The 72,089-nt window shown below is 36.4% G+C and overlaps 1 protein-coding gene across 2 annotated transcripts; it reads right to left on the reverse strand.

The window, feature by feature from the left end:
- Positions 1-24,269: 24,269 nt before the first annotated feature.
- LOC306669141 (sulfotransferase 1B1) lies at positions 24,270-43,015 on the reverse strand. Of its 2 annotated transcripts, none has more exons than XM_079153028.1 (8): positions 42,810-43,015; positions 40,148-40,334; positions 39,762-39,890; positions 35,911-36,008; positions 30,965-31,091; positions 30,240-30,334; positions 29,097-29,277; positions 24,270-25,448 (listed from the first exon to the last, which is right to left on the reverse strand). In XM_079153028.1, exons 2-8 carry the CDS (start codon positions 40,293-40,295, stop codon positions 25,300-25,302), a joined length of 927 nt encoding a protein of 308 aa, XP_079009154.1. In that variant the 5' UTR covers positions 40,296-40,334; positions 42,810-43,015; the 3' UTR covers positions 24,270-25,299. The 2 variants fall into 2 exon arrangements, with proteins under 2 accessions (XP_079009154.1, XP_079009153.1); XM_079153027.1 differs by having other exon boundaries at positions 40,148-40,331; positions 42,810-43,012.
- Between the last annotated feature and the right edge of the window lie 29,074 nt (positions 43,016-72,089).

The following is a 72,089-nucleotide window of genomic DNA, read 5'->3' on the forward strand; positions in this document are numbered from 1 at the left end:
AACCTTCTTATTTCTTCCCTACCTATTGACTCCTTTTGTTAATTCACTCTGAAGAAACCCTTATGAAATTTCTTAATTTAGGGATTATTCCACTTTAATAAGATTAAATATTTTATGATATTTACAGTACTTTAATTCAAATACACTTGAAATGTTTTTGTACCCTTTGCATATAAAACTATACCTGTTAGAACTTTAACTCTCAGTAACCTTGACTTACTGAAGACACAAAGCAATCTTAAACCTTTTCCATTTACCAATTTATGAAAGCATACATAATGTTTAAGTGTTGGATTGAGAAGTGTCCCAGACTATAAGGTCAATTCCAGTGAGTAAGGAATAATTAGGAGGCTTAAGAGTTGCAGACACCAGGTCCAGGCTGGAACATATTTTTAAAAAACTGGTAGTAGATCTCAACAGAGGAAAGATGATGGAGGCTTTTAATTTGGAAACTCTCATAATAGGGCTATTTGCTTTGGTGATAGTGACAGTGGAGTTTGGACCCCTTGTAAGGTCAGATGCAGGTGACCAGAAAGGAATCAGACCAAAAGTGGCTGAACAAGGCTTTACTGGGGTTGGCCCTTGGACAAGATTCACCAGTCCTCCAGGGTGAAAGGTCAGGGTGGAGGGTTGGAGACTGTCCACAGCTCTGGCTGGCCAGGACCTTTATAGTCTGGAATTGGTAGGGGAAGGCTTGAGGGTTTAGTGTGGCCCTGGGGTTGGCTGGGGACTCAGTTGATTGATGGGCAGTTACATGAAGCCACTAGGGTTTAACTGCCTGCATCTGATTGGTTGCTCTTTGGCACGTTTGTGGACTGCTAATGCCCCGCCCCCATACAGCTGCTCAGACCTCCCTAACACCCCTCATTCTAGTAATTCAGTGTATGGGGCTTGGGAGGTCTTTTGTACCAAGGGGAGGGTGTCCTTCCCTGGGGACAGTCCTACTTCTTGTGTCCTTGTTGTCTGCAGTTCTGACAGGGTTTTTGGGGGAGCCTTGGGTTAGGGCAGGCTTTTGCCCAGTGTGCTGTCTTCCTGTCGCCAGCGGCAGAGAGGCAAGTGACTAGAATTTGGTTCCAAACTAGTTGGCTTTATTTGATACACTCGGGATAACACAAACCTTAATATTCCTAATATCACACATCGATCAAATCATATGGCAAATAAACACACCTCAATCAAATAGTTCAAAGTCCTCTCTGCCTTGTCAGTTCCAAAGACCCTGAATGCGACATCTTAGTTGGAGAGAAGAACATGGCTGGTCTCGGAACTTTTCTCTGGCGGATGGTCGGAGTATGGAGGACGGCAGGCTCCGCTGGTCATGAAGCTTCCGAGCAGCGGAGTCTCAGCAGTCTCCACGGATGATCTCGAACCTGGCTGACGTGGATTCGTCAGCAGATCTGGGCTGAGCCGAGGAGCTGTCTGAGGGGTGCATTTATATACCCTTTTTCTTGGCTTGTTTCCAATTCTGGTCCAGATGGTGTCTTATCTCCCTGGCGCAGCGCTCTCCTGACACGTCTTTCTGGCTTGCCATCCACTAGGGGTTTGCCATTTACTCGTCAGACATCCAAGTCTGTTCCTTTCACTTCCCACATTGGAAACAAGCCCTGAAAGGTGTATTAGAGGGTCCAGTGGGGTCACAAGTAGCAGGGGCTTTTTTAGGGTTATGGATAGCTGAGGCCAGAAGTTGCTATGTAGCTTTAAGATGCTTTTCTTTCTCTTTTGAAAGATTGTTATACTTTGAAAGCAGCATCTAGAAGTTGCTGCTGAGAAGTCTTCGGACACTTTTCTAACTAAGTTTTTTTACAAATATCAGATGCAGATCCACTGATTAATTGGACATGGAGAAAGAGAGTACTGGTGGGAATATTGAGCTCTAGGGTAGTATATTTGGTAATAGCCTCAGTAAGATTTTCCGAAAGTGAGCCTAATCTGTCCTCAGTTTGGGACTTATCTGTCATAGCAAAGGGAACATGAACTCAGACTCTCCCTTAAGCTCCTGCCACCTCCCAGAGAGGGAACATGTGTTTCACTGGAGGAGTTTTAGATTGATCTGGAGGTGTCAGTGGAAAAAGGTGATGGGAAGGAAGAGTCAATCTGAAAATTCAGCCATAGCTACTTGAGCTGTGACTGAGGGCTTCCCCAACCTTAGAGAACCATGGGAGTTCACCAGTCATTTCCCAGGTCTCATCAGCCATTGAACACAACTATTGAGCAACAAGGCAAAGAAGGTGGGGGGAAGGAAGGTTCAGTGGAGCAGGGACGGGTAAAAAGAAACCCAAAAAAAATTTCTTTATGGGGTTTCTGCACCAAAATATAAGCAAAAAATAAACTGTGCCTAAAATAATTTTTACAGTTAGTCAAACTACTGCATAAGTGAAGAGTAAGTAAAACATGTGAATGCATCATCTTTAATTATGTTTGATTTGCATGTTGCCTATAAACATTGTTGAGAAGATCTCAGTTGGGTGGAGTACCACATATTTAAAGTAGTATTTATAATTTCAAAAATTATAGGCTGTAATTTTTGTTACACAGACCATGTTTACTAAGTAGCCTTGTTTAGAGAAGAAATATGGAAATAATCAGAAAATCAGTAAACAATGTGAGAGCTAAAAAGAATTAAATTAAGTTAAAAAAATAACCAAAAGGGGGACAGACCATGACAGATCAACAATGCTTTTATTGAGCAATGGAGGGGAACGCATTTGGGAGAGAAGATGGTGGCAGGTCACCAGGAGAGTATGGGTTTTATAAGGTTTAACAGAGCCAGGTCATTGGATGAGTTGGCCAGTTACTTTGAGTGTGCTGGTTGGTGGAAAGGAGGGTAGGTAGGGAAATTCCTGGGGCCTATTGTCCTGGAGTCAGCAGATTCAATCAGGTCCAAATCAGGTGTGAGTACCCTTTGTGTATTCCCTTCCTGCCTTCCCTCTGACTGAGGCCTGGACTTCTAAATGACAAAAGCTACAATTTACCACACCCTGAACCCACAAGGCAGGAAGGCAGTGGGGGAAGAGCTGCACAGAGGGGAAATGTCCTGGGGCTTATTCTCCATGTCCTTCAAATTTTGTTAGATGTCCCACATAGATGTATACATTTTCTTTGCTCTTAGAAACAGATGGAGGTCTCTGAAATCATACCCTTTTCTGGCTTCTGGAATGTCCCAGCATCTTCCCTAATGCGCCCCCAGCATTTGAGGATCCTAGAGGCAGAGTCTGAGGCAGAGCCACCCCGTAATACAAAGCCCATACCCCGCCTCCCAACCACTTGTCAATCTATGCTCAGCCCACCTCTTACATTACAGGAATTTCTGGTCTGTGCTTCAGCCATTTCCTGCTTCCCACGTTATGTCCTAACATGCTAGCTAGCTATTGGTTCATCAGCCAGCTTACAAGTATTCTCCTCTGCTATTGGTTCCTTCCAGCCCGGGAGATTCCAATATTTGGGAGAAGCGTCCCCGCCATCTTTCTCTTTTCCTTTCTTTTTGCCCCAGAGCAGACGTGCTAGTCCTCCGCATAATAAAGTCTCTTGCGTGAGGCCCTGTGTCCACCGTGAATTTTTCTGGGAGCTATTGTCAAGCCACAACTGAGACAGGCGAGCTAAGTGGCAGTTCCGCCGGAAGGGCTGGACCGGCTGCGAGTCCCGAGCTGAGCTGCATTTTTCCTTACACACCCAGGCCTCTGGGAGACTGAAGATCTGAAATGATACTTTATTCAACACTAAAAAAAAGTACAGGGGAGCAAAGTCCTGTTTTTTACAGCAATATGGATGGAACTGGAGCGCATCACGTCCAGTGATTTGGGGCTGCACAGAAAGACAAATATCACATGTTCTCACTTCTATGTGGAAGTGCAAAAGTTTGATCTCATAGAAGTAGAAAAGGACATAAGAGGGTAAAAAGAAGAGAGGATGATTACTAAATATAGGTGTGGTTAGATTGGAGGGATTATCCTAATGTCACATAGTGGATAAGTATGATTGAAAACAAGTGCATATTTCAGAATATCTAGTAGAAGGGATTTTAAATGTTCACAAGAAGAAATTACCAATGTTGGGAGATAGAGATAACATTACCTTGATCTGATAATTTCGCTTTATGTATGTAAATTCAAATATCACACTCTACCCCAAACAGTCATGCTTCCTATGAATGCTGTGAGGTATGAAGCCATTACAGAGAGCTATAATAGTCAATATTAACAAATGTGCTTGTCAGATTGATTTTTTAAAAGTTCAGAAGAAAAAGTAAGCATTCCTGTTTGGAATGAAACAAAAGTTGTGAACTTATACAAACACAGAGGGATTACAAAAAGTCTGGAAGATTATAATGAAAACAATTTTAAATTTTAGTCTTTCTAATTCTGCAGTCTGTGAGCTTCCACAATAATGATTTGTATATTAATTATGAGGCCTAAAATTAAATTGTACAGTACATATATTGATTCAAGGTAACAAGCTGTCAGCTTACATATCATAGTATCCATTCTTCAGTATTATTCAGAAAAGATACATGGACCAGGAACCTGGCTTATTTATCTATTTGACTCATTTGGGGCTTGCTTTTAGGACACCTGATTCATATTTAAAATACCTGTAAATGTATCACTAAGTTTGTTAAATCTCCATAGGTGTAAGAACATAATTTCACACAATTTTGTGATTTTGCTTTGTTTTAATGTCAATATTTAATGCATTTTATATTAACTTATTATCTTGTTGTATACTTCAAAAGCTTATTTGTTGCGATTTGACATACCACTACAAATACTCTAAGAAACTTTCCATCAAGTCATATCATTGAAATTTTTTATTGATTTTGCAAAAAAATTTATAGTTCTCTCAACAAAGTGAAAGTGACACAGCTTAACTTTCAAGGCTCTGTTAGAGAAGGCAATATATTTTCTTTCTGTTTATCTGCTAGTCCCTCTGCCTGTGTCATTTTTCTGTCTTTCTGTCTCTGTCTCTTATCCACTCTTCTACTCCCTTTGGAACACTAAATAAAAAGTGAGCTCCCATGATAAATGATCACTTGTTGGAGAGACAAAACTATGCAAAGAGGTCCCAGTTCTTCCAGCCCAACAGCAGTTTGACTCTTTTGATACCAAGCCACCATAAGACTATCTCCTCCTAAGCAAACCAGGGAGAAAACCACTCAATTGAGCTCAGATTGAGTCAGAACAGTAAGGAATAATAAAACAAATATGCTGCTTTTATCCTGCATTTGAGGATAGTTTGTTATGCTGTGATAGATAACTGCAATAGTAATTTGACATAGCTTAACCATAGACTTGCAATACTATTTCTATTAACATATAGGTACAGAAAAGGAAGAATATAAATGTTACACTTTGAAAATGACTGTTAGTAAGAAAGAGGAGTCAGCATAACTTGTTGGTAAATACCCAGATATCTTTGATGCTAGTTCCTACCAATTATGAGAGTAGTGTGGAGTTGGCTAGGTTGCTTAACCTATCTGTGTAAGCTCAAGGGCGAGAGCTCTGGTGGCCAAAAAAATCGGACAGAAATGGCTGAAGCAAGCTTTATTAGAATTTTGCTTTCAGGGGAAATTCCCAGCCCTCTAGGGTACAGATCAGGATGGAGAGCCGGAGAAAATCGCGTGTGGCTGCAGCTGCCCAGGGTCTTTAAGGGTGGAATAGGCAAGAGTCCTGCTGAGTGATAAGTGAACCTAAGGGTTCCCTCCCACGTAGCCACTTTAGTCCCAACCTAACAATCTGCTTTACTTTTTTCACCAGCAAAATGAAGATGAAGGTAAATGACTTAATTAAATCATGAATTCATTTTAAAAAAATGAATTTATTAACATGGTAGGCCTCTAAAAATTAGCTATTTTAATAGTAAAATTAAACTGGCAATATGATAATTATTAAATGACTAGAAAACTATCCACAATAATTTAAACCTTCCTATAATTATCAAATGTTTTAATTATATCAAAGGTAGGATGTTAATGATAAAATTTACAAAAAAAGATTTTACTGTCATGTGTTTCTATGCATTATTTTCTCCTTACACTTTATTCCAAATAGACAACCTGAACATATGATGTGTCATAATAATCTATTTACTCAATTTTCAAATAAATGGTTTATAACCCTCTAAAACTTATAATATTTCTTATTTTAAATATGAAAGTTTCAATTCATGATATAAAACAAGGACTGATATATTGTATCCTCTGTGCCAAATCTAGAGAGGGACCTACTTTTGTTCATAATGGATTTTTAAAAGCACATTTACAAAAATCAGTATTTTAACCAATGTAAAGTATACAATTAATTGGCATCTATATACACACTATATTTTGTAACCAACCACTTTCCAGATCCACAGAGCATGTACCAAGCATACTCAAGGTCCTTGGTTTTATCCCCAGCACTGCAAAAGAAAAGAAGAGTAACTTCTAAAGCTAATAGAGGGCATCTACAAAAATCACAGTTTACATTGTACTTCATGGAGAAAGAATGAATTTAAAATGTCTTCTTTCTAATATAAAGCAGAGGATGATAAGATTCAATTTTACCATTTTTATTCAACATAATTGTATAATTATAACTAAGGCAGTTACCAACAACATGAAATAAAAGATAAATGTATCTGAAAGAGTGAACTCTTCCTGTTGGTACACAGCAAAATTTAGACAATAATAAAGAATCTTCTAGAAAAATATTAGTTCACAAGATAGAAAAACAAGTTTTCAGGATATAGGATCGAGATTACAATATCTTTATGGTTGCAATGAAAGATTCCAAATTCACTTTGGAAAATGATCCTACTTAAAATACTATCAGAATAGATCTGGAGGCAGTAAGTGTGATAGATCTTGCCAGCATTCACTTCCTCAACTCAGAAAAATCATGGAAACATTTGAAGAGGTGACCAAAGGAGAGCGCTGGAACTCAGGGAGAGATGAGAACCCCAAAGAGCATGGAAAATCAGGACAGCAGCTTAAAAAGAAGAATAAAATGCACTACAACTGCAACACCAGCTCCTTGACCAGAACAGAAAGTAATGCCAAGAAAAGTTAAGTGGGAAAACTGTAGAGGCTGCCATCATTTTTGTAGACCAGAATTCCTAACTGGAGAAGAGTTTCTGTCTTTTCAGACTTTGAGCCCAGTAAAGGTAGCTGCGTGAGATCCATTCAACTGCCTTTCTCCATAGAACAGTTTTACATTGGTCCTTACTATCTCACAGATCCTAGGCTACCACAGTGTAGCTCCCTGTTCAAAAATGCTGACAGTCCATATCAACTTAGGATCACACTGAAATTATCATGGTTACCATCAACAGAGGCTCCAAAAACACTGGATATGCTGGGGAAAGAATTGAAACTAATAATCCTAAGAAAATTAAAAATAAGCAGAAAAGACAATTCAATGAAAGCAAACAACCACAACAAAAACATACTGTGATCTAAATGAGAAATTCAACAAAGTGATAGAGGTTTACAAAAGAAATATACAAATCTTGGAGCTAAAGAATTTAAACAAAGAAATAAAAGGCACCATCAAGAATTTGACAGTAAAATAGGCCAAGTAAAATAATTTCTGAGATTGAGACTAAGTCTTTTAAAATAAACTAGTTACACAAAAAGGAAACAGGGAAAACAAAACAAAGATTTAAACAATGAAGAAAACCTACAAAACTTCAGGGACACTGTTAAACGAACGAGTTTTTCAGTAATGGGAGTTCCAGAAGGAGAATAGATAAGAAAGACATTGAAAAGCTATATAATAAAATAGTTGAAAACTTCCCAGGTTTTAAAAGATACATTGCAAATGTACATGTGTTTAAGTCTTGGTCCCCAGGTACACTATTCAGATGCGCTATGAACCTTTAGGAAGTGGTCCTTAGGTTATTGGGGTAACACCCTCATAGAGGAGTCTGGGACCTGAGTCTCTTACTCTTTCTCCTCTGCTTTCTGGCTCATAGTATAAGCACTCTGCTCTACCACATGTTCCCACAATGATATGACACCCCTTCTAAGAACATGAAGTTAGAACCACTCAGTCTCAGACTGGAAAGTCCTGAGCTGTGAGGAAAAAAATGAACCTTTCTCTTTATAAGTTAAACATCTTGAGAATTTGGTTGTAGTAGTCCAAAATACTTTCTCCAAGGCATATTATTGTTGAACTGTCAAAAGTCAAAAACAAAGATTTCTCTAAAAAGAGAAAGAAATACCATTGTCACATATAAAGGAATCCTAATTAGGCTAACAAAGTATTCCCCAGAAAACCCTTATATGCCAGAAAAGAAAGAGAGAATATTCCATGTGCTAGGGGGAAAACACTGCTCCACAGAATACAATATCTGGTGGTGGGGGGAGCTTTACCCAAATAAGTAAAAATTGAGGCAATTCATCATGCGCAGATTGGTCATACAGATGCTAAAAAAGCAATCAGAAAAATATTAATAAAATATCAGAAACAAGTTCTTGAATATTACTAATAACCATTAAGATGAGTGGATTAAGTTTTCCAATCAAAAGATAAAAAGTCTCAGTAAATATTAGAAAATCTAAATCATATCATGTATGTATGAAAATAGCATTAGAAATCAGCAAAATGAAGACCAATGAAAATTAGACAAATGCATGGGAATTTAAAAAATATGCTTCTGAACAACCAAAATGTCCTAGGGGGGAAAAAAAGGATGAAATCAAGAAAATTCTTGAAACAAATGAAAATGAAAATGAAGTATATCTAAACCTGTGAGAGAGAGCAAAAGCAACACTCAGAGGAAATTCATACCATTAAATTCCAATGTCAGAGCCATAGAAAACTTTTAAATGAACAAAGAGCTAAAGAAGACCTAAAAGACCTAAAGTAACTAGATCAAAATAATTCCAAAATGAGAAGGAAATAAGTAATACATATAAGAGCAGAAATAAATAAAAGACTAAAGAATAATAAAAATACCTTAATGAAGCAAACGATTATTTTTTCAAAATTATAAAACTGTCAAACCTTTAGCTAAATCTGGATAAAAAGAAATGACCTAAATAAATAAAACCCTATATTATGAAAGAGATATTGTAGTTATTACTATACAAAGGATCATTAGGAAATATTAAGAACAAACACAGGTAAACCTAAAAGAAATGGATAAATTCTTACCCACATATAATCTGCCAAAATGGAAACAGAAAAACAGAGAAAATCTAAACACACTAATAATAAGCAATGAAACTGCATTCAGAATAAAATATGTGGAAGCCCTATATCTGACAGTGTCATTGTTAAATCCTATGAATATTTTGAAGAATTAATTTCCAATTCTTCTCAAAGTATTTCATATATTGAAAAGAAGATAACTCTGGCAAACTCATTCTGTCACGTCAGCATTACCCTGATACCAAATGAGACAAAGGCAAAAATAAATAAATAAACAAACAAATAAATAAATAAATACCAACATATCTGATGAATATAAATGTGAAAGTTCACAACCAAATACTAGCAAATGAGCTGAGAACATGAATCAATAGTAGAGAACTTATCTAACATTCTAATCTTGTCCAGCATGTAGATTCAGTCCTCCATACCTCAAATAAATAAAATACTAACAAAGAAAATCCAATACTATTATCAGGTGGGTGTTGCAGAGATACAAGGATGATTCAATATATGCAAGTCAATGAAAATAATTCATCACATCAACAGAATGAAGGAAAAAATATCATATGGTCATCTTGATATATGTAGAAAAAGCATTTAATAAACTTTCCTAAACCTTCATGATAAAAATTCTAAAGAACTTATTTATACAAGGAACATGACAATAATAAATGTTTTATATGACAAACCCATGATCAATATCATATTCAACACAGTACAGCTGAAGATATCCTTAGAAGTCCTGGAACAAAGCATGACTCTTATGCAACACAATACTGGAAGTTTTAGCCAGAGCAATTAGGCAAGATAAATAAATAGCAGCATCCAGATAGGAAAGGAAAAAATCAAATTATTTTGTTTGCAAAAATTGATTTTAAATATTAATAAAAATACAGAAGACTACATCAAAACTGTGTTAAAACTGGTAAACAAATTCAGTAAAGTTGCTGGGTACAAAATCAACATACAGAACATAGTAGGTTATTTATAATCCCAATAACAAACTTCTGAAAAAGATATAAAGAAATCCTTCTCATTCACAATGGCTAGAAAAGAATATTTAGGATTAAATGTAGATAAGAAAGTAAAATATCTCTACAATAAAAATTATAAAACAAAAACAATTGAAAAGAATACAAAAAACAGGAATAATGTTCAGGAATGGAAGATTTAAAATTGCTAAAATATCCATATGATCCAAAGCAATCTCTAGATTAGTCATATGGCCACCACAATACCAATCATCACACAAACAGAAAAAATAATAAAACATATTTAACCTACTGCCCAAAGTAACCCTGAGCAATGAACAAAGCTGGAGGCATCAAAAACCTGAATTCGAGGGATATTGCAAAACCACATTAAGCAAAATGACATGATTCTGGCATAGAAAATAATAGGGAGATCAATAAACCAAACAAAAACCAGAAGAAATCCAAGTACACACAGCTAAATGATTTTTGGCAAAGACAACAAAACCTGTGTTGGAAAAAGGAAGATTTCTTCAAAAAAAAAAAAAAAAAACTGAAAAAGACCAAAGAAAGAGGTCTTACACTTTCTTATTTTAAATTCAATAGCAAAACTGTACTGACCAAGACAATATGATACAGAAATATTGATAGACACATATGTTAATGTAATAGGTATTAGAAACTGAAAAATATCCACGCATTTGTTTAATTGATTTTTATGAGGATTACAAAACAATCATTAGAAAGTTAACAGTCTTTTTAACAAATACTACTGGAAATCTGAGTATTCACATGAAAAAGATTGAAAATGGTACATCTACCTTCTGTCATGTACAAATTTTAAATCATAATAGATCTAAAGTAAAGAATGTAAGAACTATAAATATAAAATGCTAATAGAGAAATATTGTGTAATTATTTGTGACCTAGCATGTCATTTATTCCTTCCATAGGGCCCCCAAGACATAAAAAACTAAATTAAAATGGATAAATTAGATTTCATCAAAATTAAAAATACTATGCATCAAAGAATACTATCAAGAAAACTGAAAGAACAAGCCACAAAATTAAAGTATATTCTTGCAGTGCCTGTACCTAATGAGGGACTGGCATCAGGTACATATAAAGATTGTTGGAGATTCAATAATAAGACCAAAAAACCCAATCAACAATTGGATAAAGGATATGAGCACACCTGCCTCCAAGAAAGATAGAGTAGCAGAAAATTGACAAATAAAAAAATGTTCAGGGGGTGATCCAAGATGGCTGATACAGAGTGACTGCATCTCCTGTCGCTCCAAAACCCGGGATTCAATACAGGGAGGCATTGAGAGACTCAGACTAACATAGAGCCACGGGGTGAGTCTCCCCCACCAGGTGAAGCTCAGCCCGGGTGGCAAGCCCAAACAGGGGCAGCTTCTCAGAGCAGGGTAGGGCAGCAAGAGTCTTCCCAAGGCAGCCCTGCTCCTTCCGGTGGTGGGCTCCAACCACGGCCACCTTCTCGGAGCAGCCTGCCCAATAAGAGCCTTTCTGCACAAAGCCAACACCAAGTCCCAGAGCCACGGTGAGCTCTGACCTGCAGGCAGCTTTAGGGACCAGGGCAGGGCAGCCAGGGACTTCCCCAAGCAGCCCGTCTCCCTCTGGTGGCAGGCTCCTTCCACAGCCAGCTTCTCGGAGCAGGCCTCCCAGTGAGAGCCTTTCCATACAAAGCCAGCTCCAAGTCCTGGAACCAGTAGCGGACTAGGGGAGCTTTTTTCAAAAGCACGACATTATCAAGTTACTCCAAGAATTCAGGCTACTGAAGGCTGGGAGGTGATACACTGGAAATCTACAGGGACACTATAAGCCAATAGAAGAAATCTGCAATATCTCAGAGGCCCACTGACATCTGACCAATATGAGAAAACAAGGGAAGAAAATGTCCCAAACAAACCTAGATACTATATCAATAAAACCCAATGACAGCACAGCAGAAGAAATGTCAGAAAGGGAGTTCAGAATGTACATAATTAAAACAATTAGGGAAGCAAACGAGGAGATGAAAGAGCAAATGCAGGCATTGAAGGAGGAGATGAAAGAGCAAATGCAGGCATTAAATGATCATGCCAATCAACAGTTAAAAGAGCAAATACAGGAAGCAAGAGATCATTTCAATAAAGAGTTCGAGATATTGAAAAAAAACAAACAAACAGAAATCATTGAAATGAAGGAAGCAATAAACCAAGATAAAAACTCCATAGAAAGCATATCCAGTAGGACAGAACACCTGGAAGACAGAACCTCAGACACTGAAGACAAAATATTTAACCTTGAAAGCAAAGTTGAACAAACAGAAAAGATGGTAAGAAATCATAAACAGAATCTACAAGAATTATGGGATATCATGAAAAGGACAAATTTAAGAACTATTGGGATTGAAGAAGGCTTAGAGAAACAAACCAAAGGAATGAACAATCTATTCAATGAAATAATACCAGAAAATTTCCCAAATCTGAAGAATGGAATGGAAAACCAAGTACAAGAGGCATATAGGACTCCAAACATGCAAAATTACAACAGACCCACACCAGGGCACATTATTATGAAAATACCTAACATACAAAATAAAGACAGAATTTTAAAGGCCACAAGAGAAAAGAATCAAATTACATTCAGGGGGAAACCAATAAGAATATCAGCAGATTTTTTAATCCAGACCCTAAAAGCTAGAAGGGCCTGGAACAACATTTACCAAGCCCTGAAAGAAAATGGATGCCAACCAAGAATCTTATACCCAGCAAAACTTACTTTCAGATTTGACGACAAAATAAGGTCCTTCCATGATAAACAAAAGCTAAAGATATTTACAAAAAGAAAGCTGGCATTACAGAACATTCTCAGCAAAATATTCCATGAGGAAGAGGTGAAAAACAACGATGCAAATCAGCAACGGGAAGAACTAGACTAAAGGAATAGCCAAATAAAGGAGAAACCAAATCATGGCAAAAAAACAAAAATGAGTCAAATGACTGGGAATACAAATCATATCACAATAATAACCCTGAATGATAAGGGCCTGAATGCATCAATCAAAAGACATAGACTGGCAGATTGGATTAAAAAGAAAAATCCAACAATATGCTGCCTGCAAGAGACTCATCTCATAGAAAGAGATACCCACAGACTAAAGGGGAAAGGATGGGAAAAAACATACCATGCACACGGACACAGCAAAAAAGCTGGAGTATCCATCCTCATTTCAGATAATGTGGACTTCAAGCCAAAACTAGTCAGAAAGGATAAAGAAGGACATTACATACTGCTTAAGGGAAGCATAAATCAGCAAGACATAACAATCATAAATATCTATACAGCAAACATTGGCTCATCCATGTATATCAAACAAATCCTTCTCAATTCCAGAAATCAAGTAGACCACAACACAATAATACTAGGTGATTTTAACACACCTCTCTCACCACTGGATAGATCTTCCAAACACAAATTGAATAAAGAAACCATAGATCTCAATAACGCAATCAACAATTTAGACTTAACTGACATACAAAGAATATACCATCCAACAAAGAATGAATACACTTTCTTCTCAGCAGCACATGGATCCTTCCCTAAAATAGACCGTGCTTTATGCCACAAAGCTACTGTTAGCAAATATAAGAAGATAGAGATACTACCTTGTATTCTATCACACCACAATGGATTGAAATTAGAAATAAATGACAGAATAAAAAACAGAAATTCTCCAATACCTGGAGATTAAATAATACACTATTATATGATGAATGGATAACAGAAGACATCGGGAGGGAAATAAAAAAATTCTTAGAAGTGAATGAGAACAAAGACACATCATATCAAAATCTCTGGGACACTATGAAAGAAGTACTTAGAGGAAGATTTATTTCATGGGGCGCATTCAACAAAAGAAGTAGAAATCAACAAATAAATGACTTAACACTACAGCTCAGAGCCCTAGAAAAGGAAGAGCAGACCAACACCAAAAGTAGTAGAAGACAGGAAATAGTTAAAATCAGAGCCAAAATCAACGAAATTGAAACAAAAGAAACAATCAGAAAAATTAACAAAATAAAGAGTTGGTTCTTTGAAAAAATAAACAACATTGATAAACCCTTAGCCACACTAAGAAAGAGAAAGAGGGAGAAAACTCAAATTACTAAAATTCGGAATGAACAAGGAAATATCACAACAGACAGGAGTGAAATACAAAACATAATTAGAAACTATTTTGAAAATCTATACTCCAACAAAACAGAAAACCTCGAAGACATCAACAAGTTTCTAGAGACATATGAATTACCTAAACTGAACAAGGAGGATATACACAACTTAAATAAATCAATTTCAAGCAATGAAATACAAGAGGTCATCAAAAGCCTACCAACAAAGAAAAGTCCGGGACCAAATGGATTCTCAGCCGAGTTGTACAAAACATTTAAGAAGAGCTCATTCCAATACTCCTCAAAGTATTCCATGAAATAGAAGAGGAGGAAACCCTCCCAAACTCATTCTATGAAGCCAATATCACCCTGATACCTAAACCAGACAGAGACACATCAAGGAAAGAAAATTTCAGACCAATATCCTTAATGAACATCGATGCAAAAATTCTCAACAAAATTTTAGCAAATTGCATCCAAAAAATATATTAAAAATGTAGTGCACCATGATCAAGTGGGTTTTATCCCAGGGATGCAAGGTTGGTTCAACATCCAGAAATCAATAAATGTCATTCACCATATCAACAGTTAAAGTTAAGAATCACATGATTATTTTGATAGATGCAGAAAAAGCATTTGATAAAATACAGCATCCCTTCATGCTCAAAACACTAGAAAAAATTGGGGTAGTGGGAACATTCCTTAACATTGTAAAGGCCATCTACGCTAAGCCCATGGCTAATATCATTCTAAATGGTGAAAAACTGAAAGCATTCTCCCTAAAAACTGGAACAACACTGAAAACCTCCGCTTCCCACCGGGGCTGCTTCAAGGGGCTCACGCAGCTTTATGGAAAACCGCAGTTTCTTTGCCTGGCTTGCTCCAAGCGGCTTGGCGCCAGTTCTCGCGCTTACGGCCCGACCAGTGGGACGAAAGACACGTACACTTCAGAGGTTCATGAAGCAGCTTCCCCTTTATTCAAATAATACGTTCAATATATAAGCATTCTCATGCATAAGCAATTGTAACCAGATATGTCCATCCAATCCTGTTAAAGGTCAAGTGATCACTCGCTCAAGCATACATGAAAAGAATATCTGTCCACCCACTAGGTGGCTGAACTGATTATCATACACCCAATTGTTAATGCTTCCTGCCTCTCTCCAGGCAATAATCAGGACGCTGTTTGCTCTCTGCCAGTCGCCATCTTTAGATGCACGTGGAGTAACCCTGGGCCCCAGGTTTCGCCCACCACAACTCCCCCTTTCTGTTTATAAAAGGGACCGTGCCTGTCTTAGGTTGTCCACCGCAGAGCAACATCCTTACCCGTTATTGGACAATGAGGCGGTAGCCCTCATTTCCTGTCTTAGGTTGGTATGAGCTCCCCATGAATCTTACCTGTCATTGGCTACCAGTCCAGCATATTTAACCAGACTTGGGGGGATGGGCCAGCATCAATTGTGATGAGAGCTTGGTGAATAATGGCTGTTTCTCTGCGCGGATGTATATGCATTTTGTATATGCACAGGACAGATACAACACACAAGAGACCTCCCCTGGACAAAAACCCAAACCATTCTTTTCTCCATAGAACAGCAGACTGCAGAAATGTGGCCAAATGTTGTAAAAATAGGAGGATACAGAATAGAGGAGTTGGTAAGGGGTACAGGATAGGGCCACATCTTCACTATTCCCCATAGTTCACGTGAGTCCTCTCCATTAATTTGGCGAGAGTTCGCCAGCACCATCAGCTGGAGAAGCCTCCTCATCTTCTTCCTGTTTTGGGGTCTCTGTTGAGGCCTTGACCAATCTCTCTGGCACCCAAATTGGCTATTGTGCATCCTGTGGGAAAACACAAACAGACCCTCAGGTCCAGATTAATACCAGATCTGGGCCTTTCCATTGTCCTGATAGAATGTCCTTCCAGAGCACTTGAGGTAGATGCTTTTTATTAGGCTCTGAATAACGGTCAGCAGCCGATCGGCCCTCAGAATCAAGATTTTAAAAATTTAAAATGAACAAGACAACAGACAATTTGTCTTTTGGGGCTCTGAATGATGCCCCTATTCCCCCTTTTTGTTTATAAAGCATGTTTTTAAGCATTAAATGGGCATGCTCATAGTTTGATTTATGATAGATCCCAGGAAGTTTTTGGTGTCTGTGATTTGTACTTTATTAATGGCAATATGTAAGCCCCATCTTTCAAATGACTTTAGTAAGGAATTATAACATTGCTCTAAGACAGGTTTTTCCTTATGAGCTAGCAAAATATTATCCATATAATGATAGATTAAAAGTTGAGGGTTAATTTGTTGATACACACCGGGGTGGAAATTAATCTGATTACCTTGCCCTTCATATGGTCCTTGGCCTGTCAGCATGTTTAGATTCCATTGAGGATTGCCCACAACTGCATTATGTCGGGCAGTATCAGAACATACCTCCTGGTTAGCCATCTTCCATTTTAATATGGCTGCACTTTTGTAAGTCTGATTTGCCTGTTGAAGTGGCCAGGCTTTTGGCCATTCTGTAATTTTGATAATACTTTTGTCAGCCCCAGTATCTAATAAGCCCTCAAAAATTTTGCCTTCTATTACTAACTTTGTCATAGGCCTATCTTTTAAACCCTATGTTAACATGACCATATTTTGGCCAGTAGAACCTAACCCTTTATTTCCCCTAATAATATTTTTTGATGGATATTGATCATAGCAACTGGGTAAGACCAACAATTGTGCTATGCAATTGCCCTGAGCTATTATTACTACACCTCTTGGTGAAGAAGCAAGGATTTTTATTTCTCCTGTAAAATCAGTGTCTATAACTCCAGGGACAATATTTAATCCTTTTAAAGCAGAAGAACTCTTCCCCAGAACTAGTTTCACTGTTCTTTTATGTAAAGGGCCGAGAACCGAAGTTGGTATTGGTTGTACTCCCATCTCTGGAGTTATTACTGCTCTGGCGGAGGCACAGAGGTCTGAACATCTACTTTCTCTTTCAGAAGCTTGACTTGATTGTTCTTTTTCTACAGTTTCTAATATCTTTTCTCATTCTCTTAACTGTTTTTGAAATTTTTGTTTTTTGGAAGTCAGACAAAAACGAACTAATGTCACAACAACAACAAACAGAAACCAAACAAGGAAAGGTAACACAATTAACTTACACATATTTGTCATGGGACGTCCTTTGCTGTCTCTTGGGACAGCCTTTCAATATATTCTCTCTCTAGGAGAATCTTCTGTTAATATTCCCTCTCTAGAGGAATCTTCAGTTAAAACCTTAAGGTAACCGTTTCCTCAAATAGGGAAACCTTCTCGTTAATTACGCTAGCCAAACTGTCTTTTATTTATCTGAGCGCTCACCAACTCCCAGTTCGATCCTCATTTGATCGCGGTCTGGGCCACCGCTTATGGAAAATCGCCGCTTCCCGCCAGGGCTGCATCAAGCGGTTCGCCCCGCTTTACGGAAAACCGGGGCTTCTTTGCCTGGCTTGCTCCAAGTGGCTCCGTGCTGCTTCTCATGCTTACGGCCTGACCAGCGGGACAAAAGACACATACACTTCAGAGGTTCATGAAGCAGCTTCCCCTTTATTCAAATACACCCTCAATATATAAGCAGTCTCATGCATAAGCAATTGTAACCAGATATGTCCATCCAATCCTGTTAAAGGTCAAGTGATCACTCGCTCCAGCATACACGTAAAGTATATCTGTCCACGCACTAGGCAGCTGAACTGATTATCATACAGCCAATTGTAAATGCTTCCTGCCGTTCTCCAGGCAATAATCAGGATGCCGTTTGCTCTCTGCCAGTCGCCATCTTTAGATGCACGTGGTGTAACCCTGGGCCCCGGGTTTCATCCGCCACAGAACAAGGCAAAGATGTCCTCTTTCACGACTTCTATTCAACACCATCCTTGAAATTCTAGCGAGAGCAATTAAACAAACCAAAGAAATTAAAGGGATACAAATAGGAAAAGAAGAACTCAAACTATCACTGTTCGCTGATGACATGATTATATTTAGAGGAACCTGGAAATTCCACCAGAAAACTTTTAGAACTCATAAGTGAATTCAGTAAAGTAGCAGGTTATAAGATAAATGCTCATAAATCCAATGCATTTTTATACATAAGTGATGAATCTTCAGAAAGAGAAGTTAGGAAACTACCCCATTCACAATAGCCTCAAAAAAAAAAAAAATACTTGGGAATCAATCTCACAAAAGAGGTGAAAGACCTCTACAATGACAACTACAGAACACTAAAGAAAGAAATTAAAGAAAACCTTAGAAGATGGAAAGAGCTCCCATGTTCTTGGATAGGCAGAATTAATATTGTCAAAATGGCCATAATAACTAAAGTGCTATACAGATTCAATGCAATTCCAATTAAAATCCCAATGATGTACCTTACAGAAATAGAATGAGCAATTATGAAATTCATCTGGAAGAATAAGAAACGCAGAATAGCTAAAGCAATCCTCAGTAGAAAGAGCGAAGCAGGGGGTATCGCAATACCAGAATTTCAACTATACTACTAAGCAATAGTAACAAAAACGGCATGGTATTGGTACCAAAATAGAAAGGTAGATCAATGGTACAGAATAGAGGACATGGACACAAACCCAAATAAATACAATTTTCTCATACTAGACAAAGGGGCCAAAAATATGCAATGGAGAAAAGATAGCCTCTTCAACAAATGGTGCTGGGAAAACTGGAAAACCATATGCAACAGAATGAAATTAAACCCCTATCTCTCACCCTGCACAAAACTCAACTCAAAATGGATCAAGGACCTCGGAATCAGACCAGAGACCCTGCATCTTACAAAAGAAAAAGTAGGTACAAACCTTCAACTTGTTGGCTTAGGATCAGACTTCCTTAACAGAACTCCCATAGCACAAGAAATAAAAGCTAGAATCAACCACTGGGATAGATTCAAACTAAAAAGCTTTCTCTCAGCAAAGGAAACTATCAGTAATGTGAAGAGAGAGCCTACAGAGTGGGAGAAAATCTTTGCCACTCATACTTCAGATAGAGCGCTAATTTCCAGAATCTATAAAGAACTCAAAAAACTCTACACCAAGAATACAAATAATCCAATCAACAAATGGGCTAAGGAAATGTACAGATACTTCACAGAAGAAGATGTACAAGCAATCAACAGATATATGAAAAAATGTTCAACATCTCTAGTAATAAGAGAAATGCAAATCAAAACTACCCTAAGATTCCATCTCACCCCAATTAGAATGGCGATTATCAAGAACATAAGCAACAATAGGTGTTGGCGAGGATGTGGGGAAAATGGTACACTCATACATTGCTGGTGGGGTCGCAAATTAGTGCAGCCACTCTGGAAAGCAGTATGGAGATTCCTCAGAAAGCTTGGAATGGAACCACCATTTGACCCAGCTATCCCACTTCTTGGCCTATACCCAAAGGACTTAAAATCAGCATACTACAGAGATACAGCCACATCAATGTTCATAGCTGCTCAATTCACCATAGCTAGATTGTGGAACCAAACTAGGTGCCCTTCAGTTGATGAATGGATAAAGAAACTGTGGCATATATATACAATGGAATATTACTCCGCCATGAAGAATGATAAAATTATGACATTTGCAGGCAAATGGATGAAATTGGAGAATATCATGCTAAGTGAGATAAGCCAATCTCAAAAAACTAAAGGACGAATGATCTCACTGATAAGCAGATGACGACATATAATGGGGGGGGGTGGGAGGAGTTAGCGTTAGGGTTAGGATTAGGTTTAGGATTAGTGTTAAGGAGGGTGGTAAGAATGGAGGAAGGAAGGACTGTATAGAGGGAAAAGAGGGGTGGGAGGGATGGGTTATAGAAAAAAATAACAGAATGAATCAAACAACATTACCCTATGTAAATTTATGAATACACAAATGGTATGCCTTGACTCCATGTACAAACAGAAAAACAACATGTATCTCATTTGTTTATAATTAAAAAAAATCAGAAAACAAAACAAAAAAAAAAATTGTTCAGCATCATTAGGATCAGGCAAATTTCAGTGAAAACCACAAGGGGGCACCATTTCACTTAACTAGCATGTTTATGATTATTTACAAAATAATAAAATGACGGCAAGAATGGAGAAACTGGAATCCACAAACACTGCTGACGGGAATGGGAACTGGTTCTGATTCTTTGAAAGAGTCTGTCAGTTCCTCATGGGTTAAACACAGAGTTAAAATAACACTCAAAAATTCCTTTTTACTTATATTACCAAAGAGAAATGAAAACATATTCACATAAAACTAGTACATAAATGTTAATAAATATCCTTCGTATCACTCCTTAATGGGAGAAAACAAATTTCCATTGACTTAGGAATGAATAAATATCTATCCACGATATAATATGATTTGGCAATGATAAAATGAAACCCTGATACTCTATTGCATGAATGAACTTTTAAAACATTATCAAAAGTATTTAAGGTAATTAAAAACACCACATATTGTATTATACCATTTATATGAAACCCCAGAAATAAGAAAAGCTCTAAATAGAGAAAGCAGATTAGTGGTAAAATCAATAAAAGTATTACATTTATTTCTGGGATGATATAATATTGTAAACTTAATTTCAATGCTCCATTACAATTCTGAGATTATAATATAAATCATTGAACTACATATTTAAAACTGATGAATGGCATGATATGTAATTATATATCAACTTTTGTACAAAAGAAAATTTAACCAGGGGGTGGGAGGGGTTAGCGTTAGGGTTAGGGTTAGGGTTAGGGAGGCGGCAATAATGGAGGAAGGAAGGACTGTATAGAGGGAAAAGAGGAGTGGGAAGGGTGGGGGGGAAGGGAAAAAATAACAGAATGAATCAAACAACATTACCCTATGTAAATTTATGAGTACACAAATGGTATGCCTTGACTCCGTGTACAGAGAAACAGCATGTATCCCATACGTTTACAATAAAAAAAAAAAAGAAAATTTAACCATGATATTCAAAACAGTGCTTATCACAGAAATATTATGACTGTATTTCTAGTTTAATGACAGGAAAGCTACATAAAAATGTAAAATCTTGTGACTGTTTTCAACACTCTTCTAAAATCTCTAGTATAACAGATGATTTTTACGTGTAAGTATAGCAACTCAAGAGCAGGAAAACTCTTACAGTCATAAAAGAATCATTTCACATTTTCATATACTCAAGAGGTCATCTACCTTTTGATTTTTCCACTTTTCTTTCCATATGTGCATGTACCTTGGCATGTACCAGTTCTGTTTTAGCTACTTGATGTTTCTTCTCAGATATCAGCAATAACACAGGGATCACAATATGAAGGAGAAAATTCATTTTGCCAGGAAATCTATTAAAATGATTGTAGTTCTCCTGCTGCTGCTACCGGTTCTGGCAGCCCTTTGAAAGTACTGGTGTAACCAATGGAAACAAACATCAGATCAATGTAAAAAGAATGCTTAATGAACTTGTCCAGATAGATCACAAGGGGGAGATGATGGCCTGTTCTCTGGATACTGGTTGGCCCCTTTCTTCAGAAAACTGCAGATTATTCAGTGGACTAATGACAAATATTGGCATATTAGTCATAATCAGCAACATGTACTTCCATTCACCAAGGGCATCTTGTGTGGTAGTATGACCAAAAATAAGTTCCCAATCTCTAAGCAGTCATGACAATCATGGAATCCCTTTTATAGCAACTACCTGTGGTGATCTGCAAGCTACCTGCTCACAGATTGATTTCTTTGGACTGCTCCCATTATGGTGGAAACACCTTTTTGTTTTTCTTGGTATAAAATCTTATTCTGGAAATAGATGTCCCTCTCTGGCATGAGATGTTCCTACTAAAACTACCATCTACAGACTTAGAGAATGCCTTCTTCACCATCATGGTAACCCATGCAGTATTACTTCTGATCAAGAAACCCTTTTCACAGCAAATGGATCTTAAGAATTGACCCATGCTCATGGAATTCACTAATGTTAACATATTTCCCACCACCCTAAAGTAGTTTGCTTGATGGTACAAGTAGAATTGCCTTTTTAAGACTTCTTACATTGCCAAGTAGATTGCACAAACATTTCTCCCTTCTTAATGTTCTGAAAATGTTTGTGCATGCCTTTCTCTCTTTTTCTCTTTCTCTAATATTGTTTCCTTCCCATTTCTTGTCATATAACATAAAATAGCCTGACTTTATACTGTAGTTTTCAAGTACCATTCATTTTACCTTGCAGTATTCGTATTAGAGGCTATCAAGGAGAAGAGTGATCAGGCTTTACTTCCTATTTGTGGGAAGGTTAAATGTGAATTTTGCTTTACACAGTTTTATCATATTAAGTGGAATTATTATCTTGTTATTTCCTTTATTTGGATAAGATTATAGTTTATGAACATACAGTGAATGACAAATTGGCATGGGTGGATTTATGATAGCTAATGTTATGTGTCCTCTTGATCAGATCTTGTAACTCTTAGATAACTGATCAAACATTATTTCTAGGTTTGTTAGTGAAGGCATTCATCAATCTCAGGCTTTCATAACTGAACTGAAATTGGCATTGCTACTAGCTTAGCCCAAGGACCCTGCTTATCTTGGCTAGCTGAATTTGGCCATTTGCCTGCTGCATAAGAAATAGACAAAAAGGAAAAATGAAATTTATGCAGTTTGATCAAACTGGGAAGACAAGGCAAGATTGCTTATCCCCTCAATTCCCACAAAAGAGGTTACAATTTATAGAAAAAAGAAATACAGTCAATGTACATATGTAGATTAAGTTAGCCTGAAGAGGAGGAAAAATGGGAAAAAAGGTAGGAAATACAAATATGCAGATTTAGTTAGTCTGTGCTAGACAGGTTCCTAGATAGTTACAAAGGCCTGAGATTGCTCCCAGCTTCTTTAGCACCTGTCAGGTTGGAGGGTTGTAGTCCTTTTGTTTCCTTTTAGGAGAAAGTTGTTCCCAGTTCAGGCAGGAAGTAAAACTCAAGGCTGCTTCAACACCATCATGTCTCTGGATCTCAGGTCTTTGAAGTATGCCTCTAGCCTTCTGGAGTATCCAGGTTGCAGAGGGCAGATCATGGGACTTCACAACTCTCTTAGTCCTTGTTACCCATTCCATCATGATGAACCTTAATTTTTCTGAAGAACCCTGAATTATTGTGAGCATATGTTTTTAACTCTTACTTATTCTTAATAGATTGGTTCTATGTCAATATCTACTGTCTTTATTGTCTTGAATATAACTATTTTAGTTAAAGGATCTAATACTACTTCTCTCTTTACTCCTCTGTTGCTTTTTCGGTTGTCTATATCTGTCTTACTATTTCCTTGGGATACTATTTATTTCATCTTATATGTTTTCCATTCCAAAATTTCTGTTCAATTCCCTTTCTCTTTCTTCAATTCTTTCGTTCTTTTCTTTCTTTCTTTCTTTCTTTCTTTCTTTCTTTCTTTCTTTCTTTCTTTCTTGGGCATATAAAATTACTTCTTTTAATTAGAATGATAATTCTTAGTAAACTTACATTAGTTTAGTATGACTCAGATATTGAGAGAACCTGTACAACTGGAGATGTTTTAACAGTAGAATCTGTCCGCCAACCTAGATGCTGAAATCAAAGTTCAGGTCACCACCTATCCTCCAAGAGGGTAGAAGTACTCTGACCATCTCCACTACTTATCTCCCTATTTAAGACTCGCCAAAGGAGATCTCTTAGTTTCCAGCGTATCTGAGAGTTACCCCTTGAATAACTGGCCTCTGAATAACGATAGCAGGAATTTAAATAAATAAATAAAACCCAGAGAGCTACACTCCATTAAGCAAAACAAAACAAATCAGAACAAAAATACACTAATTTAGGTGCATAGAACCAAAGTTAAATTCATCAGAAAAACCAAGAGCTTAAAAACAAAAAAAAAAAAGCAGATATTTTCCTTTCAAAAAAAAAATGAAACAGCCAAAATAACTCTAATAATATGGTTTATAGAACATTTACATTATAGCATTATTCCATATCAGAATATATTCAGTCCAGATATTTGAAGATTTTGAGAGTCCATGATATTCTGGGAGAGATGGTATTTGTGGAAAGTTTCTCATGAAAAAGAAAACTTGTACATATGGAATTTTTCTATTTTCCTTCCTTTTCATCAGTGGTAAATCTGGAGAGAAGGTCCACAGGAAGTGGGAGTCCCCTGTCATTCCTGGGCTGCTTGTGTCAGCATTCTGTCTTATGAACCTGAGTTCCTGCAGTTTGGATTAACATCTGCATTGTCCGCAAAGCAAAATATGAGTGGATCTCTTAAAGTATTCTAGAGCTCTGGGACCTGGCACACCAGTCTGTTGAAATCCCATCCCTTTCTCTATATCCTCCTTTCTCTAGTATTTAGAAATAACCTATTGAGAGAACAGAGACCCAGAATACAAGAAAAGAGAAAGCAGCCATTTATGTGCAATAGCTTCATGATTTAAAAGTGCCAAGCTCCAGTCCCCAGGGAAGACCTCTAGAGAGAATAATGTAGGAGACCTGGATATGTAACGAGGTATAGAAAAAAACATTTCTACAAAATCTGGAACATGAACTGTGTTATCCAAATAGAGGAAGATGAACTATGACTTCAGGAACAGCTTGACCCCCAGTAACAGCAGTGGAACACAGTGTCCTGGGACAATAATTCCGCAAAGTAAACCAGCCGAGCTCGGGGAATACAGTGTCAGTTTGCAAACAGCATTTCTTAGAAGAGAACCTAACTAATTCATAAGATATGGGAGACTGAGAAGGGTAAATACTGTCTCCTAAGGTCTCATCTAGGGAAAGGCAGGAGGGGCCTACAAAAAGGGAATGATGGGCCTTGGCTTTAGGGAATTAGGAATCTCGAGGCAGAGGAACAAAACTGGGGCCTGATTAATGATGCTGAAAAATTCAAAGTTCTAAAATCATGATTTTCCCTTCTATAATCATTTCATTGCTCAACCTAGTCATAACTGCCATGCTTCAAAAACTGTGGGTCATCTCTTCTTTCTTCAGGTTACAGATCTCTGTGCAAAATTGAAGTGTAGTTCCAGACATTTCTTTTTTATAAAGGGCATCAAATTTCTCATTTTGGGCCACTGTGAAGTAATTTTTCCAGTCACCAATAATCCCTAAAAATAAAAAACAAGGAAACACATTAAAGATAAAAATATATCCATTATGAAGGAAAAGCTAATATATACCAAAGGAAAGATTAAGGAAAGACTTTGCTTATATGTGAAAACTTTAAAATGTCATTTCCTTAAAAAGCTGGGCATTTTCTCTCATCTGTAACTGTGGCTTATAACTAAATACACAGTCTAACTTTTAAAAAGGCGTTCTAAGAAGAACTAATTTTCTTATATAAATTCATGGAAGTGCAATTTTTTTCCTGAGAGAGATTCTTTTACTTTTTCTGATTGTTTTGGGTCATGAGATTATCACTGAATTCTCTGGATCAATAGTCAGGGTACATTATATTTCATGAGTCACTTTGGGAAAATGTACAAAGAAGAGTCATCAGCAAAAAGAACTACGAAACAGAAAGCTGATGTACAGTTTTTCAGAATTTACAAATGAAAATACAATGATACTTGGAAGACACTTGTTTTCCCCCAAATTCACAAGGTTTGAACTTAATTTGCAACTCGGGTAAGAATAACATGATTAAAATCACATATAGAACATCCCTGAACCATCTTTTCAAAATTAAAATATGGGGGATATAAGTTTACATTCAGTCTCTCATACTTGGATGATTATAAAAATCATTTTTAAAATGAATGAACTGTTAACGTACTACTAATGTTCTTGGAGGAAAATACTTTTCCCATTTTATGAAATATTAAATATACTATATTGAATTACAAACTATGTTAATTCATGAGACTTTAATAAAACTTTCAGGTCCTCTAAATGAAAAAGATACTCCTAAACAAGGTTGTTTCCCTGGTTATTACACTTTATGTTCACCAGATGGCAATAGCTCTTTGTAATGTACATGAGGATCAACACAAACATATTTGGGGTAGTGCATCTGCAAGGATGTTATTTAAAACAGGGAAGAACACAAATTTAAGAGATAAAAAGTTATATGTGAAGCATTCTGGTGACCTTTGATCTGTGCATAAATTATGTAATATACACAAACATTTTGTAAGAACTCTTTAAATAAAGTAAATGCTGGCCAAAGGCCAGATTTTTGTTTTGTTGTTATTTGGGACATAGGAATAAACATTGATCATTATCTATCTCCTCCTTCATGCTAACTATTGTTCCCCTTAATAAGGACATTAATTTTCCCATCAAGCATCTTTCAAGTCTGGGTATGCCTGGCTCCTGTGTCCTACTTCACATTGATCCATTTGTAGCATTCATTTGTATGATTCTTACACCCCATCATTAGCTTTGTGAAACAAATGTATTTGTCATTTTTCCTGAGTGGCCTAAAGGATATATGCTGCATGTAGGTATTCAGAAACACTTTTCCTATATGTGAATTATTGAGTGAATACATGAATGAGTGAATGAATGAATGAACAGATAAATCTTGAACTATTTGGACCCATAATACTTATTACTTCTTCATGTATTATGTTTATAAAATACCCTAATTGCTTACATTTCATTTATTACAATTCTCCCACAAAACTTATGCCATAGGTGTTCATATTTTCCCCCATTTTGTCAGTGACATAGGCAGAGATTTGAGAGGTGAGTTAATGTATTTAGTGACATAGATTTTGGCAAATGCATAGCCTGGATATACCTTAGATCTATCTATCCACAAATGTTAGTTCTGTATCACCATCAGAGGAGATGCAAAAACTGACTTCAATATTAGACAAGCGTGTACTCTTTCCTGTCGAAACTGAAGAAGTTATAGAATCCAGATAAAGGACATGTCTCCTCTACTCGTACATCTTAGGAGATATCATAGGATGGCATTGATTTTATCTGATTGGAGGTAAAAAAAAATCTCTTGGAAATTACATTCAGTGACCTGTCTGTCACTGAGAATTTGCTTAAAAAACATTTTTTAAATTTTCTACCAAGGAATGAAAAAATATATTATATTTCTCTTATATAGTATATTTTATATTACATTACATATATTATACATATATCCATTTTTGTTCCAATCTATAATGTAACATTTCTAAAGAAAAGTCTGCCTTGCTCTCTTTCACTAGAGGTAATTTTTAAGAAGTTAAATGCAGTACTTTTGGGGGGAAAAAAAAAAGCTTAATTTGAAAACGATAAGTATACTTTGTGTTTTAATGTTATAAAAACCTCTTTAGAAGAGAATTCACTGTATAACCCATTTCAAATTGATGGTTTTGATTCATTTGTTCAAGCACACAATACATTCCTAGGGTTATGCTTACTTCCAAAAATACTAACTGAAATTCTGCTCCTTCCTGTAACTCAAGAAAAAATATTAAAAGTATATGGTGATGTTATTATTAGATGGGTGACATATCAGTTTAAGATAATTTGTTAAATGTGTTTTTATTAATAATCAGACATTTTACATGTGTCAAATGTAATAAACCACAATAAATACAATTTTCTTTTCATTTTGTTTTTTATTCAGAGACAGGGTCTCACTGAGTTGCTTAGCACCTCTCTTTTGATAAGGCTGGCTTTGAACTCTTGATCCTCCTGCTTTAACCTCCTGAGCTGCTGGGATTACCAGCCCAGCCCACAATTTTCTTAAATGGAAGTAAAATTGTATTTTAACACCAAATGCTATATTCTTCTATGTTAAATTTGGATTCTATGTTTCCTGTAATTCAGAAAGTATCTATAGGGAGCAAAAATTTCCCATAGGATAAAAAAAAAAGATCCTTCCTTTTGGTGAATCTTCATACTGAAATGACCACTATTTTCTAAATGATGCAGAGGCTGTAAAGAACAAAGTACTATACTCAGTAAAATCCATATAACATTGAGGAGAGGAAAGGGACCTGTAGGAAGCCATCCATGACTAGCAGAATCAGGCTTGGCGGAGCCATGGGATAGAGAGGTCTGAGTCCCAGGAACTGGCAGTCATGAGAGACTGTTTCAGATAGCCTGGGATAGGTGACTCTGTGCAGAAGTGGATCACTGCCTGAGGAAATGCCAATTCTGGGATGACCTGCCAATGCAAATGGCTTCCCTAACTCCACCCCATCCTGTTCCTCACAGAAGAAGCTCCTTCCAGTCTCCCTTGACCTGTGAGACTATAAATAAAGGGAAGGTGGGCTTCTCCATCTTGTTAAAGGTCAGATCTTGGCATGGCTCAATCCATCACACCCCCTTCCATTTGAAAAGATTATTTGTTCCTGTGTTTATTTAATTAAATGGGTTTCTTAGTGACTAATCAATAACTGACACTGTCCTTTGACAGAAACCCTTTCCCTCATACACACTGGATGAGGTAGGGTCCCCTGCTTACAGGGGCCTATGCCAACTTAAACAAAGAATTAAGGAAGTAAGAATGACAAACTTGGAATTACACCACAATTGTCAAAAACCATTCTCATTTAACAGAATAGTAAATAAAAGGAGAAATATTCTTCAGACATTAATATATTCTACAATCAGCTTTACACACATTGTTTCATTTAGTAATGTTGACTCTAAATGAGCAACTTTTGGTGCTAGGCTTTATTAGTGTCCTATTTTTACAGATGAAGAACTTGAAGCCTAAACAGGCTAAATAATGCAGGAGAGATCACAGAACTAATACTTCAGAAGAAAGTAAAACAAAAAGTTAAAATGAGCACAGTGTTTACCTTTGCGCATGAAAGGGGATTTGCTGTGATCCATCACTGCATTGGGCAAGTGTGTGTAATTCAGTAGAGGGTTGTCCTTCATCACTTCAAATGAGGTGTGATGGATGATCCGATCCAAGATCTCATCATTTAAGTCCTTCTCTAGATATCTAGCAATCTTCTTGATTTCCTCCTTTGGATTCTATCAGTGGGTGAAACACACATCCAAGGAAATGAAAAGATTATAAATGACGATTAAATGTAAAAAATTGTACACATAATTTTTTCTTATGGGTTAACTCCGAATGTTGAAGGAAATTTATAGTTGGTTGGGTCCATTCTCCATAATTTTTTAAAGAAATTAAAGTTACTGAAGACTTAATATATGTTTGCCTTGAAAACTAATAGAATTCATTCAGGTATAAACCATTTTAAAAAAAAAATGGTAGACTCCAGGGATCAGTGGTAGAGTGTTTGCCTAGCATGCTTGAACCATGGACTCAATCCAAGCACCTCAAAAAAGGGGAAAAAGGAAAAGATTCAAAAGTACAAAGATATCAAGGCCTAAATTACTCTTAAGCTATTTAGAATGAAATGAACAAAATATGAAAAGTGGATCATTCTCAGTTGCTAATGGCATAAACTTATCTTTGTAACTTCTTTGGAAGCAATTAAACCTGCATGGATGTACCTAGAAGATTTGTGGGGAAAGAAGCTGAAGTTGAGAAACATGAGTTAGAATTTACCAAAATGCATTGCCTATTCACATGTTGGAGCATGACATAAATATTCACGGAAAAAGTGAGCATGGAAGTGATCGCTCAAATGTAGTAAACAATTCAAAAAGAAAAACAACTGAGTTAGTGGACAGTACACACAGGATGATCATGAGTATGCAATCTGGGTAAACTTAGGAGAGAATTTCAAAATGAAAGGATATTCAAAGAAACACAGTGGTTAAGGAATGAGGGAAATGAATAAGTTGTTGATTTCATAATTAGAAAGTTATTAATGACTATCAAAATATAGATAAGCAGACATAGAGGATAGGAAAGAAATTATATTATTTTGGACCTGATAAATTAATTTCAAAAATGAAGATTAATCTTTTTATCCTAGGACAGGGCAAGGATATTACACTGAATAAATATCTACCACTTTTACCTCTTTCATGTCTTCATAGTATAAGAAAAGTATTGGATATTCTTCCTTTTTCTTCCACCAGTTCTTAACATGATTAAACCATGAACCATAGGCCACTAGAACCAGAGAAAAAGTCTATTTCCATAAGCATTCATCAAATCAGTTTTTTTCCTGAACATAAGTTAAATTGGAAAGACATTTTGTGAAATTTGGTAATCATGGGAATTGAGAACATAAGCTCAATTTTAAAAGGTAGAGTTAGTATTTATGGATGTAGAAGCAATTAAATTTTTTAATGTGAAATACAATGAAAGCATTTCAGAAAAAAAATGCATTGACTGCCAATAAATTATATTGTTTCACATGAAAAAAACTATTTTCATACAAATTATTTCTATCAAGTATCTATTGCAAATATAACAGGTATAATAGATCTTACTAATGATTTTGGCAAGTTAAGCAATGTCTATTGTGAGCACAGACTGAGAACAGATTTCTAGCAACTGAGAAAGGATTCTAGAATGCTTTCGTTATGCCAATGATATCAGGTTTATAAATTGAATATTATAGTAAAATGTTGGAGACAGTTGGCTTAATTTTCTAAAATGGAATTTGAATGTATTTGTGCTGAATTTGAATGTACTTATTTAAAAAACAAATTTTGAAAGGAAAATCCCTAACAATAATGACTAACTACTGTTTAAAATAAAACATCACTTATGAATTTTAAGCTAAGGCCCACTTACCATTTCCAGTCATGAATTTCTCCAAATATTCTTCCCATGTTCCAGGAAGAGGATGTAAATTATTCATTAAGTCAAAATGGTAAAATGATACTGCAACATCCTTGGCATTTCGAGCAAGATAAATTATCTGCAGGAGGGAGGAAAACAAAAATAAAATAGAAAGTATTTGTACCAAAAAAAAAAAAAAAAAAAAAACACCCATAGATAATTAAAATGGCATAGTACATTTTCTCCTAGAAACTGTGGAGGATAATGCTTATTCATCAATACCTCAATTACAGAATCAATTTAAGTGATTTTTCTGATAGAGCAATGCTTTTATGAGATAAACATAGAGATCTGTATGCTTTGGAAAAACCTTATCAGTTTCTGGCTCCCTTGACTCTGGGATCCATGAATAAACTACACCATCTTCAGGAAGAACAGAGAATACCAAGCAAACTTAAAATAACAAAATTGTGAGGCCTCGGTGGCCTCATTTCTACCACGTAAGCCCCTGGAAGCCTATGACAGGTTGAAAAAGAGAAAGGCTAAGAAGGCAGGGGAAAGCAAAGGGAGGCATTAAAATCTGTTTATAGGGGCATTCGGTTCAGAAACTGGAAGACACACACCCACTTTCCCTTGCCTTTCTCCTCTAAGGATCAGTAAAGCCCTAGAAATTTAACAGACAGTGATACAGAAACTCTGAAACTATACTGAATAGTCACCTCCTAACTTGAGGACGATGTAGTATGCTCCCTCTGGGTTTTCTTTTTATCTCCTATATGCTCTTGAATTAGGCAACAAGGTGGTTTGTGACCTGGACCCATTAGCAAGCATAAACCAAATAAAATAATACCTGCTGGTATCCTAGACAAAGGATCAGGAAATATAAATCCCAAAAGAGACGGGGAAAATCTCAAACTCTGTTCTACACCTGGGGCCCATCTACATGACCTGATGCTCTGGGCTTTCCCAGCTTCTGCTGCACAGCTGGGGCCCCCACAGGTAGTTCCATAGACCAACCACAGCAGCCAAGCTCTGTTTCTGCCTGCTGTCCACCAGGTGGCACAAGAAGCCCCAAACATCAAGGCTCTGTCCTCTTTTCAGTAGGTCAATCAGTACTAACAGGTGGTCCAAGACATACCATATGCCTCTGCAGGTGGCATGAGCAGGGACAAAGGAAGATCACCAACAGCCCCTGAATGTCAAAAGGACAAGAAAGACATTGCAGGGATCATGAAAATAAACTCCTCTAGGAACAAAGTCCCAAGAATACAGTAAAAACCTATGTGCTAAAAAACTTCAACAGGGTAAATAACTAATAAAAATAGTCCTAACGACACAATCAAAATATCCAAGATATAAATAGAAATAATCTGCCTTTCTAAAAACTAGGAAAACCACAATTTAAATGTAAAAAGACAATCGACACCAATACTGAGATAAATTAAATCTTGAATTATCTGAACAGGAATATAAATCAACTTCATAAAGAAGTTATAATCCTCAATTAAAAATTTTCTTGAGACAAATGAAAACATAGATAGGAAAGAAACATATTATACATGACAAGTTTTATGTAAATGGAAATTACAGACCTAAAATGTACGATACCTGAAATAAAAACAGCTTACTCATGGACTTAATACAGTAGGCATAATAGAGGATATAAAGAGCAAACCTGAAGATACATCAATAGAAGTAACTTGATGTAAACGACACAGAGAAAAAAGACTGAAGAGAAATGAACAGAATCTTAGGGATCTGTGAAATAATAATGAAAGACCTCACAATCATATATTCAGAACTCCAGAATAATAGGAGAAAGGAAAAAAAACTGAAAAATGATTTGGAAAATTGATGACTAAAATCTCCCCTGCCTTAATGGTTTGTATATGAGGTATCCCCCAAAAGCTTCTGTGTTAATGCAGGAATATCCAAAGGTAATATGATTGGATTGGATTGTGAGAGCTGAAATTAATCAGTCCATCCTACTCTGAATGGACTGAGTGGTAACTGTAAGTAAGTGGGGCACGGCTGGAAGAGGTGGGTCACCTGGGGGCATGTGCTGGCAGGGTTTAAATTCCCTGTGGTTCCTTCCCCTCTCTTTCTCTGTTTCTTGGCCACGACGAATAGAGCAGTGCTCCTCCACCATGCCCTTCCTCCATGATGTTCTACTTCATTTTGGGCCCAGAGCAATGGAGTCAGTCCAACATGGAACAACCTCTGAAACCATGAGCCTAAAATAAACTTTTCTTCTTCTAAGTTGCTCTTATCAGGTATTTGGTCATAGCAACAAAATGGTAACACTCATGTATATTAAAGAAAATAAATCTAGAAATTCAAGAAGCCAAATGAACTCCAAAAGGGAGAAACCAAATAAAGTCTGACCAAGACAAATTTCTTAATAAATTTCTCAAATAGAAGGACAAATGAAAATCTCAAAAACCAGCCAGAGAGATACTACATTGCATATTAAGGATCATTGATGTGAATGGCAAAGAATTTCTCATTCAAAATCATGAAAGCCAAAAAGAAGTGGCAAAATATTTCTCAAGTACAGAAAACAAAATATTGTCAACTGCAAATGTATATGCAATTAAAACTCTACTTAAAGCAAGAAGGAAAATAAAGACATTATCAGATACGGAAAACAAAAAAAAAGCTGTTATTTGCAGACCTATCTTACAGAACGGTTAATGGAAGCTCTGAAAAGAAAGAAAATGACCACAGAAGAATGGAATCCTCAGAAAGAAAAAGAGCAAGAAAATGGGTAAAAGAGAGGTAAACATAAAAGAATATCTTTGACTTGGTGAGTTTCTTCTTTCTATTTTATAATTGAAGCAAATTACACCAGCACTAGTGAGGCACATTATTCATGTACTGGAAACACTCAGACCCTTATGTTTAACATGTGGGGAGGGCACAGGAAATAAAGTAAGACGGCTACATTTTATTTGAAGGAGAAAAATGCTGACAACAATAGTTTGTGATAAGTTATGTATGCTTATATGTTTATAGTGATATCTAAAGTAGTCACTAAGAAAACATATCTAAAAACAAAATAGTAACAAAAACTCCTCAAAAACATTATAAGCAAGTGAAAATGACACTCTTAAAAAAAGTTCTGGTATGGCGTTGGAGATATAGCTCCGTGGTAGAGCGCTTGCCTGCAATGTGTGAGGCACTGGGTTTGATCCTCAGCCTCACATAAAAATAAATAAAAAATAAAAGATTCAAAAAAGATACAATAAAGTTTAAAAAAAATTTTTGGTAAAATAAGCAATGGGAAAAAATGCAGAAACAAAGGTATGACAAACAACAAAAAGCAAAAAAAAAAAAAAAAAAGCCATGACAGATTCTAGTTTTAAAATGTCAGTTTTTTTAAATGTAAATGATAGAAGTATATGAATTTAAAGAAATTGGCAGAGCAGATTTTAAAAATCATGATATTTACAAGAAACTCACTTCAAAGTGACAATAAGTTGAAAGCAAATGAATGCAGAAAGAAATCTCATGCAAACATCCATCAGTAAAAACCAGGAGTGGCTTTCTGGAATATGAGATGAGGTAAAATTCAGTACAAAAAATTACTAGGGAGAAGAAAGGACATTGCATAACAACAAAAGGATTAACCCACTAACAAGATAATGCAACCCTAAGGCCCAAACACAAAATAATATACTTCAGAACATGGATCAAACCCTGGTAAGCTAAAATCAGCAATCAAGTCAAAAGTTATACTTGGGGGTGTTCATAATCCACCTCATCAACTGACCAAACCACCAACCGCTAGAAAACAAACAAGGATAAAGAACCAAATAATATTATCAGGCAACAGGATCTAACCAGAATTTATAGAACATTCCAACCAACAAAGGAAAATGTACATTCTTCTCAAGTTCCCATGGAACATTCACATAGATGGAGATAAAATATAAGATATTTTAAAGAATAAAAATTATATAATGTACAGTCTTTGATGAAAATGGAATCAAACTAGAAAGCAATAATAAAAAGGCAGCATGAAAATCCTTAAACACTTGGAAATGAAACAACAAACTCTGAAATAATTGTACATTAAAAAAGTGAATTTCAAATGGAATAAAAACATTCATAGTACTGAATGAAAATCAAAGTACACCATATCAAAATTTGTGGAATATAACCAAAGCAATTCCGAGAGGAAATTACTTCACTAAATGCTTACTCCAGAAATAGAGGAAAGGCACCAAATTAATAACCTACATTCTTATTTGAAGAAATTAAAAAAGAAAGAGTAATTAAACTCAAACAAGCAGGACAACAATAATAAAAATAAGAGCACAAATCCATGAAAATGAAAGTAGAAATATAATAGAAACAAAAATTTGACTTTTAAAAAATTAATAAATTTGATAAACCTTTAGTAAGAACAGCAAAGATAAAAGAGAAGATACAAACAACTAAGATCAAGAACAAAATGGTGGGTATCATAACAAATCCTAAAACCTCTACAAGGTGGGTATGTATTATGTGAATAACTTTTCATTCATAAATTCAACAACTTGGAAAATTTCTTCACATACTACAAACTAGCAAAAGTCAGGTAACATGAAAGCAATAATCTTAATAACACTATGGCTATTGAAGAATAGAATTTGAAATTTAAAACTTACCCCAAATCAAATATATATGCAGGCACAAATAAATGTTCCCTGAAGAATTTTACCATATAAATAAGAGCTAGCACTCTTACATTAAGTTTTTGTAGAAGGCTACAATATCTAGGGACAGCGGAAGATTCAAAGTAGTAACACTGTCCTGAAGTGAGGATTCTGTTGCTACTCAAGTCTAGATAACTTAAGTATGTAAGCTTACACTAATTTTTTTTTTTTTTTTTTTTAAGTTGAAACAATTCCTCATGTAGCTCGGGTAAAGAGACAGGGTCATACTTTAAAATCAGCTTGCAGTCAAGCGCATACCTTGCAGTTGTTCTCCCAGAAAGACTTAGGAAGAAGGTCAGTTGGTAGATGTGTCTTCACAATCCGAGGTGATGGATTCTTCTCTAATTGTTCTAACCCTAGGGAATTTTAGTTTGGTATTTAGAAATATTAGAGTCTCCAAGGAGCCTGCATTTCCTCATTTTCTCAGCCAATTTTTCAAGATGCTTTTGAGCAGCATATCATGTAGCTAAAGGTTGTACCACTTACAGGCATTTCTCTGCATTCCAAGGGGTAGTATTTTGTAACAGTTAAGAGTGTACAATTTGAGACTATTATTCCTGTGTTAAAATACTATCACTTATTCATTGTCAGATATTTTAAAAATATCTGAGTCTCCATGCTTCATTTCCCCCTTCTCCAAATTGAGGGATAATAATGCCTACTTTGGTAATTTTAAGTTTTATCATTTCTCCTCCTTCAGGTCTCTCATCCACTAAATCATTTTTTTGTTTGTTTGTGTGTTTTGCAGTGCTGGGGATTGAACCCGGGGCCTTCTGCTTGCAAGGCAAGCACTCTCCCCACTGAGCTATATCGCCAGCCTCATCCGCTAAATCTTAAAGTCCTATGCATCTTTCCTTTGTTTTTCACAGTATTACTTATATCCAACCTAACCTCTAAATTACCTTCTAATTATACACAATCTTTCCACCTTCTGCATAGGAAGGTCTTCCCACACAAAATTGTGTCTGACTTATGAAAACAATAATTGTTTCTGTTGTTTGCAATAATTTCTTTTATATGTTAGAAGTCTCTCAGTTGCCATTAAAACACTCTCTTCAAATGTTCTTTTTGACACATATTTTTTAAGTTTATTTAGTTCCTTGTTTAGTGTCTCTTCCCATACCTCCTTCTCACCCTCACCCCCAAACACACACAACACAATGGAGTTTCCAGCAGAGCAGGTAACTTGTTTTCTTCAACAAGGGATGTCCAGTAGAGCACAGTGAGCAGCACATGATTTGCATTAAGAAGAACCTTCTTATGTCAATGAAAATAGGATTGGCAGAAGGAAGACACCCCATTAAATTTTAATTTCACAGATAAAAAAACAGATCTCGTTAGCATAAATATCTCCCATGCAATAAAGGTGACTTTTCTGAATTTTCAATTTAATTGAGTTTCTTGTATGTTATCTGAAAATATGAATTATGGATCTATAAAGTTCCACCAGGAATTTTATTATACTTCTAACATGGTAGCTACAGTCACTTTACCCAGCACAGAGAAATGAGAAACTGTAATTTTCCACAATTCACTCTTCCCAAATGTACATGAAATGAACTTGCTTCCGTTACTTTTATGAAGTCTTCCACAATTCTGTTCTTCCAGGTCTGTCCCTCAGCTACCTGTAAAATTTCTTTCCCTTGTATCTTAATCATTTCACCATATGAGTCTCTTTAAATGAGCTCTTTATATCCACAAATATGAATATTAAGAGGACGCAAATCCATCACAAGTATCCCCATTCAGGATCCAGAGTAAATCTGAGGGCCAGAGTTTACCCTCATCTCCTAACTGAACGACTATTCCCTCTCTGTCAACCCTCCCCAGCTTGCTTAGCATCCTAACCCTACTTCATGTCAATAATCCTTGACTCCTTGTCTCGGATTATTTTGACTCAATCACTTTTTCATTTCATACTCTCCTATGGCTGAGTAATATTCCATTGTGTATATGTACCACATCTTTATCCATTCATCTGTTGAAGGGCACCTAGGTTGGCTCCATAGCTTAGCTATTGTGAATTGAGTTGCTGTGAACATTGACGTGGCTGTGTCACAATAGTATGCTGATTTTAATTCCTTTGGGTATAACTGGGATGTGGGATAACTGGGTCAAATGGTGGTTCCATTCCAAGTTTTCTGAGGAATCTGGATTTGAAGTCTTACCTCATTCTGGAACTCATTTTGGTTACTTCCCCAGCACAGTCCTTCAGTTCCAAGCCTTAGCAGTTTGGCCTCGACCTACAGACAACCACAGTAGGACTGACACCCTCCCGGTTGATCCCTGTCTGCATATGAAGTAATCAGTCCAGCCTGTCTGCTGAGAGATACCTCCTCTATGGGAGAGGATTTGGGTTCTGCTCTTGACATTGATAAGCAGGTTTACCACCATCCATCTTCATATCTCTGGTTTCTAGCAGAGCTCGAGAGCCAAGCTTCCTTTCAGCTACCCTTCTCTCATCCCTATCGGACACCATGTTCTTTCATTCCCTCTTAGGTAAATGACTTTTCTTTTCCCTGTCTTTTGGCAACTCCTATCCCCCTACCAAGCCTCCACATCTAGTTTCCACAGACTTCTGCTCTTCTCATGTTTTTCCTCTGGCTTTCCCTGGGCTATAGCATTGCTTACCACACCCAATAATCCTGGGAGTGGTCTAATGCATATATTTCAACATGTTCCAAACACTATAATTTTAAACCATTATTTAAATTTTTAAGTGCCATCTTGAACTTAACATTTTGAAGCTGAATTATTAATTGTCTTACATCCAGATATATTCTTCTCCAAATATTTTCCATAGTAGTAAATGGTTCCATAGTCTCCTTGATTTATCATAATAAAACTCTGGGAATCATCCTTAATTCTTCAACTTCCCTTACATTTACTATGTAGTTCATCAATACAATAAGTATAACATATCTTGTCTGGAATCCTCAATTTCATCTCTCACAGAAGCCAGTGGAATAATTGCATTTTAAATATAAAAATAGCACAGCTTCATAGTTTTTCCTTGCTTAAAACTCTTCTATGTCTTTTGCACTAAATTTAGAATAAAACTGAAGAACTTGTTAAGAATCACAAGCCTTACATAATTTGTCCTTGCTTATTAATCTCTGTTTGCTTTACATGCCCCTTTCCCCTCTTTTGATGGCCAGATTTTAGTTCGTGTCCTACACCGGGTTTTTTTCTGCATCAAGACCCTTATACCTGCAGGGCACAGAGGCACATGCCTATTATCACAGTGGCTGGGGAGGTTGAGGTAGGAGGATCTCGAGTTCAAAGCCGGCCTAAGCAAAAATGAAGTGCTAAGCAACTCGGTGAGACCCTGTCTCTATATAAAATACAAAATAGGGCTGGGGATGTGGTCCAGTGGCTGAGTGCCCCAATCAATTCTCAATACCCCCCAAAATAAAGGCACTTATGCCTAATGCTTTACCTTCCTGGAATGAGCTTTTTCCAACTGTGAGTCTTAATTCCCAGTAGCTGCCCCTAACACTCAACCTGAAGGAAGCTCTCCTATTATTCCCTTTCCTGGCATCTGATACTCTGTAAGATTAATAATATTGATATATTGTTAACGTATTTATATTTTCATTGTCACAGTAATCGTAAGCTTCTTGGGAGTAAAATACATAATTTAATAATTTTTTTGTGTCTGACTAATAGCACAATGAAGTTCTTTAGAAGTACTCCATAAATATATGTGAAATGAAAAGTGATTTTTATTAATAAATTTCATTCTTAAAACAGAGTTGGTATACTTCTTTGCTTATTTCTTAAATTACAAGATGTCTTAAGTTTGAAGTCATTGCTCTAATGTGACAAATTCTATACAATAAAAGTCAATAAAACATGAGGAATGCTATTCATATTATTAACCAAATTCAAGTGCTTTCTACTATTGAACCCTTTCATCTTTGGTATCATACCTGGATGTGCAATGGACTAAGCAATAGTTCTTTATATGCCTTGATTATCATATTGCTTGCAACTTTCATTTTAATGCTACCAAATCTGAATTTCTCTGAGTGGCCATTACAGATATAATAATACACATGTTATGTAAATAATATTACAAAATTATAATTACCAGGTGACAAATTTACCTGACATACTTATTCCAGGAACAGCCATTTCCAGCATGGGAACTTTAGCAGAAATAACATCTCGTTTACATTTTTCAACATCTCCACCATTTAGAACCATGTCCAAGATTTCACTAATCCAAGTGGTACCTGTAGAAAAAAAGCAAACCTTTTCATAATCAGTACCTAATTCTAGTAAGAAAAGCAGAAGCCTTTCATATTACTATATGTAATTAGGAACTTAATCCTAAGTTTCCATGTTTATACCACAATGTCTATTTTAATATACTAGAAGTAGATGGTGACACTAATAGGAATATTAACTTTACTTAGGATGATAATTTTATAGAGTTCATTCCAGAAAACAAAAGTCGAAGTCAGACCTGCATCAGTCCTGCAGAACTCACCTGACTTAGGATAAGTTGCTATCACAATGTCATCTGGCCTGCTGCGGAACCGTTCAATCCTTTCCCAGTTGTGGGCAAAAGCATAGACCATGGGGTAGCCATGGACCATCTTCAGATTTTTTCGCATGACATCATTTGGGGAAATCATTTTTGTAGCAGATTGTACAAATACTTAACAGACTTCCTACTGACAGTAAAATCATGGAGAAATAGAGATTAGAAATCAGAATCTGAGTGACAAGTATCATCCTTAAAAAAATGCAATGTAACAGAAAGCAGAATTGACCTTTATCACACTGAGTACACAAAGATCTAATTACAAAGGGCATTTTTGCAAGCATAAAGATACAAATTGCAACAGGAGCAACTGACCCAGTGACAAAGAAAGTAAAGGTCTTTAGCAGAAATTTTGGGGAAAAAAATAGGACTACACATTTTATTTTCAATTAAAATCATGTTTCACAGAAATATGCTAAAAAATCTGGATTTACAACAAAACAATTTTTTCCTGATAATTAGCAGTTTAGTTGTACCTTATTTTTCCTTACAGGAAGTCTATTGTCATTCTTACCCTTGTTCTGTAGGTATTGCATGTGTTTTCTCTGCTTCTAAGACTGTTTTTCTTATCACTGGTTTGAGCAATCAAATTATGGTGTGTGCTGTACAAGCATACAATTCAGCTATACTGAGTTTCATGGGACTGTGAGCTTATGGTTTCTATTAATCTCAGCCATTATTTCTAATTTTTCATTTTTTATTTTGTACTATTTTATATTTATCAAATTAATTAACAACTATTATTCAAACTGAAGTCCATGTGCAATCATCATGTGCTATTGGTCCCATCTGAGAGTTTGTTATAAATATGGAATCTCAGGTGCCAATCTAGAATCAGATTTTTAAATTTTAGCAAGATATTCAAATAATGTTTCCCCTTAAAATTAGAAAGGGAACTTTAAACCATGTTTAACTTACTCTCTAACAGTGTAGGGTGTGTATAAATGATTTATCAAAATGAATTCAATGGCTTCTAGAAAATAAATTGCACTGATTTTGGTACACATGCAATTTTTTTTCCTAATTCTTTACCAGGGATTGAACTCAGGAGCACTCGACCACTGAACCACATCCCCAGCCCCATTTTGAATTTTATTTAGAGACAGGGTCTCACTGAGTTGCTTAGCACCTCGTTTTTGCTGAGGCTGGCCTTTGAACTCATAATTCTTCTGCCTCAACCTCCGGAGCCTCTGGGATTACAGGCGTACACCATCACCGCCCAGCTTTTCCTAATTCTTACCCATGTTGAATAGGCATCTTTGATACTGTAGATGAGGTAAAGAAACAGAGCTTCAGAGTGTCTTCCCAAAGACAGATAAGGAGGGGCAACCCAAGAATAGATTGTGTATGTTCACGTGATTATTCCGCACACTGACTACATGCCTGATGTGATCCTACAATATGTATAATCGGAAAAAAATGAGAGGTTACATTCCATGTATGTATGATCTATCAAAATGTATAAATGCATTTTACTGTCATGTACAACTAATTGGAACAAATTTTAAAATTTTTAAAAAGAAAAAAAAATGTTGCCAGAGAAAGATGGAATGAATAACAAAATGAAAGCAAGGCGGCCAATTCTGACACAAACCAGTCACATCTGGGATATGGGTGTGGCCAGTCCAGAAGCGCCAGGGGATTAGAACTGAGTTAGCATTGCTCACTCTGACCAGTGGCTGATGGTGAGTTCAGAATCACAGGGGGAGAGCCACACAGAGTGGAGGGCTGGAAAACCTAAGATGATTAGTGTCATTGACCAGACATGCAGGAAGGTGGATGTCACTAAAATATAAAAATTAGGTTGCAAAAACTTTTAAAACTACAGGAAAGTGACAGGCAATTTTTGTGATTATAAATTATATTCTACATCATGACATATAAAGTCTTCCTGTTGAAGTTGAGCCATAAGCTGAAAATTAAAATGTCTAAGATTGACTTAAGGAAAATTAATGAAGAGAAAATGAAAAATAATGTCCCTCTTAGGAGAAACTGAATAATCTGCCATTAAAACTAAATGATTCTACACAAATGGTATGCCTCTACTTCATGTACAACCAGAGGAACAAGTTGTACCCCATTTGTTTACAATTAAAAAAAAAAAAAAGATACTCAAAAAAATAAATAAATGATTCTTTTAATAAAAAACACACTTTCTTCAACTCATTCCACCCTAACAAAATTCAACTCTATTAGGCCCATATCCAATTTCAGCTCCAGAAATAAATGTAGTAAACAGCATATGCTGTATTCTGGAACGTGCTTCAGAGTGGTGGGGGGGGGGGGGGGGTGTAGAAGATAGGGGAAGAAAGTTGAGGCCTTGAAGAGGATTTCTTTATCCCGAAGTGCCTTGAGTCTCAAGAGAAGATCCTCAATCCTGGCAATTCTTCAGAAGCATTCCACTGAACCCCGAAAAATAAGTAAACACTGAAAATTTGAGAGATTCTTCCCAGCATAAACAACAGCACTGGGTTTCCCATGGGAAAAATTAGAATTATGCAAAGAACATTCAAATTAGGAAACTGCTCAAAACAAATTGTTCTAACTAGCACAATGCTCTGTAGATACAGGACAAAACCTTCAAGAAATTAAAAGCAATTTTTACCTTACAATGTAGCCTCCTCTCCAGAAGTAAACAAGTGTAAGGACAGATCAGATCTGAGCAGAGCAACAGCAGTCAGTGATAACAGCCAGTGACTCCACAGGCAGGGTGAGTTTGAACTACACAAACAGAGGGAGGCCCTGCTGTCTCCACAGCTAGCAGATCCAGGAAGTCCAGAAAAGGAAATGGAGGAGGGTGGTGACCAGAAGTCAGCTCAGGCTGAGTTTACTTGAATTTGAACTCCCCCCACAGGCTGCAGAGGGTGTGAGGGAAACTCAGAGGGAAAGCACATGAAGAGTCAGTGGATCAAAACCTTTTGCCTTGCTACTAGGAATGTCTTCTAATAATTTCAATCATGATGAAAAGTGGTTGTGCTGTATGTATGTTTCATCTCGAAGAAACATGAGTTTCCCATATGATAGAAAGATCAAGTGTACCAAACATACGCTGAAGATGAACATTTATTTGGAGAGCTGAAACAGAGGGCAGACTGATTGATGGTTTCATAATGCTTTTTTGTCACCCTAATCATTTCCATAACTGCTCAGCTTTTTTTCTTTTAATGCTGACTGACTAACATATAAACAGAAGGAGTAAACTAGAAGCTAGTAGTCTACGTGAAGGGGGAAAATTGGGGCCCAGAAATATACTCTTGTCCTCCACTACTTCACGTACCTACAAGTTTTCCTTCAGTCCAGTTGCTGAAAGGAATCCTTTGGTTAATTGGCATTCAACTCAGATTTAGCTACAATGAAAAGCACCAAGCCGTTGCTGGGTGATTGAATTTATGTAGGCCCAGGGAAGTGAAGAAGTCCTGAAAGAAAGTAGCACATTCTTTTACATCAATTGTATTTACTGATTCTTAAGGAAAATTTTCAAGAGTGTTCTGATTTTAAAAGATGTTCCCAGCAGATTCTGAATTATTTGGAGATTTTTCAGAATAATTTTTCCAAAATATCTTTACACACTTTTGTGTAAAAAAAAAAAAATGGTATCTTAATATACGCACTGGTTCTAAGCTGAATTTTGCTACTAAGAAAAACTATTTCTTACTTTGGAATAACTTTTTAGAAGCAAAATTTTTAAATCAAGGGGTATATATTTTGAGAAGTTTGTACCAATTTAAATTCACATCAGCAGAATATCAACATACTGAGACAGGAGATGGAAATGGGGACATCTGAGAAGGGGAGCTCACCACCCCAGATTAAAACCCGAGGCTAAATCTTGTCTTTTCTTCTGGCTGCCTGACTGGGAGGCCCCACTCCTGCTTGGACGCTTGGACGTTCTGTTGTTGCCCTTCATTTCCTTGACTACTTTAACATTTGTCAACCCCAGAGAGTCGTTTTAAACCCAAGCATTTTTTTTCATTTTAAGGAACAAGTACAGGACCAACTCAGATTAACAAACATATTAGACCATTCCATTGTGGGAATAAGAAATTAAAATCGTACACCTTTAATTGCCTCAAGGAAAGAGAACCATCAAGGGAGACTCTCCAATGAAAGGCTAGTTCTTCATCAGTACAGTATAGAAGCCTCTAGATTCAGAGCCACTGATGGCATCCTCCTGGGACCCCCATCCACGCTGTGGGAGCTTCCATTGCTTGCTTCTGAAGAATCTGCTTCTGAATACTCACCCTCTGTCATCTGCTGATTTTACTCCTCAGATACTCCAGCACTCACACAATCCTACATTACACTACCTTTATCCATGTGATCACTACTAGATAGAGGCAAATATTGTGGTGTTGCATGTTCTTTTTTTTTTTTTTTTATTTTTACAGACTGCATTTTGATTCATTGTACACAAATGGGGTACAAGTTTTCGTTTCTAGGGTTGTGCACTATGTAGATTCATACCATTCGTGTAATCATATATGTACATAGGGTAAAGATGTCTGTCTCAGTCCACCATCTTTCATACCCCCGCCCCCTCCTTCCTCTCATTTCCCTCTACGTGTAATCTAAAGTTCCTCCATTCTCCTCTTACCCCCCGCCCCCCAACCCCAATTATATATCATCATCTACTTATCAGGGAAAACATTCGACCTTTGGTTTTTTGGGATTTGCTTATTTCACTTAGCATGATATTCTCCTATTCCATCCATTTATCTACAAATGCCATAATATTATTCTTCTTTATGGCTGAATAATATTCCATTGTACATTTATACCACAGTTTCTTTATCCATTCATCTGTTGAAGGGTATCTGGATTGGATTCACAATCTAGCTACTGTGAATTGAGTTGCTATAAACATCGATGTGGCTGCATTACTGTAGTATGCTAATTTTAATTCCTTTGGGTATAAACCGAGGAGTGGGATAACTGGGTCAAAAGGTAGGTTCATTCCAAGTTTTCTGAGGAATCTCCACATTGCTTTCCAGAGTGTGCACCAATTTGCAACCCTACCAGCAATGTATGAGTGTGCCTTTTTCCCCACATCCACGCCAACACCTATTACTGTTTGTGTTCTTGATAATAGCCATTCTGATCAGAGTAAGATGAAATCTTAGGGCAAAATATTTTTTTCATCATGTTGTTTTAGGTGGCATTTTTTAGTTACATTCAAGTTTGATCAACTTCTATTATTCAAACATATTATTTTTAGGGGGAATTGAGAAAGCTACTATTAGTTTATTCTTGTTTTACTATTAAAATATATATGTTGTTATTGTGACAGCTATGTGTCCATTAAAGACATTCATATTTTTCTCCTATTAATGGAATGAATATTTCCCAAAGTTGTCATTTTTGTTTTTTTTTTTTTTAATACAATGTTACATGCAATTCAGTCTTTGCATGAGACCCTGATATTAAGGAGAAATTTTGGTTTTTGTTATTTCTTTTATAAGAAAACACATTTTTGTAAGAAAGGAAACCGTCTTGATGCTTTTATAAAATTGTATTTAAAGAACTCCCAATGCATGTTTGCTTGTCGTATATGCATTGGTGATGAAAAGGGCACTGAATTTTAGCCACATATAATCTTAATTATCATAGTGCATATTTTTCATCCCATGATTTTTTTTACATCATTTTTATATAAAACCCTGAATAGATAACCTTCTGAAAATGAATGGATGTTCTAATATTTTGAAGAGTGAAAAACAAGGATATAAAGTAGGAAGACGTCCTGGATGTGGAGTTGCTAAACTTTAGGCAAATCACTGATAAGTTTTCCATCAGATTACAAGTTTTTTTCGTAGCTGGCATTTATATTTTGAGGACATTTGGCTTATTTTTCTGATCAATGTGCACACATTTCAAATCATATGCAAGTTCTCCAAGTTTCTTTGTTCTACACGAGCAGCTTCTGCATCTGTGTGTGTGTGTGTGTGTGTGTGTGTTTGACACCAGCAGCTTCTGCATGTTTGTGTGTGGGTGTGTGTGGGTGTGTGTGTGTGTGTGTGCTTATGGGTTTGACACTAGCAGCTTCTGCATATCTGTGTATGGGGATGTATGTATCTGTACTTATTCTTCTTGTGAATAAGTCCAAAGAGGCCAGTCTCTTATGCAACTGTTTGCTTCCATAAAATTTACTAAGCACAGAGCAATCTTTTCCCTCTTGTAATAGAAATAACGGTGAGTCACATCTTTGAAAGTTCTTGTCTTCTTACCTCATCTACCTGAGAAGGCAGGGATTAGGATGGAGATGAATCTGCTTCCCTCTCAGAAGTCTTGTTACAATCACAGGTGTCTCCAGAATGCTGTTCCTCACATCCCTTTTCACAACTGCAGAAGTCCCTCATCTGAATAGTGACATCCTTGTACGCCTCAGGCCTCAGTCTTCTTTACTGGAGAACAGTGAAGAAACATTATTGGATAAAGCAATAATAAAAAAAAAAAAAAAGAAAAGAAAGAAACCTCATACTTCTTTTTTTTTTTTTTTTTTTTTTGTATCAGGGACTGAGCCAGGGGCATTTACCCACTGAGCCATATCTCTATCCCTTTTTATATATGTTTTTATTTTAAGACAGGATCTCACTAAGTTGCTTAGGACCTCACTAAATTGCTAAGGCTGACTTTGAACTTGCAATCCTCCTGCCTCAGGGTCCCAGGCCTCTGGGATTACAGGCATGTGCCACCATGCCCAGCTGAAACAAAACTTCTTGACATTGGGAAATCAATGCAAATACCAAAAGTGGACAAGTGGAATTTGGCTCTTCCTGCCTTAGATGTGTTCAGAATCAAAGGACCACTTGTACAACACTTTTCAAAGTGCTTTGATGGCAACACATGCGCCTTTCTTTTTCATAAACACATTGTATTTCAAAATCCCACTTAGGAATACTAGGTTGTTTGCAGTGGTATGAAGATGCCTTCTGGAATTTTAAAGTGCACAACATGCACAACCATACCTGAGATATTGTAGGCTAGCTCTGGCCCTTAGAATGTACTCAATAAAGATTTTGATTAATGAAAGAATTTTGAGTAGATATTAATGATCATAGTAATGCAATATATTGACAAGAATTTTTATTCCTAGAATTAGGAAACAGACTAGATTTATTGAGTGTATTGTACCTAGTATATACTGGCATGAAATTAACCTCACAATTATTTTTAACTCTATTAATTTGACCTAACATCTAAGTAAGCAAACATCAGTAAGAAAATCAGTAAGTAAGCAAACATCAGTAAGTATAGTATTGAGATTATGAACTTCCATATCAGGAAGATGAACCTGAATTCAATTCCAGATTCATCCTTTTACTTGTTGCTTATTGAATAATCATTACTGAAACGAAGATTTGCACAAAATAATAATTTGCACAAAGTATTTCTTATGTAGCAGCCACCAACCAAAAACACTCTCTTCTTTCTCAAGAAAGACAGGTTTGTCTGATTAGACAGGACAAGGTCATTGGAGCTGAAGGGATGGGCCTCAATCTTTTCTTATTCTTTCTTTCTCATTGTTAATATGAATGAGTTTACAGAATAATAAAGAACGGATGTCTCAGAGCCAAGACTGCAGGACTCTTAGTGCCACTAAGGGCTTGCGATTTAGCTGCCAAGGAAAGAAGCCCTGTCTGAGGGTTGTGTGTTTTATACATTTGTCTGGCCTCTCTTATCCCTGGAGAAGAAAATAAAGTCTGTTCAACAATGCCACCTATGCACAAGTCTCCTTCCCACCTATACACGCCCCATTCCAGCCCAACACACACCCAAGCGCGCGCACACACACACACACACACACACACACACACACACACTCACACACATCCAATCCTTTTCTAGGCCCCAAAAGAGGGGAAGAGACTTGCTCTCTTGGCAACTGAATCAACACACATTCTGACCCACAAAATGCAAGGTCAGCCCCTTATTGTTCTCCAATGGAGTTCAAGGGCTTGGGCGCCAGACACCTGCTCCTCATTCTAGGTAGAGGAAACCCAGGATGGGTCTTTCTTCCATAGCAGCCTTGGCAAAGGCGAGGCCCCCTGCACCACCCACACTTCTGCCTGTGGCTGCTGCCTCCTGACAAAGAAGCAAGAGCTCTCTAAGTGGTGTGTCTTCGGTCTGATATTTCATAAGCTGCATCAGGAAAACACAAACACGATCCTCCTTATCATCATGAGAGTCGTACTTCAACCTCCCCAACCTTTACCCCTTCATTCCTCCCTCCCTGGGCTCTGCCACGTTGGAGACCCTGCCCTACCTCTGATCCTCATCTCATCTCAGCCTGATAAGGGTTCCAATTTAATACGTTGCTTGGACGATGTTCAAAAAAGCAAAGTGTTCAGTGGTTTAGGTCTTACATTGAGTGAAGGTCTGTGTACAAATATCAATAAATAAAATACAATGTAACCATTTTAAAAATCTTTATAAATTTTAACTTCATGGCTGGACAAGTCTTTAGAAGATTTTCCTACTGTCTTACCTCCATCTAACTTCTAGATGTTTACCCAACTTGCTTTGGTTGATAATTATATTCATGTATTCCTTTGTAAAAAGTTATATTCTTAATGCTTTGGAGAATTTTTATTTTCATAAGTGGAAAAAGTAAGTAGATCAAGGAGAGTAGTCTGAAATGGTTGGTTTTAACCATTTGAGATTATAAAATAAATAATAAATTGGAATGGGTGTAGCCCAGTGATAGAGCACTTGCGTACCATGCACCAGGTCTTGGGTTTGATCCCCTAAACCACAAGAAATAAACAAACAAATAATGAAAAACTTTCTTTTACTTGGAGAAAACAAAATGCACCTTTTTTTTGAAAGGTAAAATAATAATGGTTTCATTTTGGTTTTACTAAAAATCAAAGTGACGCTATACTTTATAGCTATTGACCTTTCCAAAGTTTATATTAAGTACCTTGAGATCCAGGAGACCCTTTAAGATTTCTTTAGTTTTTAAGAAATGAAGGATTAATTTCACATTGTCTGGCTGTAGTATAGTATTACAATAGACATCGATGGCTTAATATACACCCTGCAAATAACTCTCTGTGGTTATGAAATAATAAAGAACTTTAGGAAATAAACACAGAACAAGAAGTCAAACCTCTTCTAATACATCTGGGTGGCACATTTGCTATTCTCGGTATCATTTTTAATTTTTCCTGAAGAGCTGTAACTTTATGAACTAGACTAAATGCACTGAAAATCCACAAGGGTAGAGACATAGAGAACAGGATGGTGCATTGCACTCACCCCTGAACCTGTGCAAGACATTCACATCTTTCTTTCCAGCATAAGCTGAACCATGTTTTGTTTTTTCCAACTTCATTTTTAAATATCTTTTATTTTCCCATTTGTACCACTTTTTGCCAATTATATTAGAGGTTAAGGGTAGAAAATCAGAACCAAAAATAGTTTCTATCCTGTTCTTTGTTACTTTGCTCCATAACCTGGCAAATATTCCTTAACTTCTTTAGTATCAATTTCTACTTTGTAATCCATTGATTGAGGGTCAGTATATGGTAGGACGTTATAGAAAAGCAGAATTGTCTAGGTTTTCTTGGGGTTCTGTTTGGACAATAAATAGCCCAACATATTACCTAGGAGTTTTTTCATATGCATATACGCACATAAACACACACACACACACACATACATACACATTTGATCATGTTTTGTCACTGCAGTCATTAAATATAATATATATTTTATAAAATTGTGTAATTCACTGGGATGGGCCAATTAAACATTATGTGTCAGTATGTTATAATTTTACTGAATTAATATCTCAAAAGTGACTACACATCCTTCATTGCAAAATCATAGGACAGTTACTTTGAGCAGTTACCTACAATATTAATGTTAGATAGTTTAACCATGGATATCTATCTGTTATGTGTTCATTTAAGTTTTAACAACGACATGAGACTATGCTTCAGATGATATCTGAGAAATTGTCATATCATTTTTCCTAGGTAAATGTGAGATACTCAAAGTAAAATTACTACATTTTTAATAGAGTTCAGGAACATCCCTAGCTCAATTATCCAACTGCTATTTCTACTAATTTCAGTAAATTAAAATTTCCTCTCCATAAATTAGAGCTCTTGATAGTATAAAATTAGAAGAGTTGAGAGATGAGAAATAATTGGTTATCAAAATCACGATTATAGCATTTACTTATGAATAAAAGGGCCTTTACATAATTTGTACATCAAACATTTTACATGAAATATGCATTTCAACAAGTTCATTTGAATTCTGTTGACTGCTGTAAGTGAACAATATTTAATATTTTATTGCCCACAGTGATATTTTTATCCAGATTCATTTCAAGAATTGTCAGTGCAGTGCTACTTTCTGAATAAAAAATGCTGCTACATGGTCTAAAAGTTACCTGTGAATAAGTGAAGAAAAGGATAGAAAATGTCTGAAATGAAAAATATTATGGGAATCCAGAATGTGTGGTTACTAACACTCATAACTTTCTTCTTCCCTTGTGCAGCACTAATATGTGAATGGAATTTATGATTCATATGGTTATATTTTCTACAAATATGAAAGTATTTGATGTTCCATTGTTATTCTATGAAAACAAAACAAAAAAGTCTTAGATCTAGCATTTTTTAGGCTAAAATAATGTTGATATGCCTCAAAATAAATTTAAAGATATTTTTCTGAATAAAGGAAGGGATAAAGCATAAAGGGTCGTTGGTTAAAAAATAAAAAACCTGGGGTGTCTCTTATTTGTATCAAGTAACAAAGCTCATTACTTTATAAATGTATGACCTAGAGAAAAAAAAATTTTTTTTTTGTTAGTGGAACATTTGTAATTATTAAGAATGCCTGCAATGTGAAAAGACACAAAGGACACCTGCAGACCTAAAGTTAGTCAAATGAGGATCTAAATACAGATTTTTTAACAAGTTCAAAAATTCAGTTCATCCCATCTAGTACAGATTCTCTTATCATTAAATCTGTACCATGTATATTTGTCATAGTCAAGGAAAACAAAAACAGAATGAAGAGTGTTATACATTTTCTTGGAGATTATTAAAACAAAAGATTTTTTCTTATTTAAAATGAATATATTCTACAAAGAATTCATTGTCTTAGTAACAAACTTCTGTAGCTTATGTGATAATGTTTCTCACCTGTCATCTGCAAAATAGGCAGGGGTAAGTGCAGGCTCATTACTAATGATGCCTGAAGAACAAAAGTATAAATAATGGCCCAAAACCAAAAAAAAAAATATTTTGAGCATACAATATGCTGTTATTTTCATAGTTTTTAAATGCGGATTTTAATTGGTCATTAAGTAAATTCTAGATTTTATTAAAGCCTTACACAATTATTTTCGTTTACTTGCTACTTGTGAAATTTCCTTATTGCCAAAAACTGTAAAGATATCTTTCTCTTTTTAAAATATGTTTTAATCTGAAATAAATTTCCTATTCACGTATTTTATTTGAGTAGAGGAACACAGCAAAAAACAAATCTAAGGTAATGAAAAAATAAGAGAAAAAAATTGTGTTTGTATGATGGGTAGACAATTATGTAAAATTCTAAGCTACAAATAGAGAAAGTCTAAATTATTTTTAGAATTTTATACATAAAATATGGCCTTCTAAAATTTTAGAATTGGATGCAAACAATACTTTTGAAATAGATAAGACAACTGATTTCATGTTGGCGAATGCCTTATGTGGTTTGCCAAAGAGGTATTTGATTAAGGAAGAAAAAGGTATATGTAGTTAAGAACAGATTAAATATTAAACATTATTCAAAGAAAGAAGGAAAAGATTTAATTTCTCTGACTTAAAAGACTTAATTCTGCAGTATGGATATATTCTTTCCCTCTTAGAACAACCTAAATGTAGTTTTTTTTTTTTTTTTCTTTGTAGGAACTAAACTTCTTTATTAAGCTTACATTAACTCTCCTTGCTGATATGATATATTAATAGATAAATCATTTCCATATGACTTTACACATAACTGAATAACATTCAGCCATTATTGTATCATGACCAGAGTGTCAACAGGTTTTTTTACTATATTTGTAGTTCTACAAATAATAACTAAAATTTCAACTACTGAGAAAAATATTTGACCCATCTCCCCTCAAATACAAGATATAAAAAAGAAATTGTTCAACTACAAGTGGAATCTCCACAAAAAGCCAGGCATTGAAGCCCAGAGTAATTAGAGAACAAATTCTGCAATGCCACCTTGTGAAACACGAGACAGGATCATGCCCCATGACCATGACTATCATCAATGAAATAACAGTTATTTTTTTTTTTAATCTTCAGAAGAGAATATCTTGCTTTTATTTCCTGAGTGGACTAAGCGCTCAGATACCTCTTTTCTCCAACTATGACAGGAAAAGCAATAAAAACATCCTAAAGATCTGCCTTGGTTTTGCGACTTTGGAGTAACCTCTGTTTCTCTTCAGTCCTCTATTCCCATTCTTGAAAAGACTATATGGGTGGGCCATTTTCCACATTCTGAAATCCTGGATCTTAGATATGCGCCCAAGTTCTTAAAGAGAGAGCTGCTTTCCTGGCCTAAAGTGACAAACAAAAACTAACCAAAGAAGCATGTCTCAACATTGAGTTTGAAGGACGGGCCCCCTACTGCAGGTAGTTCTTCCCTCGCAGTAAGTCTCTTTTCATTGGTATTGAAAATAATAGCTAGCCCCCTGAGGTATCTCAGGGAGACAAAGTTGTAGAGGTGAGACATGGCCTATCAATCTTCTTCAGCATTTTGAGACAGATGCCATATTGCTTATTGGAACAGAACTTAGTATACTGAAGCTGGAGCAGGAGGCTGTGGATCAGTAGGTGTAGAGCAGCACAGTGTTCACTCCTACACACCTAGTTCCTTGACGTGAGCACCTTTGTCCAGCCAAAGCCCACAGAACTTCAGTCATACTCCACGGTCACATCTCACAATGTGCCACTCAAAATCAGTCTTCTACTCAACCCAGTAAGGCTGGGTGGAAGTTCACTACTTGGTGAAGTGGTTGAGTACATGACTTTCCATCCAAATGTGGTACCCGAATGTGAATAGAGTCCCACATCCAGCACTGATAGCAACTCCACTGCTGACTGGTGATAAGAGCAATAATGCAGATGGAGTACAGGAATGATCATTTATTTTGGGTGTTAGCAAGGTCAAGTCAGATGACAGATTTCCTAGGTATTCACAGAAATGGTTCATGGGCAGGCAGTTGACGTCAGACAGGAAGATATTAAGAATGCTAATGCGGTTCTTGCACATTGGGGAGTAAGTTCTCGGGGTAGAACTGGTCTTCTACGCATGTGATGTGGTAGTCTGCATGTGGTGGTTTATGAACACCTCAGAGTCCTGTGGTAGTAAAGGTAGTGTTGGGCTCCAGTCCAGTAAGTAAAATGCCAGGTGGATGGACTCCTCCCAGGGCTCTCAAATGATCTTCAGCGTCTGGGCCCCATTCATGGAAAATTGAGCTACCAAGGGGCCATCTGCATTGTGTGGAGCAGGTTCACATTAGTATTGCAAGAAATACAAGAGGGTATAGCAGTTGGCAGACAAAATTTTTTCATAGAATCTTTCCTATTCTCCCTTCTCTAAATCAGCACCTAGTACTCTGCTGGTTTCCCTAAGCAGGATTTGGGACATGGAATGGGGTGAAATCCAAGCATATTCATTAGGCAATGAGAAAACAAGATTTCACCACTGGATTATTACTTTGAAAGTTCTAGTCTTGTTGAATATAATGTCCACTATTTAAAACAAAAACTATAAGTCACAATCCTTTTACTTGCCTTCACTGAAAATCAGCCAAACTTTCCTACATGCACAATTCTGAAAAAAAAAAAAAAAAATCATTAAAAGACAAATGTAACATGGGAAGCTTCAGACTCAACTACACTAGAGGACACAAAACACTACATTCCCCAGTTTTTTATTTTCACAATCATCCTTGAGAATCGCTACTTGTCTCAGTAGTGCTTATGTCAAATAAAAGTGAATAAAGTCTAACTTTAAAGAAAATAATACTGTGTGATCCTGTGCTTGAAAAGGTAAGATTACAAACATACAACCCATACTTATGTCTCATCTGAAATAGATCTCATTACCAACAGGATTACTTACTTTCACATACTTTGGGAAAAGATGTTGACCTCAGAAACTCTGTGTTTGTTGAAAATACTAGGAGTATTTTTCTCAGTAAAATACTGGTAGATAATTATTTCAGAAACTATCACCATTCTCACAATTGTCATAAGAAGGGATACAGATCAACTGAGTCCTGATGGGACACGGATTACTAAGGTTGCATTATGAGAAAGATATAGACTGAAATATCAGTGTCAACTAGAGAACCTCATGAGTACATCTCAAGGAAGAGAAACAAATAACTACCTCCTTGTCTTAGTTAAAAATTTACTAGGGCTGGGGAGATAGCTCAGTTGGTAGAGTGCTTGCCTTGCAAGCGCAAGGCCCTGGGTTCGATCCCCAGTACCAAAAAAAAAAAATTTACTAAAGATTCATTCATTCTGGAGAGCACTGAAAATGTGCATACTAAATCGTTCAGATTGACTCCAAAGGAAACTCTAGGACTAAAATCACAGTGAAATTATACAACGCACCCCCAAAAGATAACATATTAAAAGCTACCCTAGAAACACAACAATTGCCTTCTAACTATCAGCAATTGAATTGGCAACAGAATTCTCAACAATAAGAGTTGTGAAACAATGGAGTAATACTTCAAAGTGCTAGAGAAAAGTGATTATCAGCACAAGATATGTACACAATGACAACATTTTCAAGGTACAGAAAAAATGTAGACATATAAAATATGAAAAGAATTACCTCTTCCCTTACCTCGTATTTTAAATCAAAGAGCAATTCCAATGAGAAGAAAATTAAACCAAAAGGAAAGAAGAAAAATACAAGCAAAAATGAGAAAAACATCAGTAAAATGAAGTTTATGTAATTATTGCAGTAGCATTAATATTAATAAGAATAAGAATAAATTACATCTTATAAGCTCAGGCTAGGGATTTAGCTTAGTGGTAGAGCACTTGCTTAACAAGCACAAGGCCCTCAGTTCAACAATCCAATTCCCAGCACTTGAAAAAATAAGATCGCATAAAAGATTAAAAATCTTGTGAAAGCTGTCAAAATCAAAATGCAGTTGTTCATGTCAGGACCAACAACAACAAAAGACAGGGAATTATGAAAGAGGTGATGTTGTGCACCTTTCCCTGATAGTAACAACCATCACAACTACTACAGAACCACAACCTTCAGCAAAGTACTACAACACACTTTTGCTTTATGTATATGTAGAAAGCACTGATCAAAAATAAGTAAGTGAAAGAAAAATCAGTAGAGGAGAGGAAGGAGAATAAAGCGAAGGAGGAGAGCAGGGAAAGTGAGGAACAGGGACTGAAATGAAATAAATTAAATTCCATGGACATATGATATTGTGAAAATGAACACAATTTCTGTGTGTAACTCAGAAACTCTAATGTTCTAATTTAAAGGAACTGTGTATGATTTTTAAAAAGAAAGAAAATACTTTTGTGAGAATATCTCATCAATGACTCTTCAACCTTGGTTTGTGTCACCCTAGTTACTGCTCATTGAGGATGCTGAGAACTGTGACTTCAAAATAACTTTCATAATTCTCCTCATTTTGCCTTTAAAGGTTTCCCTTTACTCTGTGATTTTTTTAATATGATTATGATTTTCCATGGTTTTCATTTTTCACACTGGGTTGCTCTCTGCTTAATCTCAAATAAATATTATTTTTACAGTCCCCAATTGTTTAGGTTAAAAGTCTCTACTTAAAGATGTAAAAAGTAAGGAAGGGGAAGGTAAGAATGGACTTAGCTCATGTTAAGGTATTTGTCTAGCTATCAAATTACTTTTAATATTGATAAAATAATATTTGAATGGGAGCTGCAAAATTTTAGGGTCAACATTAAAAGTATAGAAATATTACCTGTGTTTCCAAGTTAAAAAAAGGAAATGTAAACACAGAAGAACACAGGAAATGGGGAAAATAGAATAAATGAGTTTTACAGCACTGCTGTTAGGGATGTTTTGTTATTTTATTTCCTCGATGGGTAGCACAAGCAAATTATAACACAAAATACAACAGCAAACTGGATAGGTGAATAAATATTCAGTATCAATTGGAACAGGGAGACTATCTTTTTCTTTTCAGTGACAGTAAAAAATATCAAGATGTAAAGGATCCTAGAATTGAATTGGGAAGAAAAACATTGGGACCTTATCATCTTGAATGATTGTTTCAAACAAACTTACAAACTTTATTAAGTAATAGAGGAGCTTACTAAGGAAAAGATAAAGACATATGCCTGCAAGGAAAGTTGTGGAATATTAAAACATTCTGTCGGTATGTTAATTTCTAGGCTTTAAAAAAAAAAGTATTTTAAGATTTTACCCCTCTTCTTTAAATAAAAAAAATAAATCATTGATAAGTAAGGTTGGTAAGTATGGAAAATGACAAATCCCAAAATAATGTGGCCCAGGGAGAAGGAATGAAGGAGTTACTATCTTTCCCATGGACAAAAGGGGCCTGAGGAAGGAGATCTCCATCAAGTCTGAAATGACAGTTTCTGGGAAGAGGCCAAAGCATTGATCCACCCTAAACAAATTATTTCCCAGATACTGACCCCATACCCGCTGACCCCACACCCTCCATCCAGTAAAGCTAGCCCACATTGACATGCTCATTAACTAAGTCACCTCTCAGTGTAACCTATAGGAGCCTAAACTCCCCCTTTGGCCAGTGGCTCCTTTGCCACCAGGAAAGTGGGTTCATCAGAGGCGGCACTCTGTTTCCAAATAAAAGCTGCGCTGAGCTGATCCATGAAGATTGAGTCTGGTCTGGTCCTTTTGCATTAGCATTTGGTTCCCTGACTAGGAGATGGGAGTAAGGTAATATTTTGTTCTTCCCCATACCCCGAAACCCATTCCCTTTCCCCACAATCAGTTAAACGACTGAGGAGGCCTGGAAAGTGACTGTTGAGTGTCTGAAACTTCCCTGGCTTTCTGAAAGTCAGGGTCACCCCAACCACCACGCATCTGAGCAATGGCTGAATCCCGAAACTGGCTGTTTCCCCACCCTGTAGAACATAGGCCCTTTACGCCCTCTGCTGTCCACTTTATGTGGAAGAAGTTTGGTGAAAAGAACAGAGAAAAGCTTAAAGCAACTGAAGGCAGTAGGCCAGAGTTACTCTGGTGCTGTACAAAGGTCTTAAGTCAAAAATCTGACTCCAAACAGCCCTTAGGGGTTCCAAGTATCAACCACCTGCTAAACTCTTGTGGCTTTATGCCACATGGATGGTAACACCTTTTTTGACAGTGAAGGAGTCCTATTTCTACTTCCTCCCCTTTTCAAACTTCCCTTCCATTGCACACCCAACAAAACTTCATGGATCAGGGACTTCCTTGCCATTTTGCTTCTGCATCCACCACTAGCCTTCTCTCCTCTCCAGAGAGGTAAGACTCCATCCTTCTGGTTTCTTCCAGATAGATACCCACCCTTTGGTTATCCAGAACCCTGGAGGTCCCTCATCACTGAGATTGGAGTCAAGACATTTCCCCATTTCCCCAGTGGGAAGAGTCCAGTCTGGTGACTGGCACACCCATGGCTTAAGAGTGCAGAGGACTCTCTGTCCTCAGCTGTGACTTCTACTGAGCCTCTCCAAATAGGGGAACTGTAATACAAAACCGATACTCCGCTCTTTCAGGTGCAGCCATTTCTCCCCACCTCCCAACCACTTGTTGATCTGTGCTCCACCGGCCTCTTACTCAGGAATTTCCGGCCTATGCTACAGTCATTTCCTGCTTCCCATGTTACGGTCCTAACATGCTAGCTAGCTATTGGTTCATCAGCCAGCTTGCAAGTATTCTCCTCTGCCATTGGTTCCTTCCAACCCGGGAGATTCCAATATCTGGGAGAAGCATCCACGCCATCCTTCTCTTTTACTTTCTTTTCACCCTGGAGTGGACGCACTAGTCCTCGGCATAATAAAGTCTCTTGTGTGAGGCCCTGTGTCTGCCGTGGATTTTTCTGGGAGCTATTGTTGAGCCACAACTGAGATGGGCGTGCACAGCGGCAGTTTCAGCGGGAGGCTGGAAATGCCGGGGTCCCGAGCTGAGCTCCATTTTTCCTTACAGGAACTACCCTGTGCGTTCTCAGAGACAACCCCTTGGGCTGTCTCTTTACTAATTTTACAACCCTCAACTCCTAAACTGACCTCATTAAGTTCAGCATTCTAATTAGGCCACAATACAAATTAGATGATCTGCACCAATGGCCCAAATATAAAACCTTTGATCAAGAAATTCTCCAAAATTTAAAAAAAAATCACCTATTACTGATTGCCTAAATTGTCTGAAATGTACAGAATGGCAAGGTTGTCTGAGGTTCCCTACCTCCAAGCTTTCTTTTTCCTTCACTCAATTACCAAATATACCACCCTAGACATTCATACTCCTGCTGATCCTCTTTCTCCCTGTCCAATTTATCAGCAGGTCTGCACCTGATACCCATGAAAAACTTAGACAGTTAGAAAAGGGCACCCAGACTTCCCAGAAGCAATTTCTAGATACTGCCTTCAAGACCTTTAACAACAGAGAAGATGAGACCAAACAGAAAAAAGCATCAGCTCCTAGCCTCAGCCATCCATAGGCTTCAAAAGCCAGAGCTGCTCGTGTCCCCAACCAGACCCTCTAATACATCGCCTAGGCCCTGTTTCCAGTGTGGGCGGACTGGACATTGGGCAAGAGTCTGCCCTAATCTGAGGTCCCCCACCAAAGTTGCAAAGTTAAAATGCTAACTATTAACTAACTATTAACTATAACATCAAATACTCTTAACTTCTTGAATTCCATGGGATGATATACTTGAACATTATATTTTCATGAATTGTCAAACAGATGTAACAAGGGGTCCACAAGTTTCAACTGTATAAACATAAAGTACTTCTTCTTATTAAAATGGAGTAATTTTTCTAAATTCAGAAATTTCATAAGGGTTGTTTCAAAATATGAACAAAAATGAGAGTCAACAGATAAGAAAAAGAAATTAGAGGATTCTAGGTATAGAAATATATTTAAAAGAAGGGAAAAGAAAATATTTCTGAGTAAGAAAGTCTTTGTGTGATGAAATAAACAATGTGAGGGTCTAAGTAAATGAGAATAAGGTAAGTAAAGGGCAAATTTCAACAAGTTTATGTATAATTAAGTAGGTTATAAATGTGTAACAATCAGTTAAAGCTATTTAAGTTTTTCCCCTAAGGTCAAATATTAATATAGTGATATAAAACCAAGATTTAATCTATACGTTAAACTGACGAGGAGTTTTTATAACATTAATTTACTCTTAACACTGTGTCTGTTAAGTTTTATTCTTTAAAGCAACTAGTCTTAAAGGAATTAGGATCTATATAAACTGATTACAAAGAACAACTGTTATTGTCAAGTATTACACCTCATTACAGAATCTAAATTTTCCTTTAAAAGCTAAGCTTGATTAATATAAAAACATCAGTACAGCATACTAAATGTGTTCATATCTTCCAGGCATAAAAGTCTTTAAAGCAGAAAATTTAAAATAACATTTTCACCAAGCTAATGTTCTCTAAACTAAAGTTGTCTGTAAGGGTAATTTTAAACTTATAGGAACAGCAAATTTAATTGGGGATTTATTTATAGCGCTTAATGTTCTGTAACTGAATCTAAGACTTACGTTACTTTTTACACTGGGGTTAAAATGTAAATGTATTTCTAAAAGATAATGAGAGCCTGATCTGTTTAAAGGTTAATATCCTGAGACATGAAAGCATTTTGTCACTCTTCCACACAAAAGGAAAAGGAAAAGCTCTCTCAGCCTTTCTTTGATTCATGTTTTGAATATTATATTATGTTAGCTAATGTTCATATACACTCAGAGAACAATACATGCAAACTTTGTAAAATGACATTTAAGAAAGAGGCAAAGATCAGCTTCAGAACTAGAACACTTTACCTAAGATTTGTGAAGAGCCCCACCTTGCCTGAAATGATGTTCTACCTCCCACCTTAGAGCATGTTAGAATGACTTGAAAGTAGGCCAAACTTCAGATCATCTAAAGTTGTATTCAAAAGATTAATTTTTGTTTAAAGATCACTGTGATCTCAAGCAGGGTATAAAATATATAACTCAGCCAAAATTCAATATAGCTATTACACAAACTGCATGTTTTTACTCTTGCTGATTTCATTTTGTATTTTCTTTGTAAACTCTATAACTGCTGCCTGTTAATATTTTGCAGAGGTACTACTTCAAAAACACACAACCTGGGTTAATCTGAAATAATAAGCCATCACCTATAAGACAGGATATAAGGTTAACTTTCAGTACTAATACAGACCCCAATTAAATACAGGGGGTAGATGACTGTAAAGTTATAGACATTGAAATTAAAGTCCAATACTCTTACTTTAAGACTGATGAGACTGGCTTCCTGAATGTCTAAGACCAAAGCATCAAGATTAAGGCTAAAACAAAAGGACCAAGAAAACCAATATTTGGCTCCTGCGCTCTGAGTCAGCCTAAATCCAGGAAATGAGAGAACTTCTCTAAGAAGCTTTGCAACTCTGGGCCATGTGACCACCTGATCAGGGAAGATTAATGAGATGACTGCAGAATGAAAAGCTAATCAGTGCACTTGCTGCAAAAAGGAGGGTCATTTGGAGAAAGGAGACATCTCTAATGCTTCTAAGGGAAGCCACCTCATTGAGGAGATCTTACCTAGCAGATGGTACTAAAAGAGCTAAGAAGCTGCTCTCAAGTTCCCCAAGATTGACACCTATGGAAACTCAGCTAACCCTTAGCAGATAGGACCAAAGTCAATTTGACCTATTTGATCTTGAACATCTAGCAAAATAGTTATAAGCAAAACAAAGTCATACTTGGGCATTTAAAAACAAAACAAAATAGTTGTTTTAAGGGAAGTTAAGACCTACACTTATGTCAGTCCCACAGCCCTGAGGCCCCCCAAATTCTGAGACTTTTTTCTTTGTGAGGCTCATATTTATCCCTGCCTACCAAAATTAAACTGGCCTCTGTATCTTAATTTTTCTTACTCCTAAAACTGACATTTCACCCCCACAACCAAAAGAAGAGTCCCCCAAATTATTCACTAAATTATAGGATTAAGAACATCCACCAGGATTAACACGGGAGCAGCAGGATTAGGAACCTGTATTCACTATAAAAATAGCACAGGTTATTGCAGATATCCAACAAGTCACCAATTTGGTATTGATTTTCAAAATCGGTTGTATTTCCTGGCATCTGTTGTCCTGCAAAACCAGTCAGGGAAGAATGCTGTTTCTATGTAAACCAATCAGGAATGGTAAGAGACAAGGACCGCCTGGAATATGGAAAGTAAGTCTGACTCAGGACCCTTTTTCGAATCTTAAAGGGTGATTTTCAATACAATATGTTTGAAAATGTTACCTATCTTTGTATTTCCTTTCATAAGGAGTCCTGTCTCACATCATGTATATTAAATCCCTATATTATATTGTCTGGATCTATTCAAGTACAATATAATGCCTTACAAAACATATATTATGCTAAATGTGAGAACTGTATGCTATAAAAATATGTCAATCAAACTGTATGGGAGAGTCCACAAGAAACTTTATGATTCCCAAAAGGCCAATAGCCACCTAGCTCCCTGTAAAAGTGCTAGACGTTTTACCTGAGGGCTAATAGCTGGCATTGTTATCTTGGCTGGGATAATCAACTCTGCATCTACTGGGGTAGTGGCAATGCACAGGCAGGCACCAGCAACTCATTTCCTTCAACAATTTCAAAGAATTTTACTGGAACCTGGAAAACTCAAGTACGTATTGATCAGGGACTTGATCCTTTTCATAATGCCTTTTGGGATATGCTAAAAGTACAATCCCAAGTACTGGCCGTGGTCAATGCAAAAACACCTACTTTTAATAGTGAAGAAATTTGGCACAATTTAGCTGAAGGAATTTCTTTCCTTAGCCCTTCTTAAGTACTTTTCTACACATATATCTGGATTACTAGCCTTAACTACATTGTTAATTGTATCCCTGTTCTTGTTTTGCATAATTTGCCAAGCAGGATGGAAATGTTTAAACCATCAGGAAAATATGATTGCAAGGTTAACCAAGCTTGCTATATTCCAAAGGGAACCAGACCCCTGAAATCACAGAAAGAACACCCTAAATCTGATTGGGCCTTAGTTAAGAATAATAGAGTCCTCAGCCAAATTGCATGCCAAAATCACTTTCCTACTACTAAGAAATTAGTCTTCATCTTTCATGCTAAAATTATTCTCCTAACACTAGCAAGCTAGTCTTCATTCTATATGCTACAATTGTTTCCCTAGCCTAACAGTTAATCTTCACATATTGTTATGATGTTTTTTCTTCTATTTCAGTTCTACAGTCTCTTCATAAAGAGATCAGCTCAGCCACAACTGCTGGGAAACACCTCAACACATCTCTCCTCCAACATCCTACTGCGCATCCGGCCTGGTCCTTTTGCATTAACAAGTATTAGGTCTTTCTTTAAAGTATCATCTCACTTGGGTAGGCCAACCTCCAAACCCTAATTCAGAGTTAGGATGAATCTAACTCTGAGGACAAGAAGAAAGAGTTCTCTGCCTTGCTGCAGTAAAGCTGAAGGGACTAGGAGGAAAAGGGAACCAGCACTCCTGCTTGCAAATTTCTTTAGTCAAGATCACAAGCTCCCTAGTAAGAAACATTATTTCCACATCTCTGGGAAAATTGTCACTGAAATCAATGATTCATAAAATAAGTAATGACTTTCTTTCTTCAGAATATTTAGAATGTGAAGAGTCTAGAAGAGGTAAAGGTTTATTTGTAAGGATGCCAGTTGCATGCACATATTCAATGGAAGACAGGATTTTGCCACATGTAGGCTCTCTGTTGGTCAAATGACCCACTTCACTAACCTCTTCACATGGTACTAAGAGAAATACCATTGTCCTTTGTTCTTTCTTTTACCTATTGCTTTTTACCACACATATTGTATTTTGTGACAGTTTTTTTCATCAGTCCTCCTTTATAGTAGCCCTTTGTTTTTAATCCCTCAATGTGTAATGCAGTCATCATTCATTAGATGCAATAAAACCTTGTCAAGTTCCCCAGATTTGCACCCATGGAGTAGAAGCAATTCACAGACACAGAAAAGTGAGTGGGGGCCTGATAGAGATAAGGCCTGGCTAAACCAATAAAATAGCAAAAGTGAAGAAAGAATTAAAGACAGGAAATCAGTGCAGAAAAGTATTCAGTTCGGATCATGAAAATGGAGGCCAGTTTGAGTCTGGGAAGCTGGGGACAGTCCCTGGGAGATTAATGCCTCCAGAGCCCTTTGATTACCAAGATTACCTGCATATACTGCCCTCACAGAAGGTTATTAATGAAGCACCCCTGAACAGACAGGGAGCTGCTAATTAATACCCTCTGGGCTGTTGCTGACATCACTCTACGTGGCCTTCCAGCCCTCCTGCTTCACACCTTTTGGTCATCCTACCGGCATCTCCTGGGCCTACACAGAGAAAAAGGGAAGAGGGCAGGAGAACAAAGAAAGCCTAAAATGTATAAAAGAGGCAGAACTCTCTCACTTCTTGAGAAATCAGGACACCAGCCACGGCCCCCTTCTCCCTCCCAGGAGAGGTCTGTTACTACTTTTTTTTTTTTTTTTTTTTTAAATAAAAATTGCTTTCTATGCTTGCCTCAGCACACTTCTGTAATGTTCAAACTTCGACATTTGAAGAAGCAGAACTCATCACTGACAACTAGCGGTATCAGTAGGATTTTCTAGGGGCCCAAAAGAAGCTAAGTAGGCCTTATGAATAACTGAACAGAACAAGGGAACCTGATCCACAATCACATTCAAACTGTAAGAGATTATTTATTAGACACTGAAGGGGGGCCACACACTAAGAGCAAGGAGTGAACAGGACATGTAGCAAACAGAAAATAACTAAGTATAATTAAAGGACCTAAAGATGGGCAGAAGTAGGTGGGAATGTTGATTCTGTGGGTTCTGTGATCCTGACTTCTGAGGCTCTTTCTGTAATGGTTTAAGGCTGAAGACCATTCAGCAAGATGAAGTTAGGCACTGAACATGGCCAAGAGTTCTATAGGAATCAAATAATTCAGAGTCTGGATAGTTTAATTAGAGTTTATTTAGTTTATAGTTTGGAATCTTGGAGAATCATAGGACTGTCTAATTTTATGGTTATATTGGCCAAATTTAGAGAAATTTATCTGTGTTTTTGATGAAAGATTTCAACATGGAGAAAATAGATGTCTTGGGTTATAGACAATGTAGTACCAAATAAAATTAGAAAATATCAGGGTCTGTTCTTTGTAGAAATCCTACAGTAAGCAAATTCCCCTTTCCATGATTCAGGAAATCTTTGGATTTTAGAGTAACTATATCACTAAATCTAGGACTATCGAATGTATGGATTTCTCCAAAGGTGGGAAACACTTTAGTTTACATGGACTTCTCTTTTCAGGGTCAAATCCGAGATTCAGATCCTATCACCCACTTTTCTGTGCTGGGTCTAGAAGAATGAAACATCCCTGGCTTGGCACCTGAAGACCACAATGAGCATTGAAAGTTTTCTGCTATGTTAAACAAGCAAATTCTTCAAGCAAATGGGATTTCTCTTGAAGACAAAAACAAAATTGTCCTAAGCCAAGAAGGGGTTGTCCTAAATCACTATATTAAGTCTAGTATGTTCATAATTTTCTTCTTAAAAATTATCAATAGTCTTCCATTCTTTTCACAATAAGTCCAAACTTCTTAACATAATATTTAGAGTACATCCATCATATGCCCCAAGTGCCTTTCTTCCAAATGCCATTCTAATCTCTAGCCACTTTCCAAACGCATTCACAGTTTCCTTCATCTCTTTCTCTAATGTTGTTCTTTGGCATAGAATTCCCTTCACTGTCCCTTCTTTTAAGCAAAAATCCTCTTTCTTTTTTCCAGTTCAAATGCTCCCCATCCGTGAACTCTTTAAACACCACTGTCACCCCAATTTTGCCCTTGACTATACCACCTGCTCAATCAAGGTCAGTGCAGCAATCTCTATGTTTATTGTTTTAATATTTTTCTGTTGAAACCGAAGGATCATGAATCATTTGATCCGAGGGCATATTCATCTCTACCTCCCTGAGGCTCAGACTCAAGTGAGCCTTGTGCATAGCTAGTTGAAAACCCAGTAACTAGCTGGTGCCTTTCATTTCAGGACTCCCTCTCAGCATGTCCTTTTATAAAGTCTTAGCAACCTTTGAAATGACTCCATGGCTGATTTTCTTTCACCAGATTTTATTTCAGACTGTAACTAGCATCATTTGTCTAAAACTGATCTTTATTAAATTAAAATTGAGAAATTTTAAGATAATTAAACAAGAAATTCAACAATTGTAAATTTTAAAAATTTTTAATATAATTATAAATTTAAAGAAATTTTAAGAGAATTCACATGAAATTGTAAGAAATGTGCAAAGATTCCAAGTGCCTTTGCCTAGAGATATCCAGTGGTAATACCATGCACAACTATAGTATAGCCTAGTGTGTTAGCACATGCCTATAATCCCAGAACTTGGGAGGCTAAGACAGGAGGATCTCAAGTTCAAAGCCAGCTTCCACAACTTATCAAGGCCCTGAGCAACTTAGCAAGATCCCGTTTAAAAATAAAAAATAAAAAGCACTGGGAATGTATGTCTCGATGGTTAAGAGCCTTTGAGTTCAATCTTTGGTACAAACTAAACAAACAAACAACAACAACAACAACAACAACAAAAAAAAAAACTATAGTATAGGAGGAGGGAGAAGATGGCAGATTAGAGGATGGATGAACTTCCCAACAGATTCTTAGCTCAAGTTTTGAAAAGTAGGAAGACTGATCCTCAGTGAGGTGTGTGACTAAGGGAATTTACTGAAATTCAAACTTGGACAGTAAAAAAAAAAAAAAAAAAGCAAGAAAAGAAAATCATGGAGACATAGAACATTAGAAACTTCAAATGTAATATAAGAAATAACACTTTAGAGGTTTACCAGGTTGGAAGGTTTGCTGGTGGTAGCAGGGAAAGAGGAGCACAGAGAGAGGAAAGTTCAGTGAATAAAATTGGCTGTGGGGATCTGTGAAATAGAGAGGAAGCCTGGCCTTAACAGACCCAGAGATGGTGGTGGAATTTGTTGGGTGAAAAGCAACCGAAATCGCTGGCTTGTGCTTTTCCATGTGTCAGGTGTTGAACCTCACGATCTCTAATTTTTTTTAGAATTCAAATATCCTCTTACTTTAAATTACAAGTCATAGAGTAGGTGTTTTCTTTAACTAAGAGATTCTGTGGAAATTTGGTGACAAGAAACCAGATACTTTAAGACCTTACTCTCAACATACAAGGGAATCCCCCCAGCATGAACTTCTTGGTAAGACTCTGGAGAATGAATACTGAAAACCTAAACAGCACATCAGGATGATAATAGTTCAACAGGAAAAAACGTTTATTAAACACCTGTTGTTTAAAACACTCATTGAAGCCTGGCATGATAGTTCATGCTTGTAATCCCAACAACTCTGGCATGTGAGGTAGGAGGATTATAAACTCAAGGCCTGCCCAGGCAAATTTGTGAAACCCTGTCTCAAAATGAAAAATAAAACGGCTGGAGATGTCACTCAGTCATAAAGTGCCCCTGGGTTTGAAACCTAACTTCTTTATATTTTCTTCCAGTCCTAAGGATGAGGAAAGAATAAACTATAAAAAGTGTCATTTTGTTATACTCAGTCATAATTTTTAGAACCAGAATTCAAATATTTTTCAAATATTTTTCAAATATTCTCTCCAAGAATTTTTCCACAACTCTTGAATTTTGGGTCTGGTATTTCTACAACTTCCACTTTCTTCTACTGAAGAAGTATTTTAAATACCAATTTAAAAATGGCTTTTATTACCAATGTTTCTTCATTTTCTATGGACATAAAACCTGAATCTTTACCATGAAGTGGTAATATATTTCATATGAAGTGTACCCTCACCTTCCTTACAATCAAGCACCCACCATCACCACTCCCTGCTGCCTTGGACACACTACAGACCAAACTCAATGACTTCACTACTTGTTTGTGGGAAAATGTCTTTAACATGCCCTTGGCAACTTATTTTTAATTGGCACATGCTGCTTCTTCAATCCAAATTTTTTTTCTTTTACTTTCTCCACCTGTCAATCTTGTGTTCATTTTTCAAGTTTCAAGTCATATGCCCCCTCTTCCATGTAGCTTTCATTTACCTCTCCAGTGGACTTAGGTGCTTCATCCTCAGAGGTAGAACAGAAATCTCAAAGTGGGATCATGGTTACAATAATCTTTTATTGTAACATCGCCCCTTTTAATGCCTTTTACTCACATTCCTCATATCATTTATAAGACTTCTAATCAACAATTTGGCATTCACTTAATCCTAAATCATCTAAAAACAAAAACTTTTATAACTCACAGTGGAACTAATGACGTCTGTGAAGCGATCTACCATGAGATCCCTATGGTGGGCATTCCTTTGCAGATCAACCTGATAGCATTGCTCACGTGAAGGCCAAGGAAGCAGCTATTAGACCAGAACATTGCCAAATGCAGATCTTCTCAAGGCCTTGAGCATGGGTATTAATGAACCTTCATAAGGACAGCAACTTTGTCATTAGGTAGTATTCAGAGAATGATTGTCTTCTCATCAGTGAGTATGAATTTCAGAACATTTCCAGAGGCTAATTTTGAAAGAATTTAAGTGATTTAACCCATGTGAAATCTGTTTTTATTTTCAACAGAACAAATGAACTTTTAGTATTTCAGGATTGTTGTTTGCTCAAGGATAGTAACTATTTCAAAGTTGTATTGACCCCATAGATTACATGGAAAATCTAGCAGTGCAACTTTTCTAGGCATACACAAAATATTTGCCATATATATAAGCTATTTGCAATAAGGATATATTTTTTAAAATATGATGGAATCTACATGAGGAAAGAATAATGAATTTGAAGAAATATGACAAATGTCTTAATTCTATACATAAAATTTCTGAAACTAAATTTTTGCTCAAAATTTCATTTTATTATAATTATTTTATCAGATTTCATTAATGATATATAACACATATATAAAATTTACCTTTTTAAAGTAGAAATCTCAAATGCAAATATAATTACTGTGTTTTCAGGATTATGAAATTCTCATAACAATATAATTTTAGGAAATTTTATCACCAAAAGATATGTGACATGGCATTGAACTTAGTCCTAGACAATCACTGTTTATGTTTTCTCTATCAATTATTCTCTTCTGGATATTTCATCAAAACATACCATTCTCATCATTTTCTTCATACCTACTTTTTTTTACTAGAATATTTTTTGTTTCATCTATGTTGTGCCATACATCAGAATTTTCTTTTCTCCATCAATAATATTTTATGATTGGATATATCACATGCAATTTATTTGTGTGATATATATTCTGTATGTTGCTTCCAATTTTGGTAATTATAAATATTTATGTATATATTTTTGTATACACATATCTTTTCATTTCTTCTGGGTACATAATACAAATGAAATTTCTGAGTCATATGGGAACTTGTGTATAAAAACATACCAAATTTTTTTCTAAAGCAGTTGCAAACTTTTCATTCCAAACAGCAGTATAAGAGGGTGATAATTTCTCTATATAATTGCTAATACATTGTCATGTTTCTTTTTATTATAGACTTCTTAGTGAACAGGTGGTTATAGTTCATTGTGGCCTTGATTTGAATTTCCATATGGCTAAAGCAAATTCTTTCATGTTCTTACTGGCAATTAAAACAGCTTCTTGAGTAATGAATTCCCCTCCATTACTCATTTCTAATTGGATTGTCTTCCTATTATTGATTGTAGTGATTCCCTTTAGGCTATGGATATAAAGCCTCTTAGCAGATGTAGGATTTGTAAATATTTTCTACCATTCTAAATGAATTGATTTTTAATTTTTTTCTTTATGGTATCTTTTTAAGCACATTAAAACATCCTGCATAATATTTGATAAACTAAATTTTTTTTAAATTAACCTTTTTCATACTCCAGAGCAAAATGATGCTGTAGAATGTGTAGTATCTAGATAGCATGACTGTCTTAATTCAGCAATCATTATTGCTACCAACAGTATTATTCCTTAAGCAAAGTATCACTTTAAAACTACATTACCGAGAAGAAGATAGTGGGACACAAGGGGTAACTTTTAAAATTTCTAAAATATGGAAGTTAAGGAATGCCATTCTAAGTAATTCAGAATCAACAAATATTTTAATCAGAACTTTTGCCTCAGTAGTTCAACTCATATGTACATACCCAAAAGAAATATTTAAATGTGTTAACTGAAAATCATTTGCAAGAATGTTTTATAACAGAATTACTACCAATGGCAAAAAAATATTAACTATTCAATGTCTATTTACATAAAACAATAATATAACCCATGTATTTTCATAAATAAAATACTCTATAGCAATGGAAGTAAATCAGAGCTCCTACACAAAAGAGAGGCAAAATTGAGACTACACCATAAGATGGCAATATATAAACAAATTAAACCACGCTACGTGTTAGAAGTCAGGATCATAATTAATTTGGGGAAAGAAGTAGTGACTAAAAGTACCCAGGAGCAGTGGTTCTTCTGGAAAGAAGTGATATTTTGTCTCATGATCCTTCTAGTTACCAAGCTAATTACGAAATGTCTACCTGATCACCTAGGATATGTGCATTTTTTATGTATTTCATACATAAATTTGGGACTTAATACATAATATTTCTGTGTTTTAAAATCTTAGGAAACAAATACAAAAAATAAACACTATCCAATAGAAGGAATGCCTAGGGCTCCTATGCTAATATGACCAGGAAAAGCCCCTCGGAAAGATGACGCATAAGCCAAGACCTTAGTCATGACATATGAGCAAGCCTTGTGGTGCTGCAGGTAAGGATGCCCAAGGAAAGGGATGGGGAGGATTGAAAGCATGAAGGTGTCCAGGCAAGTGTCATCAGGGAACGGGAAGAAGACAAATGTTTCTAGACAGAATGAGGAGGGACAAAATGAAGCAGAAAACATTGCCAGTGTCTGACCAATTAGAAACCTCTAGTCCAAGATCAGGTTTGGATTTTATGCTAATGGTGGTCAGAAGCCAGATAGAAATAGAGAAAGACAGTAACATAATTGGATACATGTATTAACAATTAATTCTACTAGGTAGAAATTAGGAAGTAGAAGGTAGAAGACAAGTGAAAAGGGAACTGACTGGTCAGGAGGCATTTCACCAGCTAGACACAATTCCTCTTTAATAATGACAAGATAATCACTCCCACATTTCATTTTTTTTTCCTTTATTGCTAATTGGACTCAGAATTATTCATAACCACTACTTATGGGAAACCTTTAACTTACCCTCCAGACAGTCTATGGTAACTTTTAAAATATTTGTAAATGAGAAACTTCCAATAAAACCAAACATTGCATGAAGAGAAAAGCAAAATACACCACTTCTATGACATTTATTTTGAATCACTTGTATGATAGTTTTGAAAAACTTTTCCATGACTTGATATGCTCAGGCAAATTAACTTCTTTTTAAAGTTGGTAACTTTATGTGTATCCTTTAAAGAGAATGCTATGAGGTTATCCACAATTCACCACAATCACCCAGTGAAGCCTCTGGATTGAGCCATCTTCTGGATCAAGCCATACTCTGGATCAAGTTTGTTATGCTCCACAAAAGAGCTAAATACTTTTTGGTTGCCACCTATGACCTCTCCTGGTTCCAGTACTATTCTTTGGATGTGGTTGAGTTCCTGCTGGCTTGTGAGACAACTGTGATATTTAGCATCACTAAGTGTTGTCTGTTTTGTTGCCAGAAGTTAGTTAAAAAAGGAAAGAAGGAAATAAGGATGTAGTTGTAACCTAGACCCAAAGTTGGGAGTCCTGACAGTTGGACTTCTTCCAGTTTACTCCTGCAAGAAGTGGTTGTGAACCAGGCTCCTTCCTTCAGTGACAAAACCACTTTTCATGATTTGCCTTGTCAAGGCTTATTTTCCAGAGATATACTACATGTTTAAGAGTTAGAAATGTTTCAGGACAAAGGATAGTGGGGAAAATTGGGAAAAAATAAAAACAATTAAATGATATGAGTGCCTACTGGAAATTACTGCTGGCATTTACAACTTACATCATGATAATATACTGAGCTGGACTATGATTCACAAGTTATTCCTGAATACAACAACTTGCAAAAGTCTACTCAAAGTATCAACATATTTTTTCAAATATTCAGCATGTTTTAACTTCACTTGAGTACAGAACTTTATATTTTTAACTTTTTTCTGAATAAGGTATTCAATAATTAGAATTTGCCTTTCTATGTGGTTTTGGGAGACTGGTAGTGCTTCTTATATATCAAGCCTCTGCATCACTTCTTTTCCTCAGGATGTGAGAATGCTCACCTTCTTTCACCTAAAGTCATTTCCCAGTAGAAACTCTCTTGAATTTAAATATAATTATTTCTACATGCTTAATAATACAAAATTCAATAAGAAAAATTTCACCAGGCTGTTAAATATTTGACAGGTCTGTAATCCCAGTGACTAGGAAGTCTAAGGCAGGAGAATTGCAAGTTCAAGGCCAGCTTTGTCAGTTTAGCAAAAAACTAAAAAAGGTAAAAAGTGTTGGGGATTTATTTTGGTGGAAGAGCACTTACCTAG

Source organism: Sciurus vulgaris, assembly GCF_902686455.1.
Source record: "Sciurus vulgaris genome assembly, chromosome: 9".
NCBI lineage: Eukaryota > Metazoa > Chordata > Mammalia > Rodentia > Sciuridae > Sciurus > Sciurus vulgaris.

Bases quoted from the DNA above. Each gene is read 5' to 3' on its own strand.
- LOC306669141 (XM_079153028.1), bottom strand. From the start codon at position 40,295: ATGATTTCCCCAAATGATGTCATGCGAAAAAATCTGAAGATGGTCCAT. The intron at 36,009-39,761 runs GTAAATTTGTCA...AAAATTCCCTAG, and splicing joins TCCTGGAATAAGTATGTCAG to GGTTAGAACAATTAGAGAAG. The intron at 30,335-30,964 runs GTAAGTGGGCCT...CTCTGGTTCTAG, and splicing joins GAAATTCATGACTGGAAATG to TGGCCTATGGTTCATGGTTT.